Raw genomic sequence first — 71,412 nt, 5'->3', positions numbered from 1 at the left:
TCATTCATATTAAAGTTATGAACTACAATAATAATAAAAAAAAAAAATCCAAGCATCCACTTTCCTACACAATATAACAAACAACCAACAAAAAAAATTCAATATTCAAAAACCATTACAGACCAGAACATCCTACTGATGTTGTAGCAAACTCACATATAGTCAACCTGCACTTCTCCTATTTTAATGACAAAAATTGAGATCTGATAAAAGAAATCATCAATAATTCAAAAGATTGCTGATTCCTCTTTGTTTCTTTATAATTTTCTACAACATTGCAAATCTCAGCAAACCCTTTCAATCTCAGACAATTCAGTCTCTTACACAAATTACATAACCCCATCACAGAATCAATCAAAACGACACCGAGAGCCAAAATAGTGACCAAGATCCCATTTTCTCGACTAATAAAAAAACACTAGGAACCGAAACCCCAAGAAGCAAAAACATCAAAAGTACAAGTAAAATCAAGATACCTGCAGGGACATGATTGAGAGCAATCCCAGTACTAGAAAGAGCCTGTTGAACAGCGGAATCGATTCGATGGGTGTCACCATAAGCAGAAATAGAGACTGGACCACAATAATTCATCTTGACAAGGGCTGAACTTATGTTTTGCGCTATGGCGTGGGGGTCACAGCCCATTGGAACATGACAATTCTCAATGTCCCACCAAACTGAAATCTTGGCACTCGTGTACTGTGCCTCTGCTCCTCCTCCTCCTCCACCTCTGCCTCCGGCCATTGCAGACAAAGATCCCCGATAATCACGGTGGCTTTGGTGGTGGAGATTTAGAGGGTTGTGATGTTGTTTTGGTATCTACTAAAGTGGTGCATTGCTTTAGTGTTCTGTGGTGCGGGTGGTGACTTTAAGCTAGGTAGTGGACTGGAGGAGGAAAAGTTAAATTACGCTTGTATCCTTTCACCGGTAGCTGACAATTAGGAAATTACAGGGGTAGCTGCTGAGTTAGGAAATAAAGAATTATTTACCTTTAAAATTCCACAGTTTTTTAAAAAAGTTTACTCCTCCTTCTATATCTTAGAAAAAAAGTCAGAATTTAAAAAGAATTATTTCATTAAATACATTAGACTAATATGAATGCATGCCTTCATATCCCGTCAAAAGAATGTAGTCTTGATTGAAGCATAAATTAATCCAAAAAACATATTTATTAACAAATAAAAGAAAAAAGAAAAAAGGTGGACTTCTATTGTTAATATGAGAGGTTGGAGAAATAAGGAGGATTTTTATCAATTTCTCGAAATTAAATATGGGCATGCCTCTCTTAAAAAGATTTTATCTTTATGAACGCGTAATCTAGCTAGGGGGGGATAATTAAGGAAGAGTTTTTTCGAGTTTTTTATTTTTATTTTTATTTTTATTTTTATTTTTATTTCTAAACCTTATGATAATTTTTAAATCAAATAAGTACCTTTTAAAATGGAAAAAACCGTCTCCATATACTTTTCAACCAAAAACACTTGAGATTATGTTGGCTTGAAAAAAATACTAAAATTAATGTCTTAAAAAACGATATTATCTCATAAATAAACAGACGGGCACTAAGAGTTAAATGGTAGATAAGAAATCTTGAATTTTTAAAGAGAGAATGAGAGTTTATCTTGGTTAAAGGTTTTAAGTCTATTTAAGACTGTGACGTGGAGTCTTTTTTTTATTTAAAAATATATTAAAATAATTTTTTTAATTTTTTTATATTAGAACATCGAAAATATTAATTTAATATTTTAAAAAATAAATAAAAATAAAAACAACTCAGCTCCCACAGGAACAGTCACGATTGCTGTGCTCGTGGTATTTGTTAGCCTATCATGCATTGCACTGATGGATGACCCTTGATGACTTTCTGTCTAAGAAACCGACGAACCATGTTTTGACATGCATGGATAACCAATCATCACATGCCATGTCGACACAAGACAAGAAGTCTTGCGCAATGTTAGGCGTTGACGAGGAATAAGAAGGGTAGAACTAGAAAGTTCTTACTTGTTCCATTTTGATTGGCTAATATCCTACACTGCAATTGACTTAATTGTCCCTGTAGTTTATCAACTAATAAGGGGAAAGAATCCGAACGTTGGCAAATGGAGGAGTAAGGTTTGGGAAAGAAATTGTTAGTCTTAACGGCGAAGCAAAACTTGAGAAAGAGAGTAAGGAAAAGGAAAATAAATAAACAAAAAAGGGAGTTTTTTTTATGATATTTATGATCTTTTATTAAATTAAAAATAAAGTAAAAGAGCCTAGCTCTTTTACTATGCAGTGCAGTGTTTATTAAAATTCAGAGTTTTTTTATGATATTTATGATCCTTTATTTAAAAAATTAGGTATTTAGATCTTGATTCTTTTTGCTTTACTTTTTTATTACATTCTTTTATTTTTTTTATATTTTAAAATAAAGTTTTTAAAATAAATAACTATGAAAATACTTTAAGAAATCAAGTAATTATATCATGCTGTGTAAATAAAATTATAACTTCTTATAATAATATTAGCAATTATTTAAAAATATTTATATATGAATCTAATATTATAAAAAATCTGTATATAAATATTCAATAAGAATAAAATATGTATTTTTTATTCTGGTATTATAAATTTTCTATATATTTTTTCAATTAACTATTTTTTATTTCTTCATACAAAATTAGACCAAAATACCCTTGCCATCTGTATATATAAACCCTTCGACTCCACGAAACGAAGCAAAGATGATAGAAAAGGTGACGTTGCACTATACTAGTGTCCCGGTCACCGACCACCCTTTGTTCGTGACAAATGACACCTAAAAAAAAAAAAAACTACTTGCGAAACGTTGTGATATGTTAACTCTTGTGTGTTAAAAATATTTTTAAAAAAATTAAAATATTTTTTATTTTATTTTAAATTAATATTTTTATATAATTTTGATGGGTTAATATTAAAAATATTTTTAAAAAAATAAAAAATATTATTTTAATGCGTTTTTGAATGAAAAATATTTTAAAAAATAATTAAATTATATTTTTAAACACATATAAAATAATAAAATAATATTTTTGTTTTCTAAAAAAAGATTAATTCATGAATATTCACCAGCAGTGATCATACTGCCTTGTTCTCAGGGACTGCGAATGCATGATGCAACGAACACTTAATCTGCTACATAAAGATCAGATATATATATATATATATAGAGAGAGAGAGAGAGAGAGAGAGCTCTTCGTTTGGCACTAATAATTGTGTGCAGCGGCTGTAGAGACATGCCATGAGGTATAGTGCAAAGACCATATAGAGACTTCAAATTATCTCAAAAACCAGGCCAGGAATCTGAAGCCAGTTTTCATTAGCTACTGCCTTGTTCTCAGGGAAGCAAATGCATGATGCAGCGAACACTTAATCTGCTACATAAATATCAGATATATATATATATATATATATATATATATATAGAGAGAGAGAGAGAGAGAGCTCTTCGTTTGGCACTAATAATTGTGTGCAGCTGCTGTAGAGACATGCCATGAGGTATATACATATACGAGGTAGAATTAATGTGATAAGATCTGATTATAATTAGATACTTGTAATTATTAATTAATGGGTTATTTTCTAAGTCCTGTTTTTGTTTTTGTTTGATCCTCTGTGGGCTTTGATGAGTGCTTGGAAAGATGCACTGCAACCCATGCACTCTGAGGATGTTAATTGACGTGCAAAATGCTGACAATCTTATTATCATAGAATATCAAGTGTTGTAAATAGACAAGCAAGCAGTCCATGATAAATAAAAAAGGATTTATGGATCTCGGAGGCCTCTATCCCTATCAGCTCTCCGACGATAGAAAGAATAAAGGGCCACCTGAGTTCTAATTTGTTCGTTGATCAGGGCGGCCGCTCTTTGGTTTTTGGGATCGTGAAGTTCTTCTCTCTATGTGATGTTGTATGGCACGGTAACATAATTTTCACGACTGTCATAGCATCAGCCGTCGTTGTTGATGATTATTGACTGAATGGAGGGCATGGCAAAGATGCTGCGTGTGTGTGTATTGAGCTGCATCGATCAAAGCATATTGGTGCTGATTAAGATCAAATAGAAAGATGGGAAATCCATTGCTGAAAAACAATAAATTAATTAATTTTATTAAAAATAAAAAAATCTTTTGCTTCATGATTTCATTAAGGTGCTCTTTTCAAATTTACTTAACATATTTTATTTGATAAATACAGTATACTTTTCCCGATAAAGATGGGAAAGATGAATCAATTTCTAGTAATATTTGAAAAGGTAAAGCTAGAATTGCTTTAAACTAGCTATCCGACATGAGAATGCGAGAAAACAATGTCAAATAAAAACATTATGAAAATCAATGTTAAATGTCTAATAAAAACAATATAAATATTGTAAATTATCTTGATAAAAATCCTGCTTAGATAAATGACGATAATTGGAATCAAATAATTAAAAATATCTAATCCACTTCTAGATTTCAAAAGAGATTGTAATCTACAAGGAAGAATTGATTAACTAAAATAGATGTAAGATAAGATTCATTCTGGAGAAATAGTATTATTTGCATTGTATCAAGTTAGCGAAGGATTTTTACTTTTTTGGATGGGGATAATGAATTAAGAAGTTTTATATTTATTATTTATAATATTTTTTAATATTGAAAGCAAGAACAAGGGGGTTGAAAAAAACCTATATGGTATGACACCTCTTTAGCTTTGTATTAAAGTGTTAAGTAGTATGGTAATAATAAGTCTAAAATAATGGTTATATGTATTTTTATTTATTTATTTAAATTAAATATTATTTAACATCCAAATGAATTTATTATTGCATGTAATTGTTTTATATAAAAAAAATAATTTCAAAGTATGTGACTTATTGGGAATATTATTCTTTATTAGGTAAAGAAGCTTGGTATGTAGTCTTGTAAAGAGCTATAAATAATAAGGTACATGGTGTATCTTGAATGTTAAAGATTCATACTCAGTAGAGTTATCATCTCATAGTTTATTTTAGCAAGTATTGTACGAGTAGGTAAATAAAAAAAATCATTTTATTTTTGAAATAAAACAAAAAATAAATTTTATAGAAAAATATTTTATGAATAATCTTAAATATTATGATGGGACATGAAAATGAGACAAACGTGCAGGTAACTATGGTCCCATCAATACTACCCCATATGGCTGTACATATAATAATATTTATGGGTCTCACATTTTTACTAGTATAAAACATAACATCCCAATCCATCCTACACCAATTCACGGTATCATTGTTCATATCTACAACAAAAATCGTGATTGTATCCTTTTATTTTTATTAATGTAAGTTGAACTAAATTTTAAATTGTATTACGAATTTTATCTCAAATCCATTTATTATCATTGTTAATAAGGTAAATTTAAATTTTAGTGCATGTTGTTTATATATATTCTACGACTTCCAAATATCCATAAATAATTAATTAAAAAGTCATTTGGGTAAAAAAAAAAAGAAGGAAGATATAGATTAATTAAGAAAAATCATATAATCATGATATTTTGAGTTCATAGGCTGACTGGCTCATCATGCATCTCATGACTGAAGGAGGCAGGAACAGTGAATATCTCACGGAGGTGGAAAGGGGCTTGTGGGTCATCTCATCGGTAGCCCGATGTGTAGTGTTGATTCAAAACAGTGTTTTCTGTGGTTAGGGCCACCTCATCGGGAGGAGGGTCACTCAACTGAGGTGGTGCCCTTATCTAGCTTTTCTTAATACGTGTATATATATAATTGGATTAAAAAGTCCCCTAAATAAAACTATACAAGAATATATAAAATTGATCTGAAAAATTGAGGAGAGGAGCATGCTACAAAACACATGCCTGTCTAAGAAATGCATGCATGGACACAGCAATAATTCCACGCGTTTTACCCCCAAAGCAAATCCTCGTACCTCTCAAAATTTTTTTTTTTAAATAAAGGTAATAGAATAATAAAAGTACTAAATAATAAAAACCATGAAGTGCTGACGGAGAGCACGTGAGCATCCACAAGTGTCCCCCGAAGCGACAAAATAACAACAGTCAGCTCACTCCTCCGAAGGTATCTCTAAAGAATCTCGATGTTTCGCAGGTATAAAAATTAAATTTTAAAAACTAAAACAAATATTATTTTAATATATTTTAAATAAAACAAATACTCTGACTAATAAATCTCCATTGCACTCCAAATCCAAGTTTAAAAAAATAGATTTCATAAGAATATCTTTAATTATGTTTTTTATTTTAACAAAAATCAAGCTTTAAGATGTAATTATTCATAAAAAAAAACCCACAAACTATTTGAGGATAAAATGCAAGAAATTATGTTTTTTATTTTAACAAAAATCAAGCTTTAAGATGTAATTATATATAAAAAAAAACCCAAAAACTATTTGAGGATAAAATGCCAGAAACAATGGAATGAAAACGACATGATAGATACAGAAATTTGCATTTTTCCCACGCCAAACATGTAAAGATTACATAACAGCAAGCACAAAGAAGATTCTGCACCTTCTTCACGCTAATAACATAAAACCGTAAATACCCCCAACATATCCTCTCCTTCATCCCCAGGACAAAAGAAACAAGGGAGCCATTGCACACTAATAGCCTTGTGGCAGGCGTGTATAGTGCTGCCATACGATGTAGGTCATGTAGCAACGCATCAAAACATTTTCCATGTCATTTCCCTTTTACTTTCGCACTTTAGCTTTAGCAGCAGGTGATTTTTTCTTACCTTTGCCCTGTTTTGTTACGCCAACATGTCTTTTTGATCTTGGAACAACTGCTTTTTTCATTGAAACACCTTTTCTTGCACTGGCCACTTTCTTGTCTTCACCCGCTGGTTCCTTCTTGTTTTCACTGCCTGGTTTCTTACTAGGGTCACCTCTTAGCTCTGGTCCTTTTCCTCCAAGAGACCCTTTTGAGTTTCCACCCTCTGGTTTCTTCTTGTTCTCATTGCGTGGTTTCTTCTGGGGATCATGTTTTACCTCTGCTCCTCTTCTTGCACAAGACCCTTTTGAGTTTTCACCCTCTGGTTTCTTCTTGTTTTTACTCAGATCTGGTCTTTTTCCTGCACAAAACCCTTTTGATATCTTCTTGGGATCACGCTCTAGCCCTGCATTTCGTCGTTGAGGGCAAGAGCTGACAAGGTGTCTAAAATTGTTCAAACTACCAAAAGAAGGCACTCTTGTAAATGGTGCAGAGGTAGAGCTAGTTCCGTTGAGTCTGGCAGGCATTGGAGGAGGAACACTGGGGTAAAAAGGCGTGTTTGTTGTTTTTGATGCATTTGTTTGACTAGGGTTTCTTTGAATTGTATTCGCTCTCCCTCTAGCACGCCTTGATGTGGAAGGAGACTTCTGATTTGCCACATACGGTTTCTCGGAATAGGAATCTGCTGGTTCCTTCATTTGAGCGGCGCCAGACACTGGAATCCGTGTCGTGCCTGGACTGGACGCGTAGTTTTTGCCACCGAGTTTATGTAATTCACCTTCAGGGAGTGGCCCTCCTCCAGCCAAGAGTCTCGTCCAAAGCCATACGCTCTTCGCAGCCGCGACAAGGGCTGCGGATGCTGTCGGGGGCTGTGCTAGGAGAATATTGTATCTCCTCATTCTCAACTGGTGAAGAGCGTTAGAGAAGTCTCGATCACCAGAAATCAACAAGTAATTTGCTGGCGCAGGATTGTCCACCGCCCAGAACAACATATCAACAAGAATCTTCTTGTCACTTGCATCTTTAACACCTGTTCATCATGAACATATAAAATCATGAAAATCAACTCACAAACAGCACAAAAAGACTTAAATATTAAAAAACCATTACAGACCAGAACATATCCTGCTGATGTTGCAACACCTGCACTTCTCCTCTTTCAATAACAAAACTTGAGATCTAATAAAGGAAATCATCAATGATTCAAAAGATTGCTAACTCCTCTTTGTTTCTTTATAATTCTCTACAACACTGCAAATCTTAACAAACCCTTTTCTATTTCAGTCAATGCAGTCTCTTACACCAGTTACATAACCCCATCACAAGATCAATCAAAACAACACCAAGAAAAGCCAAATTAAATAGCGACCACGATCCAATCTTTCTTGACTAATCCACCAAAAACCAAGCACCCCATGAAGCAAAGACATCAAAAGGTACAAGTAAGACCAACATACCTGCAGGGACATGATTGAGAGCAATCCCAGTATTAGAAAGAGCCTGTTGAGCAGTTGAGTTGATACCATGAGTGTCACCATAAGCGGAAATAGAGACGGGACCACAATAGTTCATCTCGACAAGAGCTGAGCTTATGTTTTGTGCTATGGCATGAGGGTCACAGCCTCTCGGTACAGCGCAGTTCTCTATGTCCCACCAGACTGATGTCTTCGCATTCACATACTGTGCCTCTGCTCCTCCTCCGTCCTCGCCCATTTCTGACAAAGATCTCCGATAATCACGGTGGTTTGTGTGGCGGAGATTTAGAGGGTGATGATGTGGTTTTGATATCTATATATGCTCTGCTTTGCTTTGTTAGAGAGGGAGGGGGCAAAGACGACGTCTTTATGCATTCCTCTGTGTATGTGTGTGGGGTTTGGTGACTTTAAGTCAAGGTTGTGTTTGGTACGTTTGAAGTCATAACGCAAATTAAATATTCGCGATTGTATTTTTTAATATTTGTATTGTATTTATTATATGGGTAAAACTTTTAAACATTTATAAACTATTTTAGATATTTATCTTAGTATATGTTATTTATTATTATTATTTACTAACGGAATTAAACTATATATAGCATGTAAGTTGAAATTAATTGTATAAGTAACAAGATGTAAAGTATGACAAATAATTAAAAATCTTAGTAGACGAGCTGTTTCTGTGCTAAAACTAAGGTATGTTTTTAATAAATTGTCTTTATATTATTCCTATTAACGGAGGAGACAATCTAAATTCTGGCAAATGCAAACATAAGATTAAAGAAAGAATTTATTTCCGTAGACAGCATAAATAAATAGAAAACAAGTATTTAAATAAGATTTAATTGTATTTATTTTTAAGATATTAAATAAATGTTTGAAGTACCTGCACCCCTTTTTTTTTATTCTTTTTATCCGAGTACTTGCACTGATTTTTTTTTCGATCTGAATAGTGAATACTTATTCTCGCAAAAATATATTATAATTAATTAGAAGTGTTAGATGATTCTTTTCTCAACTAGTGACACAATTAAAGGCTTGATAGTTCATATATATATATATATATATATATATATATGATAAAAGAACATCAAGCGTGTAAAATAATTAATCTAATATGGGCCTCTTTAATTTAATTTTCTATCTCCCAGAGAAAAGAATCTGAATTGTTGTTGGCAAATGAGAGGGTCAAGAAATCGGCTGCCTAAAGTAAACAGCACAAGACCATGAAGTCTTAGTGGAGAAGGAAGAGGCCACGATGGAGTCTTGGACTTTGTGCTCTCTGACAAAACCATAAGACTGCTATCTTGCATCTTCCTGTCGGTCAAAGACATGTCTCGTCCAGCAACTAACCCTGTCATGCATGCATGCATATTATTTCCTAAATCGCTGATTGATTTTCCTGGTATTATTTTCCTAAATCGCTGATTGATTTTCCTGGCAGCGACAAGTTCACTTCTGTTGTCAAAGAGGTGGAGAATGACCTGTATAAATTCCTTGATGATTATTACAAGTTTGCAACTGCATTGAATCTCTCTTTTTTTTTTTTTTAAAAAAAAAAAAAACCCCACCACCATGTTTGACCCAAACTCAGATCTCCAAACCCCAAAAAAAAATAAAAAAAAAATAGCCATCTCCATTCCAAATATCAACCGTACATGATACAAATTTTTCTAGTTTTTTTTTTAATTTATATTTTTGAATAATTTTAAAATATTAATATTAAAAATAATTTTTTAAAAAAATAATCACAGCTATATCCGTGCAGTTAAAATCCCCCTCCTAGGACCTATTTCTTAACAATTAAGAATTTGCTACAGGAAAGGTGAAGAGCTTTGTGGCTGAGAAGGGGGGCGGTCGAGTGTTCAGTTCAGCCAATACTACATCTAATTAAAGGAAGCAACAAGCACGAATGAGAGCTTGGAATCCCCAATCGACCCTTCAGGCTAAGGATAGGAAGCAGAAAGAGAGAGTAATTATGTAACGAGGATACAAAAATCACTAGAAATATTTTGGGATAAATTATTTTTATAGATTATTATATATTATTCATAGTGTTTAGTGACCTATAATCTTCACTTCAACACTGCGCTGATTTTTTCTTTAATAAATTTTTTTCATGGGCGTTAATCTCTTCCTAAATAAATATCTATATTATTAGAAGTATTAATAAAAATATTAATGAGTTTTGATAAAAATAGAGAAGAGAAGAGAGAGAAATTGTAGAATTAAGAAAGAAGAACTAAAGAATATATTTTTATCTCAAGGTTTTGAATTCCTTTCCTAAATTTTACTCATCTTTTTTATATTACTTTACTTGATTTGCTTTATATATTTGCTTTATATAATATATAAGAGATAAAGATATAATTTTATAATAATAAAATAATATTATTACACTTCTTGTACTATCAATTCTAATTAATATAAGCATGAATTAGTTGTTTATATTTAATAAAATATAATAAAATATTATAATTATTAACTCTAACTCAGAGCATAAAAGACTCGATGTGAAGCTACCTTTCAGCTGTGTACTCCATCAAAGGTTATTGAATTCAACTCACACACTTTCGCAATAGAAATTGAGTTCAACCTGTAATTGTATTCAAGAACCATCAGGGATAAACATGCTATAACTCAACGTGAAGGTGGATCTTGTTGTATCCCTAACCCAACAAGAGGCTGAGTGCGGATGTATCCTTGGCTTATTGTAACTAGCTTGAAGTTAAGCACAGGCACGTCATGATTTAATGTGGAGTTGGGTGGGATGTGTCCTGGCTTGATATAGGGCCGGGCATGGGTGTGTTACTGGTCTATTATTAAACCGGACGTGGGTGTGCTTTTATTCAATCTAAAATTGGGTGCGGATATATCATCATCTAATATAAGGTTAGGCCATATAAAAAACATGGCACTATTTTGAGTTGTGAATTTGTGTGTGGATTGAAAATGACTCTCCGCTTGTTCTTAATATAAAAAAAAAAAGTACCTTTTCAATTGAGTGCGAACTGATAGCTTTGATTTGTCCGGTGGTGGAACTCTTGATGGCGAAGGCAAACTTGCTTGGAGCTGAAGAACCTGCGGCAAGCACAAAAGCTGCTCGTCGACCTCAAGTCTCTGGGATTTAAATGAATAAAAAACAGGAGTTTCGCCTCAAGAACTACTCTCTCTCCTGGATTTAATTCATCAGATATTCGTTTTAATAATTTATGATTTTCACAAATATTTATTTTAATCATCTTGCATTCTTTTGTCAATAAAAAACCACACTCTTGATTTTTTTTTTTTATAAAAAAAACAGAATTCTGTTCTAAAAACACACTTTCTTCTCCAAAATTCAAACCCTTCAAACTCTTATTAATATTTAATTTAATTATGGAATAAAAATTCAGAATGAACTGGCAGCAGCGGCCGCCACAATAACCAGGTGGAATAAAAATTCAGAATGAACTGGCAGCAGCGGCCGCCACAATAGCCAGGAACTGCTCGAAAATAAAAATGATAGATACCGAAACTTGTATTTTTTATACATGCCACACATAAAATAAAATAAAAAAGAAAATTCGGCACCTTCTTTTTGGCTCTTAAAACACGAGTATAAAACCGTAAATACCCCTACCTTCTTCTGTCTCCCCAAACCCCTAGACAAAAGAAACTGGTACCAAACTCGCGCACGGGTATCCAGTGCACACAAATAGCCCTGTGGCATGGATGGTGCTACTGCCATCCTATATATATAGCTAGCATCAAGAGCTTCCGTTTGCTGTCATTCCCCTTCTACCTCCGCAGCAGGTGGGTTTTCCTTTCCCTTGTCCAGTTTTGCTAGGCTAACACGTCTTTTTGATCTTGGAACTACTGATTTTTTCAATGAAACTCCTTTTCTTGCTCTAGCCACCTTCTTGTTTTCACCCTCTGGTTTCTTATCGGGATCATGTTTTAGCTCTGGTCCTTCTCCTTCACAGGACCCTCGTGAGTTTTCACCCTCTTGTTTCTTCTTGTTTTCACCCCCTGGTTTCTTATCGGGGTCATGTTTTAGCTCTGGTCCTTCTCCTTCACACGAACCTTTTGAGTTTTCACCCTCTTGTTTCTTCTTGTTTTCACCCCCTGGTTTCTTCTTGTTTGAACTGCCTGGTTCCTTCTGGAGATCATGTTTTAGCTCTGGTCCTTTTCCTTCACCAGACCCTTTTGAGTCTTCACCCTCTGGTTTCTTCCTGTTTCGACTGCGTGGTTTCTTCCTGTTTCGACTGCGTGGTTTCTTCTGGGGATCATGTTTTAGCTCTGGTCCTTTTCCTTCACCAGACCCTTTTGAGTTTTCACACTCTGGATTCTTCTTGTTTAGACTTAGCTCTGGTTCTTTTCCTGCACAAAATCCTTTTGAGTTTTTGCCGTCTAGTTTCTTCTTGTTTTCACCCTCTGGTTTCTTCTGGGGATCATGTTTTAGCTTTGGTCCTTTTCCTTCACCAGACCCTTTTGAGTTTTCACCCTCTGGATTCTTCTTGTTTAGACTTAGCTCTGGTTCTTTTCCTGCACAAAACCCTTTTGAGTTTTTGCAGTCTTGTTTCTTCTTGTTTTCACCCTCTGGTTTCTTCTTGTTTTCACCCTCTGGTTTCTTCTGGGGATCATGTTTTAGCTCTGGTACTTTCCCTTCACAAGACCCTTTTGAGTTTTCACCCCCTGGTTTCTTCTTGTTTGAACTGCCTGGTTCCTTCTGGAGATCATGTTTTAGCTCTGGTCCTTTTCCTTCACCAGACCCTTTTGAGTCTTCACCCTCTGGATTCTTCTTGTTTTGACTTAGCTCTTGTCCTTTTCCTTCACCAGACCCTTTTGAGTTTTCACCTTTTGATTTCTTATTTTTTTTACTGTCTGGTTTATTCTTGGGATCATGCTTTAGCTCTGGATTTTGTGGTTGTGGGCTAGAGCTGGCAGGGTGTCCAAAATTGTTCAAAATATCAAAGGCAGGCACTCTTGTAGATGGTGCAGAGGTGGAGCTAGTTCCGTTGGGTCTGCCAGGCATTGGAGGAGTCGCACTGGGTTCAAGAGGCGTGCCTGTTGTTTTTGACTCATTTGTTTGGCTCGGGTTTCTCAGGATTGCGTTCGCTCTCCCTTTAGCACGCCTTGATGTGGAAGGAGACTTCTGATTAGCCACATACGGTTTCTCAGAATAGGTATCTGCTGGTTCCTTTATTTGAGCGGTATCGGACGCTGGAATCTGTGTCGTGTTTGAAGTGGACGTGTAGTTTTTGCTACGGAGTTGTTGTAATTCAAATTCAGGGAGTGGCCGTCCTCCAGCCAAGAGACTCGTCCAAAGCCATACGCTCTTTGCAGCAGCGACCAGGGCTGCGGATGCTGTCGGGGGCTGTGCTAGGAGAATATTGTATCTCCTCATTCTCAACTGGTGAAGGGCGTTAGAGAAGTCTCGATCACCAGAAATCAACAAGTAATTTGCTGGCGCAGGATTGTCCACCGCCCAGAACAACATATCAACAAGAATCTTCTTGTCACTTGCATCTTTAACACCTGTTCATCATGAACATATAAAATCATGAACATCAACTCACAAACAGCACAAAAAGACTTAAATATTAAAAAACCATTACAGACCAGAACATATCCTGCTGATGTTGCAACACCTGCACTTCTCCTCTTTCAATAACAAAACTTGAGATCTAATAAAGGAAATCATCAATGATTCAAAAGATTGCTAACTCCTCATTGTTTCTTTATAATTCTCTACAACACTGCAAATCTTAACAAACCCTTTTCTATTTCAGTCAATGCAGTCTCTTACACCAGTTACATAACCCCATCACAAGATCAATCAAAACAACACCAAGAAAAGCCAAATTAAATTGTGAACAGGATCCGATCTTTCTTGGCTAATAAAAAAAACACCAAAAACCATACACCCTTCGAAGCAAAAACTTCAAAAGGACAAGTAAAATCATCATACCTGCAGGGACATGATTGAGAGCAATACCAGTACTAGAAAGAGCCATTTGAGCATCAGGATTGATACCATGAGTGTCACCATAAGCGGAAATAGAGACGGGACCACAATAGTTCATCTCGACAAGAGCTGAGCTTATGTTTTGTGCTATGGCATGAGGGTCACAGCCTCTCGGTACAGCGCAGTTCTCTATGTCCCACCAGACTGATGTCTTGGCACGCGCATACTGTGCGTCTGCTCCTCCTCCTCCTCCTCCTCCGTCCATTTCTGGTATATATCTCCGATAATCACGGGTAGGTTTGGTAGCAGAGATTTAGAGGGTGATGATGATAATGATGTGGTTTTGGCATCTATGTTGTGCTTCTTCTTCTTCTTTTTGTTTTATCAGATCTATGTTGTGCTTTGCTCTTGCTTTGTTACAGAGAGAAGGGGGAAAGACGACCTCTTTATGCATTCCGCTGTGTGTGTTTGTGGTTTGGTGACTTTACAAGGTCGTGATTGGTACGTTTAAAGGAGGAGTAGATGGAAAATTCAAGGGGGCCGAGTGTTTATTTTCAAAAGGTAAAGGTTTTCCTTCTTTTTTTCTGGTTGAGAGAGGAAACTAAAGAGCACGAGGCAAAGGTTTTTGTCTACTCGCAGAGAGTCATGAAGCTCAAATTGAATTGCTTACATCACATGCTACTGAGTTTGATGTGGAGAAGTTGGGGAGTTTCATTAGCGAAGTTAATTTTGGGACTGCAAGTGAAGACCCTGTTTTCGTATATTGTGCATTCTCCGAACTCTGGTACAGCCCATCGAATGGCTAGTCTAATTCATCTCCTCAGGATCAAACAAAACCTATTAACAGTACTTAAACAGTATTTATTGATATTAAATTCAATACTTTTTTTATAATTGGAATCGCATCAGTTATAATTTTCTGTTTTTTCAACTGGAATCCGGTAAATTCTTCTCTCCTCTTTCAAACACATAGATCGAAAAATAAGAGAATAAAATCTCGCATCAAAAATAAATTTAACAAATCTTTAGGGACCAAGAATGCATAATTGAGAAAGTAGGAGGACCAAAGTTTATTTTCTTCTTCTTTTTTTTTTTTGCAGAAACCACCGCTAATTTTCTCTATTTTTTTTTTTTTTTTATCTTGGTTCCAGTCTTTTGATTTTAATCTCCCTTGACAGTCTTACTTAAATTTGCCCTTAATTTAGATCATAAATGGTGAATTTATACAAGACAAAAAAAGCATGCTGGGATGAAGAACACAAAAAACTAAGTCAACAGGGAGTCCAATCCACGGCCGGTTCAATTCTCCAGAGCCTTCAAGAGTATATGGTGAACGATCTAAGTTCTGGCAAGAGCAAACATAAGATTTAAGAAATAATTTATTTGCAGAGGCAACAACATGAGAGTGGAAAAGTAAAAGCCAGCCGGAAGTTTGAAGTTTTGTCATCATTCTCGATGGAAGAAAAAGAATAAAAAAAGACGAAGAGTATATTTGGAGGCATGGTGGCTTTTGCTGTGATTGATTGTGGTGGGTAAAAAATATTTTTTTTTATGTTTGTTTTAGTAAATATATGTTTAATATTTTCTTGTGATTTTTTTTAGTATAGTTATAATAGTGTTATTAATATCATTACAATATATATTTATAATCTGTATGGATATACTGATATATTCTATAAAAAATTTTATTATTGTTTTCACATCTTAAATACATGTTTAATGATACTGTGAAGTAATGAATATACATGATTGAATTGCTCTTCCCAGCTTATTAGTTGCTATTGACATTAAAATGCTCTCGATATTAAAATTTTTAATACCTCTCATTTTTATATGGACTAAAATATTTATATTTATTTAAATATTTAATATGAATAAAAAATTATTTAAAAATTTAATTCCTGACAGGAAAAAATGAATAAAAAAAGAAAAGCTAAAGCCATGAGTAAAAGGAAAAGCTAGAGCTAAAGAAGAATAATTAAATTTGGTTAGAGATATGAGAATCGTCTTTTAAAGTTGTTTTTTCTTTTTAAGACAGAGAATAGTTTTAAGATATTTCTCAAGCATTTTCTTAGTATATTTTTTAAAATTTGAGTTATTATTGATTTTTATTAATAAATAAACAATAACAAAATATTTTAATAAAAATTATTTATAAGTGCTTAAGATATTAAATAAATGTTTGAAGCACTTGTACTCTTTTATCGAGTACTTTTATTAATTTTTTTATTTAAATATTTATACTTATGAAATTTGATCAATCAAGTTTTTTAGTTTTATTTTAATTCTTCAAATTCTTACTTTTAAGGGATTCGGTACCCTATGCCTGATGTGGACCCCACTTCAACTAGGCGTGCAGCTTTATTATTACTGGCTTTATCAAGAACAATTTCGATTTTATTAAAAGAAATTTGAAGATATATATATATTAGAATATTTTTAATGACGTAATCCCTTTATAATTTGAAAAATAAAATCTAATTTTCACTAACAACAAATTAAACGAAGATCACTTGTACTGAAATTTTAATTAAGAGAGTAATTTATCAATAATTTAGGGGTTTAGGTATAATTTTAGCAACAAAAAATAATTTAACCACACCCCCCACTTACTCTTTTTTTACAAAGCTGGCCCCAATATCCTAAAAACAGATATTGCTATTAATTAATGTTTGTCAACATGTGAAGTAAATATTCGGCTATTATATTATATATTTGTTATTTTATATGACTAATTAGGAAATTATTGAAGGGATTATAAATTCCATAAAAAAAGCTTATTGAAATTTATATTGACTATTTATTAGTCATTGCATTAAAAAAAATTATGAATTTCATAATAAAAATAAGTATATTAACATAAATTTTTAGTGCCTATAAGATTGCATTATGAATAAAAAGTTGAAGGTAAGAAAGTGAAGACACAAAATCAAGCTGCTAATATATTTATAAATACATTAAAATATAATGTTTTTTTAATTAAAACGAGAGGTGTATTAAGAATTATAAAGAAATCAAGTTTAGAAAGATATTAAAAATAAACTAGATTTTAATTTAAAAAAAAAAAATTGATCGACAAATTAGAAGAAATTGAATTGATCTTCTGGTTTAGTCAACAAAATATTTTTCATGTTCAAATTAGAATCTCTTTTTATTTTATTGTTTAAGATTTTATGGTTATAAAAAGGCTTGTAATTCAACATTAACATTATACATATGTGAGAAAGAATAGCTAAAAGAACTTTAAGAAAAACACTTAATAAAAATATACATTACTTTAGATGTTATTATTATTATTTTAAATTTTTTGATTTTATATTATTATTTTTATTCTTCTACCACACTCATCTTCTAACCGATGCATTGCAACGCTTCATCGTCAATGATAAAATGCGGCAAAATACATGGTTTCTCTCTGTAGTTTCTTCATGGATATCATCTAACAATTTATAATATAAAGCATGGAACGTCTCTTTCTTCCTACCCCATCTCTTTTTTTTTGGTACAAATGAAAAGAAACTAATGAACAAGATTCTCAAAGAAAATGCTGGGAGAGCAAATGGCCCGGTGGTCCTGGAGCTGGATGATTCCAAATCTGAAACCTTTCCACCCCTCTCCCAGCATTCTTGGCTAGAATTCTGCACAAGAGTTAGCCTCCCTTCAGGTGTGATCATGCACCTGTACCTCCCAAGGTTTCAACAGTATCCTCTCGATGTCAAGGGCTCTTAACATGTGGAACACTTGAATTTTATGAATGACCCCGCTGGGTCCAATATTATAAAGCATTGTTATAGATGTATAATTAAAGTGTGTTCTGTTAACAATATATGTAGTGTCCTTGTTTATACGACTGCTTTTGATCCATCCTGTTAATTTCACTGTGTGCAAAGCTCGGTTCTATATATACGACTACTGCTCCATGTACAGAAACTACTACTAAAGCATGCATAAATGACGTGAGAATAATATTATCGCATCTCAAATTCCTTTGATATATATATGTCTACAGCTCTTAAGCTAAGCTTGGACTGTGATTCTTGGGTTTCTTTTCTGAGAAAATAAACAATATATATATATGCCTTGTAGTTTAGATACGAACTTGCCATGTATCTTCTTAATTACACATTGAAAAGGAAGCTGGACAACAAGACTTTGATGGTTTATCGATCTTGGCTCCACATGGGATTTGGTAGGAATGCCATTTTATTTTATTTTTTTTAATTAAAAGCTGCTGTAATTAGCACTGGAATAAGTGTATTATGATAAGTTTCTTGATTCCAAATAAACAAGAATTTCTTGATTCGATAAAGACTATGAATCTCCATGTCCATGATTTTTCTCTATAGACGTGGAGAACTTATCGATTCCAGGGAGGCAATAAATTTCAAGGATTTTTCTTGCAATATTCCCGATTAACTGATGCTCTCCACAAGTGTATATAATCTGGCTCCAGAATGTTTTCGGCAAGTGATGTATATATTTGCACTCGGAATCTTTCGAGCTATCATTTATAGATCATATATGGGTGATTGATTATGTTTAATGCCATGTTGAGTTCTTTCACCTATGATTTTTTATTAAACTAAATTATCATAAGATTGAAAAAAATACAGGAAGGTGCCTGGTAGAAGCACGAATGGCGGGCAGGAACAGTCCAGTAATTTGGCAATGATGGCGGGTCAAGGCATGGAAACTATATTTTATATTATTTTAAGATTGGCAGCACCAGGGTGGGGCCATGGGAGGAAAAACCTTCCTTCTTCTTAATAAAGTTGAGTGAGTCTGTCCTTCGAGAAAAAAACAGTAATTTCTTTCACCTCACGAGTTCACATTGAAACGTGAGACACTCCATGACATATAATATAACACGCTAAACTCTATTTGTTTTTTTAATGCTATCTCATACACACATTTAGTAAAGTGAAAATTAAAAAGTGAGTGTTGGGATTCTCGTAATTTAAAACATCAAATTTAAAATCCAACAAATGAAATTGAAAAACATGAATAGAATAGATATAAATAATAAAGATATAAACATGCTTGATTGAATAAATAAATAATAAGATATAAAATAAAACGGATATAATTTCATAGTAAATTTATGTATTGTTAAAATAAAAGATATGAAAAATATGCATTTTATGTTTTTATTATCATTGTAATTGGCTATAGCAAGATATTGGTAGTTAAATTCTTCATTTTGAGTGTGAACTCAACTGGGTAGGAACATCAAATTAAATGATTATTTCACATTGTAACAGCATTCATTTTGAAGGGCATGAGAATCTGCGACATGGTTCGCTGCCTCACCTTATTATTATTAATTAATTTCAATGATTGGGTTACTTATTTGGATTTTAACGGTTTCTACTTATCTTAGAATTAATAACTATGTAAATCCTAAACGATTCTAAAATAACTTAAATTCATAATAATTAAAAAATAAATTCAAAATTTAACTAATTGAGCTATCTTTTAAGATTATTCCCTCACCTTATTGCCAATATGGTAAGAAACATTAATTTAGGGTTCTTCCAATCTAATTCATGTAAAATGCAAGTAAATGGTGAAATATAAATAAAAGTAAAAGTTCCAGTGAAATAACATATATGTGGATGTCGTGATTATGAACTATAATAAAAATTTAATTGATTTTATAATCAACGATCAACTTATTCATAAAAAAAATTATATAATTGTCAAAACTAGAACCCCATAACAAGATTTTTTAAATATAATAATACGACAATTGGAGTAACGATTCCTTAGCTATTTCAATAAAAATAGCCTTCAAAAACTCCTGTAAGAGCACGATCCAATAGTTATATAAAAAATTACAATCCTTTTGAATTATTATTCTAATTTAATGCGACCAAACCTTCTCCACGATCCAATAGTTATATAAAAAATTACAATCCTTTTGAATTATTATTCTAATTTAATGCGACCAAACCTTCTTCTGGATCTAAACCTTTATCATTGGTTTATAAATACATACATTAGGTCATTTACATGATATGTTAGCGATGTATCTTCGTCTAGTTATGATAGACTTATATCTGACTACTCAAAATCGCTCATGAGAATTACTATATAGATAATAATTTTTAAAAATTTTAATTAAAATTTATTTTTTTATCTGCAAATTAGATAAATATACGTATTTTTATCCACAAAATATATTTGAATGATTTTTTTAAATTATAATTTTTGCGTGAAACAGTCCACTGATTCCATAATATATTTCAACCAGCCAATTAATTAATAATTATTGTATTTTAAAAATGTAATATATTTAAATATTACTGCTACAAAGAGTAACAACTATTTTCTTATGCTTGTAAATATTGATAGTGAGTAAATATATCGTTTTAGAAACAAGACAAGGTAAAATTGTAGTATTTCACTGATTTTTATTTAAAAAATGTTACTTTGCATGAACTTTTAATTTACGGTTATAATTTTCAAAACATAATAGAGGAACAAGGCCGATCCATAAAAATCCTACGGTCAAAACACACCCACGTGTCACAACACAACAGTTTAGCTAAAACATTTGGATTTGCCGCGCTCAAAGTCAAACGAGGGAATCAAAAGTAAAAATGGAAAATGCTTTGTTACAGAGAGAAGGGGGAAAGACGACCTCTTTATGCATTCCGCTGTGTGTGTTTGTGGTTTGGTGACTTTACAAGGTCGTGATTGGTACGTTTAAAGGAGGAGTAGATGGAAAACTCAAGGGGGCCGAGTGTTTATTTTCAAAAGGTAAAGGTTTTCCTTCTCTTTTTCTGGTTGAGAGAGGAAACTAAAGAGCACGAGGCAAAGGTATTTGTCTACTCGCAGAGAGTCATGAAGCTCAAATTGAATTGCTTACATCACATGCTACTGAGTTTGATGTGGAGAAGTTGGCGAGTTTCATTAGCGAAGTTAAATTTGGGACTGCAAGTGAAGACCCTGTTTTCGTATATTGTGCTTTCTCCGAACTCTGGTACAGCCCATCGAATGGCTAGTCTAACTCATCTCCTCATACAGAACCTATTAACAGTGCTTAAACAGTATTTATTGATATTAAATTCAATATTTTTCTATAATTGGAATCGCATCAATTATAATTTTCTGTTTTTTCAACTGGAATCCGGTAAATTCTTCTCTCCTCTTTCAAACACATAGATCGAAAAATAAGAGAATAAAATCTCGCATCAAAAATAAATTTAACAAATCTTTAGGGACCAAGAATGCATAATTGAGAAAGTAGGAGGACCAAAGTTTATTTTCTTATTATTATTTTTTTGGCAGAAACCACCGCTAATTTTCTCTATTTTTGTTTGTTTATCTTGGTTCTAGTCTTTTGATTCTAATCTTACTTAAATTTGCCCTTAATTTAGATCATAAATAGTGAAATTATAAAAAACAAAAAAAGCATGTTGGGATGAAAAAAACCAGAAACTAAGTCAGCAGGGAGTCCAATCCACGCCCGGTGCAATTCTCCAGAGCCTTCAAGAGTATATGGTGAACGATCTAAGTTCTGGCAAGAGCAAACATAAGATTTAAGAAATAATTTATTTGCAGAGGCAACAACATGAGAGTGGAAAAGTAAAAGCCAATAGGAAGTTTGAAGTTTTGTCCTCTTTTTTGTGTGATTTTTTTAAGTGAATATATGTTTAGGGTTATCATTGCGATTGAAATTAAAGTTGTCCAGAAAACAAAGAACATTTGTGAACTCTGTGGAGTCGTTTGTAGAATTTGTGAGGAAATTTGTTTAATACATCAAAAAATATAAATATTATATTATTATTGTATTCCATCCATCCTATTAAACTACCTGATATTACATCTAGAACATAATTCATTTGTAAAGAGCTCCTGGTTTCTTTAACTTTAAGAGAATATGATATAATATCAACTAAACTAAAAAATTATTGTCAATAAAATTATGATTGCTGTTATATTTTGTAAATGTAATATTTTTTTGTGATTTTTTTTTAATATAGTTATGCAATGCTATTGATACCATTATAACTTATATTTGTGATTTATATAAATATGTTGACACATTCTGTAAAAATTTTCATTGTTGTTTCTACATCCTAAATACAGGTTCAATGACATTGTAGAATGATTAATATAGACAATTGAATCGCTATTTTGGCTTGTTGATTGCTCTTTATGTTGAAAATCTCGAAAGTAATATCTTTTATGTTTTATAAGAATTAAGATATTTATATTCATTTGGGTATCTAGTATCAATTAGATAATATTTATTTAAAATAATAATAGAGAAAATTATATCAAATATAATAAAATAAATAAAATAAATATATTTAAAATTTAAATAAATAATTATTTGAAAATTTAATTCCCGACAGAAGGAAAAAGAATAAAAAAGACAAAGCTGGAGCCACGAGTAAAAGGAAAAGCTAGAGCAAAAGAAGAATAATTAAATTTGGCTAGAGATATGAGAATCGTCTTTTAAAGTTGTGTTTTTATTTTTAAGAGAGAGAATAGTTTTAAGATATTTCTCAAGCATTTTCTTAGTATATTTTTTAAATTTGAGTTATTATTGATTTTTATTGATAAATAAACAATAACAAAATTTTTAATAAAAATTATTTATACGTGCTTATGATATTAAATAAATGTTTGAAGCACTTGTACTCTTTTATCGAGTACTTTTATTAATTCTTTTATTTAAATATTCATACTTATGAAATTTGATCAATCAAGTTTTTTAGTTTTATTTTAATTCTTCAAATTCTTACTTTTAAGGGGTTCAGCACCCTAAGCCTAATGTGGACACCATTTTAACATGGCGTGCAACTTTATTATTACTGGCTTTATCAAAAACAATTTCGATTTTATTAAAAGAAATTTGAAGATATATCTATTAGAATATTTTTAATGACGTAATTCCTTTATAATTTGAAAAATAAAATCTAATTTTCACTAACAACAAATTAAACAAAGATCAACTGCACTGAAATTTTAATTAAGAGAGTAATTTATCAATAATTTAGGGTTTCCATATAATTCTAGCAACAAAAAATAATTTAACCACATTCCCACTTACTCTTTTTTAACAAAGCTGACCACAATATCCTAAAAATAAGAATGTTGAAAATAAATTAGATCTTGATTTTAAAAAATAGAAAAATTAATCGATCCATTAGAATAAGTTGAATCATCTTCTGGTTTAGTTAACAAAATATTTTTCATGTTTAAATTGGAATCTTTTTGTATTAGTTTAATTTATTTATTGTCTAAGACTTTATGAGACTTTATAGTTATAAAAAGATTTGTAATTCAATATTAGCAATATACATGTTTGAGAAAGAATAGCTAAAAGAACTTTAAGAAAAACACTTAATAAAAATATACATTACTCTTGATGTTTTTATTATTATTTTTAATTTTTCGATTTTATATTATTGTTTTTATCTTCCACCACACTCATCCTCCATCTAACTGATGCATTGCTACGCTTCATCTGCACTTCGTCATCAATGGTAACATGCGGCAAAAAACATGGTTTCTCTCTGTAGTTTCTTCATGTATATCATCTAACAATTTATAATATAAAGCATAGAATGTCTCTTTCTTCCTACCCCTTCTCTTTTTTTTGGTACAAATGAAAAGAAACTAATGAACAAGATTCTCAAAGAATCTGCTGGGAGAGCAAATGGCTCGGCGGTCCTGGAGTTGGATGATTCCAAATCTGAAACCTTTCCATCCCTCTGCCAGCATTCTTGGCTAGAATTCTGCACAAGAGTTAGCCTCCCTTCAGGTGTGATCATGCACCTGTACCTCCCAAGGTTTCAACAGTATCCTCTCGATGTCAAGGGCTCTTAACATGTGGAACACTTGAATTTTATGAATGACCCCGCTGGGTCCAATATTATAAAGCATTGTTATAGATGTATAATTAAAGTGTGTTCTGTTAACAATATATGTAGTGTCCTTGTTTATACGACTGCTTTTGATCCATCCTGTTAATTTCACTGTGTGCAAAGCTCGGTTCTATATATACGACTACTGCTCCATGTACAGAAACTACTACTAAAGCATGCATAAATGACGTGAGAATAATATTATCGCATCTCAAATTCCTTTGATATATATATGTCTACAGCTCTTAAGCTAAGCTTGGACTGTGATTCTTGGGTTTCTTTTCTGAGAAAATAAACAATATATATATATGCCTTGTAGTTTAGATACGAACTTGCCATGTATCTTCTTAATTACACATTGAAAAGGAAGCTGGACAACAAGACTTTGATGGTTTATCGATCTTGGCTCCACATGGGATTTGGTAGGAATGCCATTTTATTTTATTTTTTTTAATTAAAAGCTGCTGTAATTAGCACTGGAATAAGTGTATTTATGATAAGTTTCTTGATTCCAAATAAACAAGAATTTCTTGATTCGATAAAGACTATGAATCTCCATGTCCATGATTTTTCTCTATAGACGTGGAGAACTTATCGATTCCAGGGAGGCAATAAATTTCAAGGATTTTTCTTGCAATATTCCCGATTAACTGATGCTCTCCACAAGTGTATATAATCTGGCTCCAGAATGTTTTCGGCAAGTGATGTATATATTTGCACTCGGAATCTTTCGAGCTATCATTTATAGATCATATATGGGTGATTGATTATGTTCAATGCCATGTTGAGTTCTTTCACCTGTGATTTTTTATTAAACTAAATTATCATAAGATTGAAAAAAATATAGGAAGGTGCCTGGTAGAAGCATGAATGGCGGGCAGGAACAGTCCAGTAATTTGGCAATGATGGCGGGTCAAGGCATGGAAACTATATTTTATATTATTTTAAGATTGGCAGCACCAGGGTGGGGCCATGGGAGGAAAAACCTTCCTTCTTCTTAATAAAGTTAATTCAGTCTGTCCTTCGAGAAAAAAACAGCAGTTTCTTTCACCTCACGAGCTCGCATTGAAACATGAGACGCTCCATGACATATAATATAACACACTAAACTCTATTTGTTTTTTAATGCTTTCTCACATACACATTTAGTAGAGTGAAAATTAAAAAGTGGGTGTTGGGATTCTCGTAATTTAAAACATCAAGTTTAAAATCCAGCTAATGAAATTGAAAAACATGAATAGAAAAGATATAAATAATCAAGATATAAACATGTTTGATTGAATGAATAAATAATAATATATACAGTAAAACTGATATAATTTCATAATGAATTTATGTACTGTTAAAGTAAAAGATATAAAAAATATGTATTTTATGTTTTTATTGTCATTGTAATTGGCTTTATTTGAAGATAATAGCAAGATCTTGGTAATTAAATTCTTCATTTTGAGTGTGAACTCAACTAGGTGGGAACATCAAATTAAATAATTATTTTGCATTGTAACAGCATTTATTTTGAAGGGCATGAGAATCTGCGACATGGTTAGCTGCCTCACCTTATTATTATTAATTAATTTTAATGATTGGGTCATTTATTTAAATTTTAATTGTTTTTCTATATTTTAAAATTAATAACCATGTAGATTTTAAATAATTCTAAAAATACTTGATCTCTTGACAATTAAAAAAACAAATTTAAAATTTAACCAATTAAACTACCTTTCAAAATTATTCCCTCACCTCATAGTCAATATGAAAAAAAGCATTAATTTAGGATTCTTCCAATCTATTTCATGTAAAATGCAAATAAATAGTGAAATATAAATAAAATTAAAAGTTTTAGTGAAATAATATAGTTGTGGATGTCATGATCATGAACTACAATAAAAAATTAATTGATTTTATAATCAACAACCATAATATTTATTTTGATTCAAATATCAATTTAAAATTGTCAAAACTAGAATTCCAGAATAAGATTTTTTAAATCTAAAGATAGAATAGTTGGAGCAACAATCCCTTAACTATCTCAATAAAAATAGCATTTAGAAACTTTTGTAAGAGCACGATTCAATAGTCATATAAAAAATTACAATATTTTTGAATTATCATTTTGATCTAACATGACCAAACCTTTTCCTAGATCTAAACCTATATCATTGGTTTGTAAATACACATGTTAGGTCATTCACATGACATGTCAGTGATATATTTTCATTTAGTTATAATAGATTCATACCTGATAATTTAAAATTGATCGTAAGAATTAATATACAGATAATAATTTTTTAAAATATTATTATCAAAAATTATTTTTTAATCTACAAATTAGATAAGCATGTTTATTTTTACCCACAAAATATATTTAAATATTTTTTTTTAATTATAATTTTTGTGTAAAAGGGCTAATTGATTCCACAATATTATTCATCCGGCCAATCATATGAAAAATACAATACAAGAGCAATGACTATTTTCTTTGTGCTTGTAAATATCGATAGTGAGTAAATATATCGTTTTAGAAACAAGACAAGGTAAAATTGTAGTATTTCACTGATTTTTATTTAAAAACTGTTACCTTTGCATGAACTTTTAATTTACGGTTATAATTGTCAAAACATAATAGAGGAATAAGGCCGATCCATAAAAATCGTACGGTCAAAACACACCCACGTGTCACAACACAACAGTTTACCTAAAACATTTGGATTTGCCGCGCTCAAAGTCAAACGAGGGAATCAAAAGTAAAAATGGAAAACACCTGTTTTTAGCTTCGGCTTTTGTCATTTCACCAAACCCAAGGTTCGGTTTCACTCCGAACTTAAACTCTATGTCAGTATCTCTCTCTAGGTTGTCCCTGATTCAGACTTGTCTTTTTATAAAACAACACTAATAAAAAAACACCTTTGATTTGATTGGATTTGTTTTCTCACTTGCACTAATTGACAATTAAATTAAAACCCTAAATTCATGCTCTCCGTCAGATTTTACCTAACTCTCAATCACCATCGTTGGATCATCCATACATGGCAATTACAAAACCTTCAGCTTGCCGAAAAAAACATTCCATGTCGTTTCTCTCCTATCCTCTCTCTCTCCTTTTCTGCTGGTGGGTTTTCTTTCTTTCTTCTTGTTTTGTTAAGCAGACATGTTTTCTGTGATCTCTATCTTGTGTCCTGTGGATAAAGATACGTTTTTTTTTTAAGGAAAGTTCATTTCTTTGCAGAGACCCTTTCGAGTCTTGACTTGGTTGTGTGTTGCGTTCTAGGTTACTTGAATCCAGCTTAAAGTATGGATTTTTTTGTGTTTTAAGCAGTCCGACCTTAGATGATTCCTTATTTCTCTCTCTCTACGTTTATTTATTAGTTGAAAGCGACACACCCTTTACGTGCCCCTCTCTCTCTCCATTATAAATTTGGTCGAGATATTATGCATTATTTTGTGCCATAAAAAATAAAATAATAAATTTCAATTTTTATTTATTTTTCTTGGACTAGATTAAGGCAAAGTATTTGAAATTGAATACGGTGTTTATTTATGAATTTGAACTCATGGGGTACCCTTCAAATTAAATGTTTTCACATGCAGACACCGAAGGCCATATCTTTCGCTGCAAGCACTGCATAGACCAAATCATAAATCTTTGATTTTGTTTTCCTCTTTAGAAAGCAAGTTTTGAGTCGGTGTATGCATGTGTTATCTGTATCAGATCTTTGAGCAAAGATTCAGTGTAGTTGCTGGTTGATCAAAATCTCCATTAAGTACTGATGTCAGTTTTGGAGAAACCATCATCAATATCTTCTTCTGGAAGAGAGACTGATCCTTTATTGAAGGATTTAAATGAGAAGAAGCAAGGTTTTAGGAAAAATGTTGTTTCTTTAGCTGCCGAGTTAAAGGAAGCACGTAAACGCCTTGCATCTCAAGAGCAATCATTCGCTAAAGAAACAGTAACTAGACAGGTAAATGATTTCTGGTTGTGGTTTCTTTTTGTATGTTTTTTTGAGTTCTTCAGATTTAATCATTGCTTTCTTTCTTTTTGTGGTCCTTTTGATTGTGGGGTCATTAGGGGTTATGTTTATTTTTTGGAGTCAAGTAATCAGTGGTGTGTTTTTAACAGGAAGCAGTGCTTTTGTGTGTGTTTTGATTTTTAACAGGAAGCAGAAAATAAGGCTAAAACCATGGAAGTGGAGATTAGCAGGTTGCAGGAGCGATTGGAGGAGAAAAATGGCCAGCTTCAGGTGACAGCTTCTACCGCTGAGAAGGTTCCACTCAATATCCCAGCTTTGACTTTAACTTTTAGTTTCCTTTGATCTGATATTCAAACATGAGTACTTATCATATTGGAGTTATTTGCATCACGAAGTAAGTTGAGCTGGGCTGTGAGGGTGTTTTTTTCTGTGCATCTTAGCATACAATCCACATATCTGATCCTCATCCTTTTGGATGGCTATTGACCTTTTGGCCCTTTCTATTTGTTTTCCTGGGTGGAGCCTTAATGGGGAAAGGTCACCGTAATGTTTCAATTTTTTTTTGTTATCGTTGTCCCCCATTGTAATCTATTAGCTTGAATGCTTTAAGATAAGTTTTTGTTATGCTGTTGCCGGCGACCCAACTTCTTAGGTTTTTATTTTGCAAAATTATGGATTGTATTAGAAAGTTGGTCAAAACAGATTCCAGCAATTTCTTTAGGATATTCTTAAGACAAAATGCTTTGTTTAGATGGTGTTCAATTTTTTTTTTAGTTTAGCTACCACTTTCATTAGGCTGTGTATTGATTGCTGTGATTCTTGATGGGGCTGCATTAATTGAAACTTTAATTGACTATGTAGTTTAAGGAAATCATGTAGATTTCCTATTTGATTCTTGAAGATTAGTTGAACAACAAACGAAATATCTCATTTGCAAATTTGAAAGTGATGGTCACTCTTGGAATCATTTAATTATCACAAGATCCATGCTATGTCGCACTTATCTCTGCCCCAATTATTTTGGTGATCTATTCCAAATAAATCCCAATTGAATGACTTTGTAAAATGTTGATGACTTCATACGAAATAATATTGGGAATTGGGATCCTCTGCGCATCAGCACCATTGCAGTAAAACTTGGTGAGATGAGTGATGAGATGTCAGTACAAACCAATTAAGCCTGGGCTAGTTTATCTCTCTTTATGTCATGCCCCTTCCCAACACAGCAAAAGGAAAAGGTAGGAGGAGATCACCTTTTGTGTGTATGTAGGTCGCCTGTTTATTTGTGTTTGTCTATATGTCTTTGATACATGTCTATTCCAATCATGGATAGAAAGCAATTGAGGCATTTAAGGCTACCATATATGTCTAGTAAGCTTGTCACATAAAAAGAAAGCCATATAGGTTGCACTTGTTGCCATCACCATCATGTTGGAAGATAGCATCAAATTTAACTACCAAACCATTGTATACGTCCCTTTATGTAGCCAAGGATACTGTAATTGCCTCTTTACTTTTGACATATCATAAGAGCACGCGAGACACTTTGTAATAGGAGTTTCATTGAGTTTTGTGTTAGTAACTTCTCCAGAGTGTAGCATGCTACTAAAGGAAAAGATGGAGGTCGAGGATAGAGGACTGACATTAGTAAATCTAGGGTAACACGATGATGTGAGATGCTATCTGTGGGGAATTGTACAAAAGTAAACCTCTTTAGATTTTGTGCATAGATTTATGCAATTAGATAAGAGTACAGCAGCTTATTATTGTTTCATTTAGAGCATATCATTCTTTAGAACCTTCAGCTTTAATTGAAGACTTGTTGTAGACAGTAGGAGTTTCTGGATCTGATATAATCTTTAAGCACCCATCATTTTGTAACAAGTCAATCTTTAAGCAACCATTATTACTCTCTTTGAAGGGATTACCTTGCAGGCATTTATGTACTGGTGGTCACCTCCTTGCACATCACATTATGTCATCGCTTTTCAGAAAACATATACGCACGAAACAGTTTATATTGACTGAATGATCATTGAGGAATTGGAATAATTAAAGAGAAAAAATCTGTGCTTCTAGCTCAAGACAACCTTTTGAATATTCCAACATGGTGTTGCATTATAGTTTTCATGTATCGAAGAATTAACATACCTGTCACCTCTTGATATTGGGATGAGTTTTAAAAGACATTTAGGGGGTGTTTGAGAGTGGTAGTGGTTGTTTTTTTAATTTTTTTTTTGTTCGGAAATACATCAAAATGATGTTTTTTTATTTTTGAAAAATTATTTTTGATATCAGCGTATCAAAACAATCTTAAAACATAGAAAAAATATTAATTTTAAGCAAAAAAAAACCTGAATTTTCAAGAAATACTGTTTGGAATGCAGTTCTAAATGGCACCTTAATGGAGATTGCTCATTGGTAGTTGTGTTACTGTATGATTTGCAATAAAAGCATCTCTGGATTATGAACCCTTTCCATTTGTATAGTTCATCATCTGCAAGCTTCTTGCTTATTAAAACTTCAGTAATTCTGATCTTATTCTTTTAATTGGCCACAGTACCTCACAGAGTTGGATGGTCTCAGACCACAACTTGCAGCCACTCAAGCTACGGCAGATGCGAGTGCTGCCTTAGCTCAGTCAGTGCAGCTTCAATGTTTAGCACTGATAAAAGAATTAGATGCAAAGAACAGCTCGTTAAAAGAGCATGAAGAGCGTGTAAGCAGGCTAGGAGAGCAATTAGATAATTTGCAGAAGGATCTTCAAGCAAGGGAATCTTCCCAAAGGCAACTGAAAGATGAAGTTATGAGAATTGAGCATGATATCATGCGAGCTGTTTCCCAGGCAGGAGACAATAAAGATTGTGAACTCAGGAAATTATTAGATGAAGTTTCTCCTAAAAACTGTGACAAGATGAACAAATTTTTAGTTGTTAAGGATGAAGAAATAGCCAAACTGAAAGATGAAATAAGAGTCATGTCTGCTCACTGGAAGCTTAAAACCAAGGAATTAGAATCACAGGTGCATCCATCTTTAGCTGTATCTATAATCTCTCTAATTCTATTGTCATTTAAGGTCCACGGACCTGGTGATTTATGAGATTCAACCTGCTTGTTGGCAGTTAGAGAAACATCGACGAGCTGATCAGGAATTGAAGAAGAGGGTGTTGAAGTTGGAATTCTGTCTTCAGGAAGCTCGCGCTCAGACTCGAAGGCTTCAGAGGGTAATTTTTGTCTTACCTCTTTTGCCTGGAACTGGATGGTTGCATCGACTGCTGTGAATAAGACTTCCTCATGTGTTGTTGGCTTTATCTTATCATTTTGCATATCAGAAGAGCACCATACTTGAAAATGTCCAGATGCTGTGCAGTATTTAGCTTTCTCATCAACTAAGTGAACCACATCAATGCATACTTGCTGTGTGCAAGTAGCTGCATTTTGACACGGGCTCATTTAGGTTCAAATTAATTGAACGTTCCACAGCATCAAAGTCTTTTGAGTGGTTATTGTTGTGCTCTTCTGTTGATTTTAGAAGAGTCCTTTTTTCTCTGTAGTTTTTGGTGGTCATGTTCTTTCAATATGCTCAAGTTATTTCCACTGCTAGATTGCACTTTCATGTACTATTATTTAATTGTGTTTATATTCATCTTAACAGATGGGAGAGCGAAGGGACAAAGCTCTGAAAGAACTCCGAGATCAGATAGCAGCCAAACAGCAGGCTGTATCTGAGGGAAACAATGAAAAGCAAAATTTCTGGGAGACATCTAACTTCAAGATTGTAGTTTCTTTGTCTATGTTGATCTTGGTTGTGTTCTCAAAGCGATGAAATAGTAGGTTAGATTGTTGTAAATGTCTTGTTATCATAGGTTTTGGGGAGCTTCAGAAGCCATTTTAGCTTGTAGAGATAGCCTAGGGTGGAGTACCTTTACCTTGTGCAGTGTAGTCAGAGGTGCGTTTTTTTTGTTCCCGTTAGAACTAGAGTCCTCTAGTTATGCTGTACGTTTTAAATCTATGTACAGCCGTTTGGCTTCCTTATTTGAACCCATGACTTAAAGATTAGCTCTTTTGTGCTGTTGATTTTGCCAGCTGGATGGCATGATAATGAGCCTTGTGCAAGCTATGCTATCATTTTTTCTTGCATTAAAATTTAGGTATATATGGTTGCAGTCAAACATGGACATTATTAATATTGTGGGGACAGGAGAGATCATGCTACCAACAGAATATGTCATCTGATTTTCAACTATAAGCTAGGCTAGCTAGATGATGCTGTGTCCTGATTTAAGTCAAGCGTTTGGTGCATATTTTAAACAAAATGATTTGAGAATATAAATTGGCATCTGATGCATTAGAACATCAAGTCCTCGTTAATCCTATTAGCCGTTAGGAGATGCTTTTCATCACCTAGCATGATTCAGGCTCTGGCGGGGTGGGCCTTCGTTGTTTTTCCCAGGAAATATGGGATGCACTTTTTGAATAATTTGTGTGCTGAATTAGCATTTTTCCTATCTGGAATGGAAATTGAACGATTAGAGCATCTTGACAAATATGTTTTAACTGGTGTAAATTTGGTTTTTGCCAAAGAAGTCACAGGGCGATTTTGACAGTCGGGAAAATCTTGTATCCATCATATGCGAAAATAATTCACCTTGAACAAATCATTTTGCATGCAAAGACCATGTCTCTAGCTTGCTAGTTTGGTTTTAAACAGGTTGATCATATGGATTTGAAGCTTGGACGCTAACACGGGAAGCAGATCCACTTACCATCTGAACTGAGCTCCATAGGTTCTTACCCTTCAAATGTAAGAGCTAAACTTTAGGTTTATCCTCATAAATCATCCACCTAAGAAACATCTTGTATCCCTGCTCTTACCTAATAATTTAACTAGATTAATCAGAAACTCTATACTACAAATTCTGCAACTTTGTGAAAATGCACAGGAACAAAATTGCCATCGTACATCTAGTACTACCCAGCCTCATTAAATTTCACTACTTTCAGCCTAATACTAAACATGTAAACATAGAAGTTGATTTGTACCTTCGGCAGTAAAGTCTTTACATTCTGCGCAACTTCCGGCCAGCCAGAAAATGTTATCAGGATGTTGGTGTTGTAAACCATTCTTTTGGAACTTCCCTCTAGTTTCCTTTTCTATTAAAGATGGTTCTGTACAGAACTTGGAAACTGCTGCAGTTCTGATCTTCTGCTGAAAGCATGAGCTTCCAATCCATTTGGTGTACATAAAGAAATTCTTTGTTCTACATGTCTAGAATGATTGTTCTGGCAACAAATGATGTTACGAAAATGGAACAACCAATAAATGGCTGCAAATTAGCTGACATTGATGCTGGAGGGTTAAGAACGGGAGGAGTATCGAACCCAAAACTTGAGGCAGGGTTGGTTGATGAGTTCAAAACTGATGGAGTGCTGCGGAAATCAGAGTGTTAGTTTTTGAGTTATTGAATTTGTACTCAAGAGTTCCTAACTCACGGATGATAAAGAAATTACCCTGACACGCCGACAACCGGTGATGTTGTTGCTGGATTTGCAGATGAAGTTGTTGGCGCTGGCAATGATGGAGTGCCTGATGAAGATGATGATGTTGGATAAATGCAGGAACCAGTGCCTGTTTCAATGTTATGCGAGTCTGTGAATATTCGAAACATTAATTTTTAAGAACAATCCCAAATCTGAGTCAATCAGATTTCTTACTTGGATTCACATTAACTATAGTGGCTGTTCCTCCAAAATCACAGCTGGTTGCCGCAGGATTTTTCTGATAATAGCTGTTGAATGCAAATGAAGCGTGGTTTTGAAGAGAGTTTGGATTGTAACAATTCCCTCCTTGCTGGATCTGTGAACAATCTGCACTTCCCATTCCACACGCATAATCCAATGCTGATTGAAGTGCTGTCTCCGTCACTCCAGACCTGGCCACACACCAGCTCTGTCCTGGTATTGCTGGAGCATTTGTCGTTGCAGGAGGCGCCACAGGATTTGTGACTGGTGCTGTGACCGGAACATTGCCTGTTGGGGTTGGATAGGTTGTCACAGGATTAGTCACTGGTTGTGCACCTGGAACTGTAATAGGTGCTGGTGTTGTGACTGGATTGCTAATTGGTACTGGTGGATTGACAGAAGGATTTGCAGGGGGGGAATCGACAGGTGTGGTGTAGGGGAAAGGTAATGGAGTGGATACAGGATTGGTCGGTGTTACAGTTACTGGATTGGCAGGATTGGTAGCAGGGACAGTGACTATTGTTGGTGCTGGAGTATCTGGCGGGAGAGTCCCTGGTGGTGTTGATCCGGGATTTGTCGGAAAAACTGTAGGTGTATTGATTATATCATCATGTAAAGTAGTTCTGAAGTTTGTCAAGAGCTCTCTCCGAGATGAGGGAAAGATTTGTTCATGTTCCCTCGTCAGCTCCTTTTCCATGAAATCTTCTACCGAAGATACTTCTGCATACAATTCAGCTACCTGACCTGTGATCTTACTGTTCTCTAAAGATTTTGAAACCTTCTCAGCAAACTCAGCTACTTCTTTTGCACCAGGAACAACAAGGCTCCTGATTGTCATAGCTATCGGAACATCATAGGGAGAAAGCAGAGAAGTGGCAGCTGTGACTTTTTGGATCATTGATTGAATAAAAAGATCTTTCATCCCCAGTTCTACATCCACATCAAGACTGGTCTCCACAGTGACAAAAGACTTGGTCCTCTTGATAGATCCCAAAATCCCATGGAGGTCATTTTCTTGTGATCTATCCAAATTTTCTAAGAATGACAACGAAAATGCTACCGAGACCTTAACCTCACTGTCAACATGAAACCTATTCAGGACTGAATGGATTGATTTCAAAGAGTATAAAAGCTTTGGCAAGTCATTGTTGACGCTTACAATGATGCTTTTGATGTTCACATGGGGTAGAAAGGTCACTAATAGGGTCTTAAACCAGGAGATAGCAGATGGTTTAGAATTTATCAAATTCTCAACCAAGCTATCATCTAAATAAAGATCAACAGACACATTAAAGTTGGAAAGTGCACTCAAAACCCTGTTATCTGAAGCAAAAACTCTTAAATGACTTGCAAAGACCTTGTTTAGCTCAAGAAATGATACTGTTCTGCTAAGTGAAGAAGCTGCGGTGATTCCTCTGGCATTGTAGTAGAAACCCACTAGAGTTCCTGTAACAAAATACAAGAAATGATCTAGTTCAACAAAGATTCAAACTTCAAAAAGTTTGAGCTCATCCATGAATTCAAGCAGCCAGTACTTCTTAATAACATTGAACATGTGAGAAAAAAAAATAGAATAGAAAAGAAAAACTATACAGCTTTACACAAGTGGGGTAGGGGTAGGCTAAACTCTAACTCTTCTTTGCACTGAATTTTAAGTAGAAAAAAAGTGTGAACAAGAAATAAAAGATACTTACCAGAAGAGCTAATAGTGAGAAGAGACAAGAAGAATAAGAAGAGGCACTTTGATGCTGCTCCGGCCATTATAATGAGAGGTGTTTTCTGGGTTGCTGGAGGAGAACCCTATGGATTTTTAAAGAGATTCATACAATGGAAGTGCTGTTTAAAAGAGAATGCTCATAGAATATTGAGAGAGATATAGAAGGGGAAAAGGCGTTGCAGATAAAAGGTTAGGAGAGAAAAGGAGAAAGTTATAAAGGAAGGAAGGTGTTACTTTGGCATGAAGGATGGGGCTGGAAAATGTGCTGTTTCCCAACAGTAGAGAGAATCAAGTGATCAACGACTGCTTTTATAGCTTCTTTTTTTTATCTTTCCCAAAAACACAATTGGGCTCAAAACAGAAAGCATCTTCCTCCACACACCAAGACAAATTCCATGAGATATGCCCGCCCACATGCATGTTACACAGTACAAATATAATAAGCAAAGATGGCATGCCTTTGTCTGCTTGTCCCAAAAGGGTTTCACAATACAAGGATGGCAAGACATGCCCTGTTATGTTTCCCCTCATAAATGCTCCGCTACTGTTTTCAGTTACCACAGTAAAATGTTTTTCATTTTTCTTGAATCCATCGTTATGGCACTGTCCGACAAGAACTCATGCCATTGTTTTCTTCTGACAGTTCTTAACTAGCTTAAATTTTCTTTACTATATGTGCGAAGATTCTTCTGCAGAACCTGGGCAGACAGCTAAAATATTTAAATATTAACACCTTATGAGAAAATGGATTTTTTTAAATTAACACAATAAATTAAAAATTTAGATAGAATAACGAAAAGATTCGATGAAATAATATATTTTTATCTTGTTGCGTGTTTCTGAAATGTGCCTAGATATCGCTATTTCTAAGCAAGCGTGAAGAAATAGTTGTTGTGCTTCATAATATCAGTATTTAAACATATTGTGTTTTTGAAGCACAATAAGTGCTAATTGCTTGGATATAAATGTATAATTGATGGACCGTTCAACACAAAACTATAATTATATGATTCTTTTAAAAATGTTTTATGAGTAAAAATATAAATCTTTGTTTAACTTGTAAATTAAAAATTAAAATTTAATTAAAATTTAAGTTTTTATAAGTAAATCTAAGTAATTAAGTTTTAGTTTGCCATAACTAAATAAAGATATATTCTAGATAGATGTAAATGACATAATAAATATATTTATAAACTAATATAATAAGTTTAGACCTAGAAAAAAATTTAATCGAACCAGATAAGAATAATGGTTCATAACTTTTGATTCAATTGTTAAATTATATTTATATTTTTATATGAATTTTTAAGATAATTTATTTTATAGTAGTTATGAAATCACTACTTTGACCATAATATTTTTAGATTTTAAAAATTTCAATACTAGTTTTAGCAATTTTATAATTTTTATTTGATCAACTAATTATTCTTAAATTTAAATAAATATTACAGTTATAAATAGTGATATCAATTAATTTTTTTTATAATTTCTGACTGTAATATATAATAGATATATAAGCATGACATCACAAAAAAAAAAAATTGCTATTTCACCATGATTTTTTGCCAATCATTTGCATTTTGCATGCTAATTGATAAATTTATCCAGCAAAAATGCGTGTAGTTTTTCGAAACATAATAAAAGAATCAAGAATCACGAAGGGGGCTAAAAAAATGCCTGAAAGTTTAGTGGAGGCTATAATAAAAAAGGAGAATGTACTGCAGCCCTAGGCATCCATCACCCTACCTTAGCAAAACCTTGAGGACTTGAGATTGATTGGACTGTGTAAAAGGAGGATATCTAAGTCAGATCTGCTGAGCTCAACAAATCCCACTAATTGTTTTTATTTATTGAAGGCCAAAAGAGGCTTTGGATTAGGCCTCAAACCTCAACCATGTTTTTTCGGCAGTTTCTTCCAGGACAAGATTTCAGTTTTTATTTTTCCAAGCCCACCATATTCTGAGCAGACAAAACATCCTGTAAAGGAACAAATTAGCATTCATTCACATAAGCTGCCTTCACTTATGATTCATCTATGTAATAAAACGCCAAGTAGAAGCATTGTCGGGTCAATTGCATCCATCGTCCCTCTACTATGGGAGTTCAAGTAATCACCCCCTACTGCATTCTTTTCACAATCAAGGCACTCGATTTACAATACTTATGATTTTTCTATGATGAAATAACACGTGTCCTCTTAAAATAAGAAAAATAAAATAAAATTCTTCAAGTTTTCTCATTTTTGTACCCATTTATCATTAAAGCCATCATAGGATGAGGGTCCTGATTGTAAAGAGAACATTCTATAGAATGATCTTATTAATCAAATTAGTAGTAAAGGGATCCAGTTGATCAAAGACATAAGTAGAGGGACTACATGGTGTAATTAGCCTGATGATTGTCAGTAGAAAGTAGAAAACTAATGGCTTTACACAGTGACATAGATACGTTAGCGGTGCCTTAACCTTTGTAACAACATTATTAGTGCCACTTTCTATGGGATATGTAAGATATTCCATTGGGTAGGGACACCCCATGTGGAATAACGCAATGTGCTTCTCTCCTTCCTAGTTTTGATGATTTCAAAAGCACCTTGGCTGACTAGGCAACACCTCATGGCCGAAAGCAAGCACAGTAGAGAGAGCGAGAAAGAGGGTAGCCATAGCTATTGGTGGTGATAAGGTTGACAGAAAACAGGAATCCATGCATGAACCCTGATAAAAAGAAAAGGAAGAAAGAAGAAAAGGAGAAGATAAACTAAGCCCGAACAGAGATATTGGTACTTTAATATCTGATATATTGCCCTTTTCTAATTTAGCTTTGCCCTTTACTTTCTGAATGAAGGATAAAATCAGTGTCATATCAAATTCCTTCATCAAAGCATTAGAGACCTGGGATGTGCTAAGCATAATCTGCCTATAACTGATACTCACATTTCGAGTCATTAGCTACTATAGAATCAGAGATTTGAAGAAAAAAGACGCTAATTAATGGCGTTCATCAAATTGTGTGTGTCCACACCTTTTGGAACATACCATGCTGGTTTCTGGTTAAGAGGATAGAAAGTGGTGTATCTCATCTTTGAATTCTTTCCATACTCTTCCAAGTGTTGTTTTTGGGCAGCCAGTGGGCATAGTTTTGCTTGATAAAGGAAAGGGAAAGGGAAAGAAAGATTAAAAAGTTAATGGAAGCTAAAGTAACTTTTGTTAGAGCGACAATCTTGAGTGACATCATTTGCTGCATTGTGCTTTTGGGTGTGCACTGTAAAATGATTCAAAAACAGCAAGTTGCAGGTAGTTCATGAAAATATAACGCACGAGAGAGACCACCGCCCTTTAGTTTATTGTTGGAGTTACCTACAAATCCAGAGAGTGTCCCTTGCTATTTTCTGCATTATTGGTTATAGATTTTGCTCAAAAGATGTCAAGTATTACTTGCACTTGGCTATCAGCGAGGACATTTGTAATTCCCATCATCAAGGATTTCCATTTCATAACATGTGGTAGCCAATTCTGAAGGATTAAGAATGAAAAAGAACAAGCCAAAACTAGTAGGATGATTAACCATCTATTCTGTAACACTAATCTATGTTTTGTCAGCTAGAATGTAACATTTGCATTCACTGAAAGCAAAAGAAGTAGAAACGCTCCACTAAAATATACCTACAGAGGTGCACAGATGAATCCCATCAATTCTTTGAGGAAGAACAGAGTCAAGTGATTCAGCATTCAAACTATATTGCAAAGTGACCAAAAAGACAGTATAAAACATTGGGCAGCCTTACATGCCATCCACAGCCAGATAAAGATCAGATCAACTTCGTGAACTTCAAATCAATGACATAAACTCTCTTTTACTAAAGATTATCACAAACTTTTGTCAGTCATATCCTCCAACCATCACAAGATGCTAGTTGAGTCATAACTAGCATCTATGTTATAATTTACAAAATTTTTTGATTGCATATGCCTTCTCACGGCTCATTTTATTTACAAAACAAGCAAGTTGCTGAAGAAGGGATCCAAAGTAATAGCTTCCTTAGCTGAATTATACTTGCTGAGACGCTTTTTCAATGAGTGCAAATCTCCCTCATTTTTTGAAGAGCGATCCTGGTATCACATTAACACTAAGTTAAGCACATAAAAATCTAACAATTACAGTTAAAATGGTTGTACAAGATTAGGATGCAGCAAAAACCTCCGTTTCTTTTTCATGGAACATCTTAGCTTTCAATACATGAAAAGTTTTTAGGAGCTATGACTATGCTACACACTGCTAGGAGGTGCTTTTATGTAAAGCAACAAAACGTGGAAAATTTGATAAATAAAAAAGATTACCTCATTTCATAGTCTGTAGAAAAGAGAGACTTACAAAAGATTTCTTCAGGAGCAATATGTCCACCAAGTATATCAACCACAATACATTTGTCCTGGGAAAGCTGTAGAAAATGAGACAAAACAGTCATACCATCTTTCCAATAACCAAACACGAAGTTTTGATAAGCTAGAAGAAAAGCCCCTGAGCAAGTAAGAGAGAAAAAAGTAAGAACAACATTTTTTGTCTTCCCTAGTGCTTGAAACCAAGACACCCTGATACAACAGGATAAACTGCTGTGAAAATGACTCGAATGCATTTCTCCAAAATGTGACTTAGGGTTCTAGAAGAACATATGATTGCTTGTGATACAGCACAGGCAACCACATATGCAACATATCAGGAAAATATTTGTGCTGCACTGGAGTACATTTTGCAAAAACAGGCTGTGCATATGTTCAGCTGAATTGGCATAGATTTTAACTGTTTCATATCTAATGCCTCATGAGCAAATGAAGTAGAGTAAAAACACCAGCATGCTCCTCTTATGCATTCAAGAAAGATGAAAAGCTATCAACAATATCACCTTCCTTCCCAGAAGTCTCCAGCTACTTCCTTCATCTTCCTGTAAGTTTCTGCTTGCACATGATGTTAGGAACCACTTAGCCAATATTCTGAAATAAACAGGACCTACAGCTTGTATTGTGGCTCTTGCCTGTCTATCTCCTTTCGGGCCCTTAAAGAGATGAGGCTCCGAGGTTAAGTCCTGGAAGAGTATATCTTGATCTGTGTAAACAAGTGTCTGTTAGCTTATCATGAATCAAGTATAATTCTAAACATTTATGTGAATAATATTAAGAAAAACTAAAGAAGTCACCTGTATTAATTCTGGACAGAGTAAAATCAATTACTGAGATCAATAATCCTGAAGTTCTGAAAATCGTTTTTCTTCCCCTCCAGGATAAACTGCACTGTAGTAGAGTCATTTCGACGCAAAAGAATGTTTCCCCTGCATCAAAAAAGTCCTAAATCAGCACTCATGCAAGAAAAACAATATTATTTATTTCCAGAACAACAAACCAGTGCAGGTCACGATGCTCAAATTCATATGCAGCTTCTGCGATAGCTAAGCCAGCTGTAACCTGCAGAGCACGATAGACACATTAAATCTTGAAGGTGGCAGCTCAGTGAAGAATTGACAAAAAATGCTTGAATAAAATGTGCATCATTACCTGTACCAATAAACTATGCACTTCATCAAAGTTTAAGAGCACAAAGCTTTCAAGGTCTTTCCCACCATGTTGTAGTACAAACACAACATAGCACTGCATAAATTAATTGAACATGGTAAAAAAACGTATAAACCTTATTCTGGAAACTTGCAGCATTGATGTCATACGGGGATTTTGCAACTTCAGCCAATTCAATGTAAATGTCTACATATAAAACATGCATGTACATCGTGCGTGCAGGAAGCGGATGTATTTTTGAAAGCAGTCAGTTATGTCTATAAAAGCTCAACTTTAAACCTGTTTCTCTGGAAACTCCTTAGGATGATCATTTTCAGAACCATGCCTTTCATCCCAGTATTCCCATGCTCTGACCAAGGCAGGGTCATAAGGACCTTCGCACACTCATAGACTAAGGATAAAAAAGAGATCATTAGATATCACGTACTGCAGAAAATCTAGGAAGTAAAGTATTAGGCTGCAACAGATATGTAAACTGACTTAAAGATGAGTTTTCATATTATTCATAAGTTAAGTCTACCCTCAGCAAATCCAAGTCTATCTAGCTTATAGCCATATGCTATTGCTCAGCTCAATTTGCAAAGCAAAGCCATTGAACAAACATAACACATTATGGTTTTCTTCAATTCCAGAATGTAAGCCTACTGACCACACTAAAAAGAAAGCAACCTATTGCAGGTTATTGTTTTGAAAAGATACTAAGCAGTTGCAGAAAAAATATAGCAGTACTTGGATCACATACTCTAGAATTTCGATGAATGTTGTGCAAGCGTGGTCCACGTCAGAATCATGTGATCTGATATTGTTGAGAGTTCGAGAAAGGATAACCTCCTCGAGCAATTCTTCTGATCTCTAGAACATGGAAAATCAAATGTTTCAGCAATATTAATCCACGAAGAAAGTGTCAATATGATAATCATGAGAACATTTCTGCCTATCATATGTTGACCATGAGTGACTTCACAGAAAAGTTATAAATGGAAATGTTGTTATTGTTTAATACCTTCTGTACTTCTCCATTTACCGGTAAATCCCCATCAATGGGTACTATTTTGCAGACAATATTACCAGCTTCAAATGCTTCTCCATAAGTGCCTTCACCCACCTTGACAATATTATCTGGTTCACTGCAAAAACAAGGTTTTTTTTGTTACCAGTTTCAAGGATGAAGGAGCTCAATTTAAATGACTCGGTGCTGCGTTGAGAAGAAAATAAGAATAAAAAATCCAAGAACAAAAACAACAGGTGTAACAACTGCAAAGATAAGGTATATGACTGAAGTCTGGCAGGTAAATTTGTGTGAATTACTGACTTCGATAATGCAGTTATTACACATCGATCAATCACTTAAATGATACGGACCACCTCCAATCAATGAGTATGCCATGATCAAGATAATTCCCTGACCCTAAAGCACAACGAGGCAACTCTAACACAATATGTGCTTTTCTCCTCTCAAAAGTCTTACTTTCATCTTTCAAAAGACACAGCCAACAATTTTTTATAAGTTTTTAAAGGGAAGATGTCTGAATACAATATTGTTGGTTCAGGGAACGCAAAATAGCTACAACACAAATTTCTACAGACCATACTGGAAGTTATTGATTCCAAGGTAGGCTTCTGTTTCATTTTTCAACAAATGAAACTAATGATGGAAGGAACTAAACACAGTTCAAATAAAATATGAACTGATCCATCATGATTTTTTATATGAACGGTTCATCTCAAAGTAAGAAAAATTGTTGTAAAAGTCAACCCCCGACCAAACAGCTGCAGACACCATCCAGATAAAATAATTGCTTCTTTGAAAAGAAATATTGTTCGGAAATGGGTTCAAATATAGAAAACTGAAAAGGTTTGCACGCATGCATTGTTCAATGACCTCTTGTGAGTAAAAACAATATGAATATATGTAAGAGCATCTTGTAGGGGAAAAGAGCAGCTGCTTGATGGGAAAAAGAACAACAATATTTAGAGAATACTTCCAGCAATGTCAATGGAACTGACTGTCCAGAGACTGCGAATAGCGCAGAAAATGGATCCCCGCAATCATGATCTGATAAAGTAGACGTTGAAGCTAAAGACAGTTTCTTAATTGCACCTTCAATGCCTTCACAACCCTCATCACACACCAACATAGAACTGCTCTTTTGTGAAAGAGAATTCCTTTCAAGTACATGTATACTTTGTAAATATGATTTAATTCTACTCTGGACAGAATGCATTTTCGAATTACTCTTCAAATCAGGATTTTCTGGAGTTATCAAATCCGCAATGTTCAATTCATGATCTGATAAAGTAGACGTTGAAGCTAAAGACAGTTTCTTAACTGCACCTTCAATGTCTTCACAACCCTCATCACACACCAAAATAGAACTTCTCTTTTGTGAAGGTGAATTCATTTTTAGTACATCTTTACTTGGTAAATACGATTTAATTCTACTCTGGACAGAATGCGGTTTCGAATTAGTCTTCAAAACAGGTTTTTCTGGAGTTATCAAATCCACAATGTTCATGTCATGATCTGATAAAGTAGACGTTGAAACTGAAGACAGTTTCTTAGCTGCTCCATCAATTTCTTCACAACCCTCATCAAGTGAATTCCTTTCAAATACATCTTTACCTGGTAAATACGATTTAATTCTACTCTGGACAGAATGCAGTTTCGAATTAGTCTTCAAAACATGTTTTTCTGGAGTTATCAAATCTACAATGTTCAAATCATCGCCACACATAGGTTCCAAGGGAGGCATGGTTGGAGTTCCTAATAACTTTGAAAGTGTACTAGAAGGCCCTTCTTCGCAAGAAAGCCAATTCTCTTATCTTGATGACAAATGTGGTATAGCAACCGCATCAGTTTCATTGTCTGTGGCCCATGTACTAGAGCTTTTCGGAGATGGGCTTTCTTCCAGCAACTCAAAAGCATCAACCTCTTCAAAGTATTGCTTTTCTTTCTAAAATTAGGGATGTTGTGCTGCTTTTCCCTTCAAACACCAGAAATCAAAGCACAAACTTTACAAGGAACCAGAACGGGAAGAAAAAAAAATTAGTGCTAGAAACTTGAAAGAGCAAATGCAGTCTAGAAGAAACCACAATGGTAATAACAAAACATAAGAGAACACGCAGGAAATAACAATGGAGATAACTTTTGGAACGGGAGGTTTTCCTTTTTTTTTCTAGCCTGTTTTTTGTTGAGGCTGATTGTCCACACAAGCAACAACAGCTATACCTATCCTCCCTGTAAGTGCAGCTGAAGTACGACATAAAATTATTAAAAAATAATATAAATTATATTTTAAAATTTTATTTAAAAATTTAAATTTTTAAGTTGAGATAATTTTTTTTAGTATAATATCAGAATTTTATAACCAAGTGATCACGAATTTGAATTTTACCATTTCTATTTATTTGATAAAAAATAAAACACAAGATAATATCGATTTGTGCAAGTTTCAAACTTTAAAAATTTTTATTTAAAAAAATGTATTAGAAAATAATATAAACCATATTTTAAATTTTATCTAAAAATTTAAATTTTTAAATTAAAATAGTTAATCAAATTTAAATTGAGATAGTTACTGAAAAAAACATGCTAATTAAGTTTGAGAAAAAAAGATTATAGCTTACATGACAGCATCTCGATTCTCAAACTCTGAAAATGTACTAGCAATGAATTTCCCTAGCATTACGTGAGTAACACACAGCACACAAGAAAGTGAAAAGGAAAGAGCATGTAGAACGAGGATACTTGCAAATAATAGAACAAATCAAAGCCTAATAATCCTACAGTTCTTAACTAGAATAGCACAAGTGATATCCTATGTGAGTGATGATAAATATCAAGAAACAACAACAACAAGAAAAAACTTCAACAACCCACCGATGCAAGACCAAAAAGAACCACAATCAACAAGAAAAAGCCATCATTTAGAGTTCACTGAAAAGAGGGAATTGAGTTGAATTAACATGGTAGAAAGTGAACGATTCCAACTGACACGTTTAGTGGCACGACCACCACCACCAAAACTCACTCTATTCTCCTCATTATCCTTCAACTCCAACTGTCTCCTGCAAAACCCAAAAACAAAAACACAAAAAGTTGCTTTGAGCCAGTGGCTGATCTCTTATTGGAATCTTTCCCTTACCGATGGTCCCTCCGTCTTGATTGACAGCTCACCTCCTTTTGTTTCCTGCACTGATCACTAGATAATGCCAGGGAGGTTTCAAAAAGGACACTAATCGCGTGCCCGGTTGACCGAGGCAGGGGTTGAACTCTTAATATCCATACTCATATCCGGTGCCCGTGGAATGCCCAACCTTCCGGGAATAACCAAAGAGGGGAGGGAAGGCTTTCGCTTTCAATGGATCTTCCCTGCCCCGCACCAGACATCTAAGAGTTTCAAGCAAGCCCGAGCCTCCGATCGAGAAACCCGTTTTGTGCTGTTTTGAATAAATAAGTAGGAAAATATAATAAAGTTTTTGGTGGTTTAAAGTGTGAATATAAATAAATGAGGGATAATATAGTAATTTAATAAAATTTGATAAATATAAATAAAAAGTAAAAAAAACAAAAAAATAATCTGAAATTTAAGAGAGAATCAGCAAGAGAGAAAAAAAAAAAAGAAGAATAAAAAATAAAAAAATTAGAAGCAAAATAAAAAGAAGTTGAAAGAAATAAGTTTAAAGGTAAGATTTTGTATAAATATATGTTAATTAAGCTTTAATTTTGATTTTGATAAATGTTAGGGTTTTGAAAATTTCTGTTTTGGGTTAATTTATGAATTAAGTTGAATGTTATGGGTTGATTGTTGTGAGTAATGAATTATTAAGTTGAATTTGAGAGATTGTAGATAAAAATGATGATTTTGAGTTATGTTTTTATTTGAATGGTGAATTTGTGTTAGAAATTAGGGGATAACAGTAGATAATCTGTGAAAATTCTAGGTTTGATGATGAAGATGATGAAAATTCAATTTGGTCCCTCAATTTTGGAAAATTACAGTTTAGTCCCCAAACTTTGGAAAATTTGCAGATTGGTCCCTGGAGCCTATTCCGAGATTCTGAACAGAATAAAAGATAAATTATGGGCATAATTCCTGTATAGTTATAAAATTTTAACACTTTCAATTTAGTCCTTCAATTTGACAAAAAATACCATTTTACCCTAAAAAATTTGATAAAATTCCAGAATGATCCATGGAGTATAATGAGATGATCTGGACAGAAATGAGGATTGATTATGGTCATAATTTCAGTATAGTCATGGATTTATGATAATTTTAGTTTGGTCCTCCAAATAGATAAAGTTACAATTTGACCCTTAAAAATATGATAAATTACAGATTAGTCTCTAGCTGTAATATTAGCTTTTGTAGATGGGTTTGATGAATAATTGAGGGTTAGTTAGTGAAGTATTATCAATTTTATTATTTGTTTTATTATGGATTAGATTTTGAGAAAATCGTTAATTTTTGGGTTTTTGAAATATAACTAGTTAGTTAAAAAATATATAGGGTTATGGAATACATCTTTAAATAATTATATTAAATAGGTTATATATTCTTTTGAGTCATTCTTGAATATGTCTCTTTTGTATTTAGATAATCTTGATATTCTACCAGCAAGACGTCAGTAGAATTTTCTTCGGTATCTGCTTTTGATTTTTGTTTGCTTTCGAGTCAGGTGAGTGGATAATTTTCCATATGCATGAGAAATATTATAAATATTTGATTTGTTAATATAAATTGGATCATGCTTCTTGATAATATATATGTTGATTATTATTCTTGTTATGATAAGCATGATTATTTGTTAAATTTGAATTCTTGATATGAACCAATATGCATTTTGAATTGACTTCTAAATTGATAGCTTCTCATTTGATTGATGCCATGAGTTGAGCCTTGAGATATTAATATGTCTGTTTGATTATGATTATAACCCTATGATATGTCAGTCAGAATACCGCTACTAACAGGGTAGTGTTAGTTTTTGTGCACATCGTATTTGAACCCTAATTGGTCGGGGGAGTCACCAACCTGTGTGGACTGATCATCCCACAGTACGAAGCCTCATGCTCATTGCATTTTGATTTTCTGATGATATTACCATATGATATTCTTGTTATGGCCTATTTGAGAAACCTTTTTATAAGAACCTAAATCTATACTTGTATATATATTTATCATTGTTGTATTATCTCGTGTGTGTATATTGAACGTTATCTACTCACTAAATTGTTGAACTCACACTCTTATTATTTATCATTTTCAGGCTTATAACTTGATAGCAGGTCACTTTTGTTGGACCTTTAAAACCTGCTCTTTTGATTGTAATTTGTACCTTTTTTTATGTCTAGTCAGTGCTCTAAAACTCTTGTATTAAGACAATTCAATTATATTATGAAGTTGATTTTGTTATTAATGTTGCGTTGAACTTTGATTGATTTAGAATAAATTTGTGTGTAAATTTGAATTTATATAGGTATGGAATTTTGAAAAGAAACTTTATCTATGTGAACAATGGATCCAAGATTTGAATTGTGACACGTTTTCAGCTAGTCTCTGCGCTTTTTTTTGGACTTGTGAAGCATAGCTTGAAAAGAAAAAAAGAAAAAAGAAAGGAGGGGCAGGGTGCTGTACATAGAGCTGTTCAATCCCGAAATGATAACGCTGGAGTCTTTATCATTTAACATTACAAGTTGGCATCTCGTGGAAGTTATTTGAATTTGGTTTGTCTTCTCCTACTTTGGTAAATGGGTTGTTTTTGTATTTTTTTGAAGTGATTGCCTTCCTCCTCCTCCTTGTTCAGCAATGATTTCTGACCAAAAATCAACTCTGCTTTCTCCATCTAAAACAACAACAAAGGTGTTCCTAGCTCTACTACATTATATTGATAGTTTATGGTAAAAAATTGAAGATTTTAAAGTTCCTGCTTTGGAACCCATCATTGGTACTATGCCTCAAAAGGCTCGGACACACCGTGCCAGAGAATCTACTGATCTCATCTTGTCAATACCCTCAGCTTGAGATTACAGGGAGGGAGTTTTGAAATGTTGGAGTTGATGCCTGGGCGGGAGTGGTCTCCGATAACGTGTAGTTTTTAAATAGAGAAGGTGAAAAACCACAAACGCCGTCGTTTACTTTTTGTCCTCAAATAACTACAGTACCAGAACAATTCAATTCATTTCGGTACTAAATTGTTTTTGTGGTTATATCATTTTTTTTTTATAAAAAATATTTTTTTTGTTTTAAATAATATTTTAGATATTTTTAAATTATTTTGATATGTTAATGTCACAAATAAATTTTAAAAAATAAAAAAAATATTATTCCAATATATTTTTATGTGAAAAATAATTATTTCTACAATACCAAATAAATTTTTAATAATTTTTTTAATTTAATTTTAAGGTAAATTTTATACAAATTACGAGGTTGAATAATTTTTTTAATGTAATAAAAAATATTAAAGTTATAAAAAATTATTTAATATTGTTATTTTTGGTTCAGCAATTTTAAAAATTTTTAATTTGATTTTTTTTTAACTTGAATTTAAAATTAAAGGATGAAATTATGTCTTTCTTTACCTGCTGTCTTCTTGTTTCAGTCTGTCACAAATTCAACAAATCTCTAACAATATCAAGAAAAGCAACAGTTTGAATGATTTAAATTGAATGTAAAAAGGCAACACGCGTCTTTATGCTTTCCATACTGAGGGTCATCACATCCCAAGACATTTCTAATGTTTTTTTCTATTCCCTGAGTGTAAGATCATTAATTACCTGCCACTTTTCAATGCCAACGTATAATAAATATATCTCAAGCCGGTTGAACATGAAGTTCTGGTTTGTCCTTGAAATCTGCGAAACATAGACATCTGCAACACAAGTGCAAGAGCTTAGGGAGATCATATGATAATATGCTACCTGATCTGGCTTCTTGTCTTGAGGATCGAGAGTGTACTGCTTGTCATCCCAATTTTCAGACTGCCAATGAAGATGTCATACTGCTATCAAAACCAAAAAGCCAACACAACAATGAAGTGACAGTTAAGATGCTAGGTGCTTAATCTCTTGCCCTCGGGTTCATTGATTTTCATTGGCGGGAGACGATCCCAGTCGGAGTAAGAACTGACAGTTCGCTTCTCCATGCTAGTTGTCAATAAAGTTGCTGTATGTGGCATCAGAGTGGACGCTCAATATGCAGACATAAGTGAGCTGGTCAGTCTCACAAGAAACCTTCAATTGAACCAGTAAACAAATTCTCCCGCACACCCTCGCCATAGCTTCCCTTCTCTGGTTATGATGATAAATCAATAAGCCTCACTCGGCCCTTTACATTCTCAGATTGGGTTGGGCCATTTGGGTAACCACATCCCTAACCTATGAATCATACCACTAGATATTATTACAAGTTTAGGGCGCCTGGAGACGTATGATTTTTTGTTAAAAAAGAGATTTTTTCTTTGATTTTGACTATACAATAGTAATTAATACTCTAGCTATATAATATAAATATCGGGTCGCTTGAGCCTTGTCAATCTTATCAAAGTCACAATCCATTTTTTTCTATATTAAAAAAAGGGGGTCACAGTCGGACCGATTTGCTGTCCTGATGATATTAAAATCATGGAAAATCAGTGATTAGCAAAACATGATCAATCGCTTCGATGTTTCATTTCATTTCAAGGTGACACTTTGTAGCAGCCACCTACCCTCTAAATTGCATGGATTTTGGATGATGCTTTTGGTTAGGGGCACACAAGCATCCACACCGATATTTATTTTGCATGCCCTCGATCCTGCTCTGCTTACTCTCCCAATAATGGTGTTTCCATGCAGCTGTGCATTGTTGTTCCCTTGCACCTAGAGACAGTGCAATTGTTTCTGGCACGTGAAAAGGAACATTTTTGTCTCTGGATTTTTCGACTTTATTTAATACTTGTAGTTTTATGCAATTATATTTTCATGGTATTTGAGTCCTTAAAAATTAAAAAAAAAAAGAATTCGACCAACCACAACCACATTGCAACCCTAAAGAAAAGCAATGTTAATTTTAATAAATTTGTTCTGAAATAAAAAATTGTGACGATTGTGGTTTTTCATTGAGAAAAATGCATTATAACCTAAAATTTGTGTCAAAGAAATTAATTAAATGATATACAAAACAAGTGTTATGATTTCCTAATCCTAGGGGTGAATATGTTCTTTCAAATCACATTAATTTGTTATGATTTCTTTTTCGAATTTTCACTTCAAATTAAAGTCGACCAGCCAACCTCCCTTCACCTTAACTTGATGGAAAGAAGAGTGAAACATCATTATCGTAAGTTTTTTTTTTCTTACACGACAAACAAGAGCCCATTTCGTTGAATGTCTTAATCAGGGTTACAGAGTTTACAGCTCATTTGACAAATTAGAGAATATCACCTTAGCAAAGAAGACAAGAAAGGAAAGTGCAGGGAACGCATGAAAGAGCCATTTATCGACACATGTATAGAATTTGCAAGGAAGACTTCTTCACACGCACACAATTGAACCATATATATGTATGCATGCGTATTGTGTATGGCATTTTCATGACTTAATTCATGCAATTAATTAACTCTCTAAGTGACCATTAATATTGTTACGTATGAACTAATTAGGCTTGAAAAGGATTTATGATGCTGATAAGTACGAGTCTCCTCGACGAAAAAAACAAAAAAACAAAAAATCTTTAGAACTTGGCTTGCTTAATTAACTGCTAAGAAATATGAGGCATTATTCACAAGCAAGAGTTTCCCCGTGTCAATATTATTAAACCTAATTTAACTTAATATACTAACTTGATGACATGTAATTAGCTTAATCTCTAATTTATGTTAAATAATAATATAAATTATTTTTTTGAATTGATTATTTGATATGATACTAAAGTTTTGATGATAAAATGATTAGGAGTTTGAATTTTATTATTTTTATTTATTTGATAAAAAAAATTAAATATAAAATAACATAAGTTTTTTTGAAGTTTTAAACCTAATTAAAGAATATTTACATGAGGAGGTATTTTTTTAAAAAATATAAATTATATTTTTAAATTTTACCTAATAATTTAAGATATTTAGCTAAATTAATTCTTTAACCTATATACTAAGTTAAAAATCAAAGTTAAAATAAATAAAATTATTTAATTTAATAACCTAACTCATAAGTCGATTTGATTTTTCTTAAAACTCTGGCCTAAACCATGAATAAGGTTATGTACTAGTCTAATAATTTTTTTTATATAACCTATAAGCTGGTTGCACATAGAGAAGTGGGAAAAAGATTCGAGAAATTAATATTATCATACTCTTCAAATAGGTTTGCTCGAGGGCACACAATTCTAAGCAATTGATGCTTAACAGCTCTTCACGACAATCATGGGTCCATGTATATATATCCTGATTTGCCTACAAGATATTGACACATGATGTCTAGATTAATAAAAAAATGCCAAACTTAAAGCTTTAATTAAGCACATAATTATTATGATTAGAGTGCGATCAATCAAGTCCCATAGTCACCGGGATCATAGAAATCAAATCCAATCTCATTCTTTTTTTTTTTTTTTATTCCTGTCAGGTGTCTGGGCCACCTTACACGCACCACGATTAATATCCACTGTCCACTGAACATTCTACAAGCCCAGTAAACAAATAAAACACCACGGGAATGACAGGCATACATGGTAAGGTTCGAACCCAAATACAAAGAAAGGAGACAAGCCCCTCCCACCACTAGATCAAAACCTCACTTCCAAATCCAATCTCATTCTTAAACAAATGGGTCACGGGCTGCTTAAATTAAGTTTAGTAACATCAGAGATTGCAGCTACATCAACTCTACAGCGCTTGCTTTATAATTCACAGTCGGTAGATGCCTCATCAGCAGAGAACTTTTTCTCTAATTTAGTACTTGTATGGTTTTCACGAGATCACAATTACGTTAATCAAATCCAAAATGGACCCGTTTCTGAGTTGAAGATTTGTGTTTGTGTGTGTGTGTATAAAAGTTCCCAGCTTTGATTTTTTTCCCTCCGGATCCCTCAAAGCAACCGAAGGCAGTGTCAAACTTTCTGTCTTATCCAATCTTAAAGTTTCTTTAAAGAAAACCCTTTGCGTGCATGAGATTTAACAATACATGATTCAAGTTTTTCGATGCTGGGTATGGATCGATGTTCTATAAGCTGGAATCCACGTTTGAGGCTGCAAAAAAGAAATTTCCGGTCCTGAGGTTAATAGGTGAAATTGAGATGCTGGCAAAAAGAGATTAAGATAATCAATTGTTGTTTTGGGTATGTCCCACCACAATTTTTTATTTTTATTTTTTTGATAACCTAAGCTATTTAAATTATTTAAATAACTTACACGTATCATAATTAATTTATAAATCCACTAAACACCTTACAAATTTTATAACAAAATAAAACAGCATAAAAAACATCGAATCCTAGTGCAAAGATAAGGTATAAATCTCTTTCTTTGCAAGGTCACAACCTTAAATGTCACAATTTAAAAAAAAAAAATTTCACAATTTTAAAAATATTGGTTAATTAGCATGCATGATTTTATTTAAATTACAACTATAAAAGGCATATTAATTTTAACATCCAATTAATGGACCGGTGGCTTGGCTGATCTCGCAAATCTGGTAGCTCAAAGTGGATGTATAAAGCAAGAAGGATAGTATTAATTTATATCATCAAATCATAATTTTGTTATTAAGCTATTAAATCAAGTTTGCTCTTCCAATTCAGTACTCCAGTGCTGTGCTGCATTTAGTTTTGTGATTTTCCTCGCACAAGTAGCGCAAATTAAATGAGAAGACTTGAATATTAAAAGAAAAGGTGAGGAAAGTACAGCAATATATAGACCATGGAGTGGGCATTATACAGGTAAAGTGTGCATGCATGGAAGAATTACCACCACACTGAGAAAAGAGGCTGGGGCTGGTAAATAATTGCTGTCACATCATAGAGGAGTTAAATAGAGGCAGTACATTTCAACCCACCATTCATGAAATCACAACTAAATCTTCATTTCAGTAGGGCACACTGATGAACCCACACGGCTGGCCTCTGCATAACTTCTTTACATAAGAAAAGTAGTCATGTCTTGGGTTAAAGACAGGCACTTTTTGTACGTTATGAAGCCCACTATTTCTGGTTGCCACTCCTAGCGAACTTGATTTCGATCTTATCTGCTTTTCATAGCTCTCTTTATCGTCTAGTCTAGTACATCATGCATGCGCGCGTTTTTTCATTTTTCTCTCCGGGTGGTTTTCAACCTGAGGCCGGCCGCCTGTTTTTCAAGGGTTCTTTTTTAAGAGAGGTAGGTAGGTATACTGCCACAAATCCTCATAGAACACATTCGGCTCACCTTGAAAACAAGGCTTAAAATACCTTAACTAATAGGATTATAAAATGTTGAATTGCAGTCAACAAATTAAGGATTAAAGTAGCACAACTCGATCGAACTAATCGAGCTTCTTATATATAATGAGATGGATATTGTGGTGGTTTATCGATTAATTAATTAACCAATCTTTAATTTCTTGTTGTATCTTTCGAGCTAACGAGTCTCCTCAGCCATTAAACAAGTTTTTTCTCGTCTTATTGATGCTGGATATAATTAATTTCTTCTTTCAATCTGATCTCGTTAGATTGTGATAATTAAAATAAAGTGCATATCCAGTTTTCATCACAGCTAACAGCTAATAAATACCAGCAACTGTACGAGCTGACAAGATAAATTTGATGAAATGTAGTTGATACATGCATACATTCATAAATTAAGAATCCAATATAATTAGCCGCTAGCCAGCTTGAAGGTCGCAGACAATTAACAGACGTCGTGCCAACTTGCCAAGCAAAAAAAGGCAAGAGCAGTACATACATAATTTTTATAATAGTGATATTCTAGGCTAGGTTTTCGCATATGCATGTCCCTTGAACATGGTGTCCCCTGCAATTGAAGGAAACACAAGAGGAATCCAACTATATATTACACACACACACACACTCCAGTGCTGGGTTTGTTAGGGTTTCTTTGTCTTATAGCTAGCACAAAACAAAATACACATATGGGGTATATGGACTCGCAATTAGCAACAGGTAGAAGGGGGGGGGGATTTCTTTCAATAATTAAATGTTAATACATTAAAGTAGTATCAGAAAGCCTTAATCAATGGTCTGAGAGGATTATTATAATGAAACTGAGATGGAGGGGAAATATACACCAAGACCGATATGGACAGCTTATAACAGGTATCATACTGGCTTCAATTAAATAAATTGGCATAAACAAGTATATAATTTAGTAAATCAATGATTGTAATTCTTTTTCAACAATTGCATGCACAATGCCTGGCCTTTTGGTTACGATGCCAGATGAATCTGCAGGTAAGAGTGTGTCATTGATCTAGTTTGCTATCGGTTTATGTGGCTACTGAATTGAATCAAATTTTAAAAATTATGATATATTTTTTTTCTCTAATATTTTAATGCTAGCTAAATAAAAATACATGAACAATCTCAGAGGTTTTTCCTCTTCTTCTATGAAACACATTTCTAATTAAATTATATCAGGATTTTTTTTTTAATAATCCACGTACACAAGGACGTGATTCTTTAACAATTTCCATTAATAAGGATAAGGAATTGCCTCAAATTAATGAATCCAAGATAGGGTTCAATTCAAATGATATTAAATAATTAAGTCCCAGATGAATTAGCATGAATGCTCGTGATCACCTGCCCGGTCTACCATTTCAATAATTTAGGTAACCAAACGTAACAATTTGCTGAAATCCTTTCCCTATGACTGTGATTTTTATAAATAATTTTTATATTAAGTGAAAGTTTAATATTGTATTGCTAGATATATTTTAAGAGTATATTTACTTTTTAAAAAAATATCAAATTAATATTTTTTAATAATTTCTGATAATTTTGATTTGTTGTGTTAAAAATAAAATAAATTTATTTAAATATATTTTTAAATAAAATAAATTTTTAAAAATATTCACATTATAATATTAAACACAAAACACGTTCTAATTTTTTTTATAAAATAAATTATAAGGTACTTAAGTTTTGAGCAAGTGGTATCAGTTTACTGTAGTGGTCATGTTAGATGCAGCTAAGTCTATATGAACCTAGCTGGCTAGTTCACCATGGCTAATTAACCTGCTATTATCTCAAGCAACAAACACCTCGGTCTATATACATAAAATTTAACTAGAAATGAAGGGTATTTCAGAAAAAAAAAACAATTAAATTATCATTGAAAGCTAATGAGGTAGGCAGAATTACAAAGAAATATAAAATAAAAATAATTCAGTGTTAATTTTTTTAAAAAAATTAAAGGGATTGCCTAATTATTCTACTAAAAATATAGAGATTAAATAACATTTCACATATAACTTATTTTCCACCTTTCTATATATGTATCAGCCGGGGAAGATTAATTATATTATATACTAGCATTATAAATCCAATCAAATGGATAAAATTAACACAATGGTTACTTAAATCTCAACGATTTAGAATTGATAAATACAAAATTTATATATATTCTCAAGAATGAATTGAGATAAAAATATAAAAGATATTGGCCTTGTGATTAGAAACTCGGTCATGATATTAACGGCGTATATTCTTTATGCATGTGTACATTCTAAGAGTTCATGCAGCCAACACAAGCAAACTCACATTAAGCACGACCTTACAAGGTTTTGAAGTAATCCTTAAACTGCAAGCAAGTAACTATGAAGCTGCGTTAAATCCATGTCTTCTTGTCGGATATTATGACATCTTGCTTGACATCAGAGAGAAGTGAATCCACAAGGGCAATAATTTTTCTGCATCAAATAGTCAGTCAGTTGATTGGGTTTAACACATCAAATCAAGCTTTTAAATGGATAGATTTTAACGGCTCACATGCAGAGTTGTGAGAGAAGATGAGATCATAGGTTTCTCTTCATGGCTACAGGCTGATGATATGTGAGCTAATTAAAAAGGCAAATTTACACCAGCCAAACGGGATCAAGCTGGATGGAGCAAGCTAGCTTGCAAGATTTTCTTTCTGCTGGTGATCTAGAATGGAGCCTTAATTTCTACTTGAAGCTGCATCAACTATTTACAGCTCATCGATGAACTACTTTCTTGTCAGCAATAATAAATTAATGAACTACTGTTTACCCCTTTGAAGAGGTTGATCGTCGTTAATGCTGCAGCTAGCCAACCTGGCTAGTTTGTCTTGGTTAATGTTTTGATTCAGGAGGGATAAAGATAGATGAAACATGTAAGATATTTCCAATTTTTTTTTAAATGTTTTTGCCATCTTCCTAGTAGACTAATAAAACACAATAAATGATAATGTTCTTTAATTGTTTCAACCATAAAAATATATTTAATAATACAACTCTCACATTGACTTTATATATTTAAGGAAAATAATTATTATGGACATTAATCTTAAATTTCAAATATCAAAAGCTGAAAAATAGCGTTTCCTTTCTCTTCAGACTGAAGAAGGGCAATTCTTGAGGTTTTTTTTTAATTATTTAATTAAGAAGGGCAGGCCAAGCAAAGCATGGCAAGGCAGCTAGTGACAGATAGTGCTGTTCCAAAACATTATAAAATCACATTTATGGCCCTTTTCTGCATCTTCACCATCATAATGACAAGTCAGCCACTACTTTTTTTTTTTTTATCTTAATTGAGATGTTTGACCATCTAATTACATTGATTAAATACAGTATCATCAAGTCTTAACATCCAAATAACATCCTCTAAAATTACAACCAAAACCTTTATAGTTGACCACAATAAAATCATCTTTGAGTCATTTTGATTACATTGAAACATCATCATCTATATTTTCGATGTATTCTTAAATCAGTTTATGTATTAATTAAAACTAAGTTTCTTTGGCCAATAATCCTAGAAACATGTTTCTGCATTAATATGATTTATTGAAATTTTTTTAATAATTTTTTAAAATATTAATCTTAAAATTTAAATTAAAAAAAAAACACATCTTACTTACCAAGTCAATCATGCTCTCTGTCCCAGGATTGAGAAATAGCAGGGAGGAAGAAGCTTACAAATTTACATGACTTCTCTTTTACTGTACTGCTTGACAAATTTTTACATGACTTCTCTTTTACTGTACTGCTTGACGGCTGTATTTTGTTTGTGTAAGGTCTCATGTTGTAGTAATGTTAACTCTTCCAAACTAAAACTCATCACCTACCACTGATAACTCCTTCCCTTCTTCCTCTTCTCTTTTCTCTCTCCCCCCTTCTCTTAAAAAGATCTCAAATTTCCATGTCCATCATCCCCTACTCTTTACCACAAGCAACAATAAAGCCCCTTTCTTCTTCTTGTCATTTGTGGCTTTGGGGCACACAGAAAGCTCCACCCCAGCTTAGATTCACGCTCACATTTTCATTTCTTGAAAGGAAATCTACGCTTTTTTGCTATTTAACTTTACCCTTTCACAATTGGATTCATTTGGGTGTCTTCCAAGTGTGTTGCTTTTGACATTGGTTTTTGGGTTTTGTTTAGTCTTTTGAGATCTGGGGTATTGAGGAGTTGGTATGGCGAGGGCGTTTCAAAGATCTATGCTTTAAAGGTTTCTTTTGTGACGTTCATTATAGAGAGGTAGAAAGATTCAAGCCTTTTCTTTGCTTTTCACTTCTTTTCCTTTTCTGCCTCTTAATTCATGCTCGTTTTGTCAGCAAATGAAAATTTTTTTTTGGGAGAGTCCTGTTCTGCTGTGTTATCTAATCTGTTCATTTGCTCATTGAAATGCCTGTTTTAATGTCATTGTTTTATCTGTATGGTTTGTGTAGTTGTAGTCCTGAATTGGTTAGCCTTTTCTTTTATTTTAGGGAAAGGATTTTGTAATGTGTAGAGAAGCAGTTACGCGATTCTTCCTGTGAGATTCTGCATTGATGGGATTGTTTCTAATGTATATATATGTGTTTCATGTTAATTATGCAGGGTTTGGGCATCTGAAAACCAAGATGGCCAATGATCTAAACGCTGAACTATCCAAGAAAACTGCCGTTTTGGGTCTCAAGGTCTGGGAAGTGATTGGAATTTGTGTTGCATTATTTATCATAATCATCCTCTCTGTACTGTCCTTCTGTTTAACTTCACGGAAGAAATCTAAAAGAGATAGAAACCGTCTTCCCCTTAGCCAAATCCCAACTATTTCCAAGGAAATTAAGGAAGTTCGAGTGGAACAGGTATCGACAAATGAATTTGTACCTCGTGATGGGATTCTTCTCACAATTCATGACAAGTCCAGGGACAAAGAATCGGATAAGGTCTTGGTTCATCTAGGCATGGGGAAAGGGAAGAATGAAGGCAATATGAGTCAGTCAGATTCTTTTGATCATTTAGAGAAAGATTGTGGATCACAGTCAGGTGAAGAAGGGAGTTCCGGAACAGTAACTGTATATAAACCTTCTTCTTCATACCCTATTACCGCTCCTTCTCCGTTGATTGGCCTGCCTGAGTTCTCTCACTTGGGTTGGGGTCACTGGTTCACCTTGAGGGATCTTGAGCTTGCAACAAATCGGTTTTCTAAGGAGAATGTCCTTGGTGAGGGTGGATATGGAGTGGTTTATCAGGGACATTTGATCAATGGCACTCCAGTGGCAGTAAAAAAGATCTTGAACAACTTGTGAGTTTGAAATTAGCTTTTTGAGTCTTGTAAAATTTCTTACAATTGATCTTTTCGTATCACTTTAAGTTTTCTTCACTCACAACCTCTTAACTCTTCTTTAGGGGCCAAGCGGAAAAGGAGTTTAGGGTGGAAGTTGAAGCCATTGGTCATGTTCGACACAAGAATTTGGTTCGTCTTCTGGGATATTGCATAGAAGGGACACACAGGTACACACTTTTTTACCACATATGATGCTATATAGTTTAGAGTTGAGTTCATTTGCTCACACGATTCACTTTGGGCTTTATGCCTTAGGCATCAACTCATTATCAGTATAAAGGTTCTGTTTTGTGGCTTAAGAATCTGATTGCTAGCTTACCTGCCTGTTATGCAGAACTGCTTAAGTTCTTATCATTATGAGCTGATACATCAAAACATTGCAGGATGTTGGTCTATGAGTATGTCAACAACGGGAACTTGGAACAGTGGCTTCATGGAGCTATGCGTCAGCATGGATATCTTACTTGGGAGGCGCGCATGAAGGTTCTACTTGGCACGGCTAAGGCGTAAGTCAATTCTGTTTAGTCCTTCGTTGGCCTTCAGGTTCCCAAATGACTTGGTATGTTTCTTGCAGTCTTGCCTATTTGCATGAGGCCATTGAGCCAAAAGTGGTGCATCGAGACATCAAGTCGAGTAATATATTAATTGATGATGACTTCAACGCCAAGGTTTCTGATTTTGGCTTGGCCAAGTTGCTTGGTGCTGGCAAAAGCCATGTAACGACTCGAGTTATGGGAACCTTCGGGCAAGTACTTTCTGCAAGTGTATTCTTACTGGTTCTGTCATTGTTACTCTTGTTCTTTGATGGAAGAGGATCATCACTTTTAAAATCAACCCCATTCTTCTTGCCTTGACAAAATAAAATCTTACAGATATGTGGCTCCTGAATATGCAAATAGTGGACTCTTGAATGAAAAGAGTGATGTTTATAGCTTTGGGGTTGTGCTGTTAGAATCGATCACCGGAAGAGATCCTGTAGACTATGGCCGCCCTACTCATGAGGTATGGCTATTTTACTTTTGCATTCTCTACCAATTTTTTTATCTGTCTTGAATCCCTGGCTATATCATCAATAAACCAATGCAGTTCAAATTTACTATAATGGTTACTAAATGCCATTCAATTTTAGGGCTCTAGTCTAGCCTAAATTAACTTCACATTTATCAATTGCTTTTGTATTTTCATGAGTTATGGTTGGTGAGTTAAGTGACAGAGAATTGACTGTTTAGATAAATGGTCTAATAACTGGTTCTGTGTTCAATAGCTAGGCTAAGTGACAGAGACTGAGGCCTAGGAATAAGTGCTTCCACTCCTGTCTTCTACACTGCTATTTTACTCCAAAGAGTGTTTAGCCTAACACAACCAAGCCAAACTCACATTGCTGATTACCCTGTGAATTAACCAAAATCGTTTGACATGCATTATAAGGGCTAACCGTGTGGTTCTTGAATTACTGCATTCTCTACAATACAATCATTCGACAAACTTGACATCCCATCTAGAGAATTGGATGAATTGAAATGAAGCTCATTTGTTTATTTATGTGTTGTAGTAAAACATTATAAGAAATGAGTTAAACTATAAGCCAGTGAACATTGAGTACTAGTTATCTATTTCTGTTGCTTTTGTATCAACTATACTTTAACCCTAAAGAAAAGTTAAAGAGAAAACATGATAAGATTTTTTAACCAGATCTTTACTCATGCTAGTCAGGATGATTAGATGCCATTTTTATTTCCATATAGGTTAGCGAAGACCAGTGGGAGAGATAGGGAATCATTGGTTTTTGTTATTATTATATTATTGATCAGGGGTAACAATATAATAAATAATAAATAATAAATGAACGTGTCTAGTATCCTATGAATGAAAAACGTGAACTATTTAAATTTTCTAGATACTGACAGCCTAGTACATCATCTGGTTTCCAAATTAGCTTTCTAGGCTTATTCAGTTTCAAGCCTGATCATGCCTAGTTGAGTTTATTATAGACTCTCTTAGAATTGTTGTCATGCATTGATTCCTCCCTTGTAATTATATTGAGGTCATATGTTCAGTTGCTGGAAGTTTATACTCGTTTAACAGCTTGTAAAGCTGTGTTGATCATTAAATCATCTTACTGGCAGGTAAATCTTGTGGATTGGTTGAAAATGATGGTCGGAAACAGACGGTCTGAAGAAGTAGTAGACCCAAATATTGAAGCGAGGCCATCAACAAGAGCTCTAAAACGTGCCCTGTTGACCGCTTTGAGGTGTGTTGATCCAGATTCTGAAAAAAGACCTAAGATGGGTCAAGTAGTTCGTATGCTCGAGTCTGAGGAATATCCCATTCCAAGAGAGGTTGGTTTCTGACTTAACTTGTACAGTCCAAAATGCATCTGATCACTTGTAACCACAGTCATTTTTGTATGAACATGTGTTATCTCTTGCATCCTTTGTGCACAAAATGGTGCACCATGGCAGCCAAAATATCATGAATGATGGTGCTACCTCCATCCTCACAATCCTTGGCTGTTTTTGTGCTTGAACTTGGATGATTGCTTGATTGCGTTCTTTGATTTTTGCTATATTGCACAAAATGTGGGCCATGGGAGCCAAAATATCAACACCAATCCTCTATATTCTCGAGTTTTGGCTGTTTTTGTGCTTGTTCAGTATTTTACTAGAGAAGGAATTACCAGCAACTCACTTTTAGTTTTAAATTCGATGTTATGAAATTTAACACCGAAGAAACATGGCTTTTGGCTGAATTTGGAGTTCAACTTGTAACTGTTTTCAGGATCGTAGGCATCGAAGAACTCGAGGAGGCAGCATGGAAATTGAATCTCAAAGGGAAAATTCTGACACTGATCGCAGCGACCATCCAGGTTCAAGATCTGAAAGCCGGCGAATTTGACAAAACATGAGACTCATTTAGGGGATACAAGGGACTTATAAATTGAGATGGTTATTCTTACAATTTTTTCGGGGTGCCTCAGACATTAAAATGTTGATATCTAGGACACTGAACAGGGGGGACAAGGGATTTTCTTCTTCTTTTCTCTTTATTTTTTTTTCTCATTTTGTCGTATAGGGAGAGATAATTTGTCTATGTATTGTTATGGACTTGGTATTGTGAAGAACCCATGCGGCCGAGTTTGTGTACAGAATTGGGCTAGCAATTCAAAAACTGTTTGATGAAATCCTCCCTCGTCTACTGCCTCTCTCTATTTCTCCCTTTACTTCCTGATCCATATTCTACACCATGGAACCTGACTATGAACCAAACTACTGTGTTTGATTCATTGACCAAGACAGTAAAAAAAACAAGCACCTCCTGATTTTCGAACTTGTGTTGCTTGCTTTTGCAAATTCTGCTTTTATGCAAAGTAAATAATTCGAGACAAATCAAATACGGAGAGACAGACAGGAAAGGCTTCGTAATCTCAAGACTGGAAACAAAAGAATGCTGGAACTTTATTCTATTGACCCCACATAACAGTCCTTCGGAAGTCGTCATGTATTTTGTTGCCTGAACACCATCAACTATTCCTCTTCCAAGTTCTTACCTCTTAACCAATAATGTGAATGAACTATTCTAGGAGTGCTAGTTCTCCACTGAGCTGAATGTGGCTCTCATTTAGTTAATCAAACCCTAACCTTGAAGGAACTGTCCCAATGAGCTAAAGAGAGAAGCTAGGTTAATTAGTTGGCAAGCCAATACATTAACAAGCCATCCACACAGCATCTCAATACCATCACTTGATTTTGACAAATCTCAAACATCTTCCGATACCTCAAAAATCAGACTGATTGTTTCCAGTTAAACACTTGCACAAGGCCGCTGCTACTATAAAACTAAAGACAAGTCCGGTACTAGTGGAAATAACACCAAAACATATAAAGTAGGAGCAAGCAAACATCATCCATCCCCTAGGAATTCAAGAACGTGCAATCATTCAGAACACGAGCAAAGATTCAGCAGCCTCATGGTATACAGGGCCAAATAGAAATGTAACCACCATATTGCTGCTGTTCAGTAAACCACCTCATTGTGTTCTCAGCTTAAAGCAAGATTCGATTCCTACTACTGCATTTGGGGAAAGAAACAGGAAAAATAAGTAAACATTAATAGGAGTAGCACACAAGCAAAAGATGACTTCAAGATGAAAGGTAAATCAAGGTTACCTGAAAGAACAACGCAACCCCAAGAGAACCCACCAACACGACTCCCCTAGCATCAGAATTCAGACCACTGACATCATACACATACAGTCTTCCAAGCCCTGAAGTCAGGTCAATCGAAGCTGTCAAATCACTGCCAATACCCTCAAGGCGATAGAGCAGGAAGCTGTTTATGCATTCCTTCTTGTACCTGTTGCTTTCCCTCCGTCGTGTTTTGATGTGGTCAAACTGAGGCTTTAGTTCTTGCACCCTCTTCAATGCCGCTGCAAGGGGGACCCAGAGTTCTAGCAATTGAAGAATATTTCGTGCGTTTTTAATTTTTCTAGTAGTGATCGTCATCATCGGGATTAATGAATAAATATCATCATAAACAAAATATACTTGTGATGTGAGCGGGTCAGCTGTATATTTTCCACCACTAGATTATTTTTATTAAGAAAATATTATAATTCAATATTTTATTTGACTTAACTAAAATTAAACTCTGAATTTCTTGAATCAACTCGTCAGGATTAATAACTATATTTTTAATATAATAAAGAGGTGATAGTTTCATTTTTACCAAGAGATTGTGAAGTTGAATTATGAAAAATCCTGCTAGCTTCATTCATAAGACATAAGTAGAATAGAAGTGGACATGTGTTATTTTTTTCAAAAGCAAAGATTGCATTGTCATAATATTGTCTCCTTTTACAATTATTCTGCATACCAGGATTTACGTAAAACCAAGATGATCCACGTTCAGTCCATTATTTATCGGGGTGGAAAGGCTTCAATAATGTTTGCTGAGATCGAAATCCTACCTCTTCTACTGCCATCGACCTGACACAGTTAAAGAAGAATTGCCCCTCCTGATTTTAATTAGAACTTGCGTTGCCTGCGTATGCTTGCGAGTCTTGCTTTCATGCAAAGTAACTGGAGACAAATGAAGTTCAGGAAGACTGCCATGAAAGGCTTTTTTTTTAATTATTGTTATTATTATTATTATGATAATCGATTGTATTATATATTAGCAATAAGCGGCAGCCATTAGTTAGAGAATGGCCAAATCAAAACTTGCTTGACTGATTAATTATATAGCTTGACTGCTGGGGTTTGCTTTTGGCCTAAAAATTTCAACATATATACTCTCGCCTCCTGATAGAAACTCCCAATGGACCACCTTAGTTTGATAAGCTTTCTCCTCGTCATCGTTTTCCTTAATCAGGTCTTTAGCCAGCAAAGTTATGTAGTAAGCATCACGACATGCTCTCGTGATATTTGCATGATGAACTCGAACAAACTCCATCTTTTTTCCCTGCAACAACAAATATCAAGAATCAATACACGGCACAAATCCGACTCTATTGTCGATTACTACTGCCCAAATCGCTGCCCTTGGACCTTTCTCTTGTATTTTTTGTTGTAATATTCGACAGCAAATCTGGCCATTCTGTTGACAACTCCGAGTTGAGAAGGTTCATTAATATCATTGGGGGATGCCCAACAGTAGCCAGGTGGAGGAGGACGAACAAGATCAAAACCCTAAAAAAGAAAAATAAAATCGATCAGTTATGAGAAACTTAATCACAAGAACAAGAACAACAAGAATTTGTTTGTTAAAAAAGTTTCGTTATTACATCGGATGCGCAATATATCTCAGAATAGTGCACCAAAAGATCCCTTTCTTCCTTTTCATGGTATTTCAAACGCCGAGTATATTCATCAGGTTCGCCTCCAACTACATGATAGACGTCCCAGCCATCGTCCAACTCAACCACCCAGTATTTCCCTTCAGTTTTCTCCTCCTCCTCAACATCATCACCATTGTTTTTAATCTTATATTTTCTTTTACTTTGGTTTGTTTTTGGCCTAAAAATTTCCACATCTATATCTCCTGATCCAATATCATCATGGATGACCTTAGCTTGATAAGTTATCTCGTCACCATCATCCATAATAAGGTCTTTAGCCAATAAAGTTATGTAGTACACACCGTGAAGGGATCTGCAGAAATTTGCATGATGAACTAGAACAAACTCGATCATTTTTCCCTGCAACAAGAAAAATTAAGAATCAATAACGCAAAATGCAATTCAATTATCAAGAACTAATAATCCCCTAATTGCTGCCCTTACCTTTTCCTTATATTTTGTGTTGTAATATTCAACAGAAAATTTGGCCATTCTGTTGACTGCTTCAAGTTGAGAAGAGTCATTAAGATCCATGGGGTATGCCCAACAGTAGCCAGGTGGAGGAGGACAATCAATATCAAAACCCTAAAAAAATATATTAAAAATCAGTTATTAGAAACTTCCAGCCACAAGAACAAGATAAGCAAGAAGAAGAACAATTTGTTTGTTAAAAACACTCTCTTAATTACTTTCGATGCAGAAGCAAACTTATTATAGTATAACAAAAGATCCCTTCTACCCTTTTGTTCGTATCGTAAACACCGAGTATATTCTTCAGGGTCCTCTACTACACGGTCAGAGTCCCAGCCATCTTCCAACTCAACCACCCACCCTTTTTTTTTAATCTCCTCCTCCTCCTCCTCATCATCATCATCATTATCCTCCTCCTCCTCAACCTCATCTTCCTCCTCAACCTCGTCTTTCTTCTCTTCTTCCACGTCCATGACTATAGCTGGAGGAGAGACAGATACCTGTATAATTAACTTTTTGATTTTCTCCTTCTTCTCTACCACCATGGCCATGACTTGGTCGGGATCCTTGACAGTGGACACATCAAGTACAGAGTAATACTCTTGTTTTTTAGTTTCGTTCTTCTCTTCGCCATCCAAAGCCACAGCAACGTGTTGATGTAAGTGGTCATGATCACCGAAATAAACCTTCACCTCCAATACAGGAGAGACCCTTTTTTCTTGATCGATTTCCTCCTGAACCCCTTTCCTCTCTTCCTCCATGAGTTGTTGAATGTTTTTTAGATAAAAAAGTATCTTTTTAGCGACTTGTTTGAAATCAGTGATAGCAGGCGACTCAATCACACTATAACCCATCATTTCTTTTCCCTCAACCTTGTGATGCAAGGCAGGATTTTCATTTCCATAATCACTAGAAGCCATGTTAGGGGTTGGTTGGTGCTTGCCTGTTTTGAAAGATACTTGGAGATAGAACAAGGAAGAGGAGCTCAAGATTTGTTCCTAATTGAGGATTTATTAAATACACAGGGGGTGGGAGAGAATCCCACTTGGGCTTAATCCTGCTTTTAATGTTGTTAATGCGGTCATTATTATTGTTATTGTTATTATTATTATCTATAGTAATTACTTTTGATGCATGTCATTTATTAAATCATATTAAAATTCAAATATTTCAAATATTCTAATGATTAATTATAAGGTTTTATTTTCTTTAATTAACTTGTACATATATAAAAGAATAAAACATTTGCTATATCAAAAAGAATCTCTTGGAGATGAAGTGAGAGAAAAGAAATATAAGACAAGCATAGCATAGAAGATTGAAAAGAAGAAAATACGTGCGTGTGTGACAATAATGTAATAAGAAAAAGAAGCCCAAAGTTATTTTTTAAAAATATTTGAAGTCAAGTAAAGAAAGATTAATAAATAAAATAAAATAGTTAAGTGTGATGTGTTAATATTCTCATTAATTCATTAATCAAATGTAAAATAAAATTTTCAAAATCCTAAATCTTCAACAAAACAAAAAATTATAGCTAAATAACAAAATTAGACACATCAAAATATAAATCTTACCTTTTAAATTTATTTTCTCTAATTCTCTATTTTTTGTTTTATTTTTGCCTCTTTCTCTTCTTCTTCTTCTTATGGTTCTTCTCTTCTAGACTAAGTTTTCTTTTATTTTTCTTTATTTTTTAGCTAAATAAAATAATTATATAAATCTTACTTTTTAAACATATTTTAATTTGTAACTCTTTTCTCTTGCTTCGTCACTCCCTCTCTCTCTTCTTCTTTTTATGATTCACTCTCTTTCTTTAAGTGTAATTCTTCTTTTTCTTTCTTTTATATTTACGTACTAATTCTTTGCTTAATTACTAAAATTTCCTTCACCTATATATTACTAAAACTTACTCTTCTAAAGGTATTTTTATCATTTCCTATCTAAATTTTCAAAACATCACAAGACGAGTGCGATATTATATCGATCATCAACACAATTTTTCCAATGCAATTAATCAATTAAGTTATCTTAATATATTCAATTAAGTTATCTTCATATATATATATATATATATATTAGAGATTCTTTAACAGGTCCTTGCACTCTCTAACTTTAAAAATCAAACAATCAAAATTTTATATATTTAAATATTCTTTAACAGGTCCTCTCACTCCTTATGAAAAAATATATTCTTTTAATTTGCAATATTGAAAAAGTTAGTTTTCTTTAAGACGGTGCCTCGAAGAGTTTGTCATGATGATCATGGATGCTAGGAGAATTATTGGGCAAGTTGTGCTGCCTATATATAATTTATTATTAAATAAGATCTCAAAATATAATTTATATTATTTTTTAATAATAACTAACTATGCCCTTCTCCACCATGATGCTTTCAATCTTTTAGTAGTTTCTTACATTAAGGCAAATATGGCGTCAGACAAGCATTTAGATGGATAAAAATAAGACATCCTGAGAACATGACTCCACGAATATAACTTGAACAATTTTCTAGAGAACATAACTCCATGGATTGAATTTGGCAATTTGGTTACACAAAAATAGTTATATATATGAATATGAGATTTGGAAGCTATTCCAAATTTGGAACAACTAATTTTGCCGCCAAACCAACAAGACTGCCATGCAAAGCAGCAATGCATAAAGTAATTAATTGACCTTTAGAAACTCCTTTAGAAAATGATAAAGATGAAAAGTAGATTCTATTACATATTGATTATATATAAATGGGATTACAAGGCTTCAAATGCCTAGTTTCATTGCTTGATTTCCAAGGAAAGGGATGATCAAAAGAATGCACATGTTTGTTCATGCTAGGACGTCTTTCCCTTTCTGATAACTTCTTATATATAAAATGCCAGAAATACTGTGTTTCATGTTCAAAAATTGAAAAAAAAATATCATCCATAATCATATACAACAATCTGCCATTTCCACTCATTTCTGCAACTAAGCAATACTGTTAAGCTTGAAAGGTTCCCAAGCTCTTTTTCTTTTTTTTTTTTTGGTTTATTTTTTTGTTTTCCTGGGGTCTCCAAATTCTGAAAGGTCCCGAGCTCAATTTTTTGTTTTTCTTTCTCTTTCTCTGCGGATGTTGAACCTACGTGGAAGTACACGTCCAATTATATTAAATGATTTTGAGCCTTTTAATGTGGAATATGAATGGGAATGCTATGGTGACATTGTTCGCAAGTGGCGTACTAGACTCACCTTCGATAGTATTCGAGTAAGGGGTTTGAAGAAGCCAGTTCTTCCTCCTAAGGATAAGTCCCTGCTTATTGACATTGTCTTGAGCACAAGCAAATACTCAATTACTCTAAAGATCAGAACGTTTGATCTATACCTTATTGGTTATGAAAATCAACAAGGCCACCGGTTTGAGTTTAAACCAAAGGTGGACAAGCACAGCAAGACAAGCGAGAGGTTGATACCTGGTTCCACTTTTTTGCCGTATGGTTGTTCTTATGGTGATTTGGAGGGCAATGCACGTACCCTCAGGCTTGGTTTTCCACTAGGGAGACAGCAATTAATGGTAGCAATACACAATTTGGCCCAAGAACCGAAGAAAGTCCATTCATCAAAAGAAGGGAAGAAAGTTAAAGTAGACCAGGCATATGAGGAGAAACGAGCACACGGTCTATTAACCATTGTGCTCATGGTTCCAGAGGCAATCAGGTTTGAATCCATGCTAAAATATGCATCATCAAACTTGACATGGAGCATCAATACATCATTGCCTTGTATACCATACCTGACAAATGAGTGGCAAACACTTTGTAAACACATCACCATTGCTTCAAATAGAGACTTTTATGAATTTAAGGAAATCATATTACAAGAAACACCAAAGCGCCGAGTTATTAAGACAATTGAGGATGTATGCGAGGAAATTGCAATAGTAAAGAAATAGGATTGGAAGCAACCAAAGCGACTTTGAATCTCAAGACCGACGAAGGGCTAGAAAGCTTGGAATCTACTTTGCATTCAGGTGTTTTTTCTGCCTTGTTTACTTCTTTTATGCTTTCATTCATATCTTAGCACGCATGAAGGCTAACAATGGACTGTATGTTTGTAAAAGAATTTTCATTTTCTGCATGCAGTTTCGATATCTTTGCATGCATGAAGGCTAATAGTGACCTGTTTTTCGTATTGATACTCCATATCTTAGCCTGAATTAAGGCTACACATTAGGCAGGCCGCCAAGAGCATCATTGCCAGTGGGCTAGCTCCCGGGTGTATCGTTCAGGTCTCTTATGCTATTGGTGTCCTGATCAAACCACTGTCAATTTTTGCATGTAGACGCACATGGTGCTTGAAGGATCCCGGACAAGGAAATTCTCAAGATTGTGAAAGAAAACTTCCACATTTCAGGCCTGGAATGATTGCCATTAACTTTGGATCTTAAGAGAGGTAGAAATGGCATGGTCTTGAAGGGAGCTGCTTAGGGTCACTTCGGAAGGAATTGAGGTATTGAACCCCAAGATTAAAATAATGCCATCTTGGCAAGTGATCAATAATTTGCTTTTCCTTGGCTGCAAAGCCAAGAGTATCTTAATTATGTTCTTAATGTTCTCTCCTTTTTTACACATTTGTAGTCTTGATTATTAGTTAAACAGGATTAGATTTATAATGTAAATAATGTTGTTTTAGGAGAGAATTTTATATTGCTTTATGTAAATAAACCCCAGTCGTCGAGGTATATAATTCTTTGTTTATAGTACGTAGTTCCAAGCAGATAATTATATTCATTTTGTGTTCCCTTGCTGGCTGCTGACCAAGACACTAGGAACTAATCCCCAAATTGCTGCACTTGGACCTTTTCCTTATATTTTGTGTCGTAATATTCTGTTGGGAATTTCCGACCGGTAATGTACTGATATTTGCTCATAGAAGGAGAAGCACACTGAGAAACGGTATTTTACGTTGTTCGGCAAACCGCCTATATCCACGGGAGAAGCCATTGCATTATGTAGGGAGAGTACAAGATTTACAACAGTAGAGGAGGAGGAATCATCCCCTCTTTGGCAACTCTCAACCTCACTCTATTTCTCTCTTTTTAGTGCTGCAATGGCAGCCCACTCTCTCCTACATTTCTCACATCTTTGGCTCTACTTCCTCTCTCATTTTGCTCTCTCACATATGCCTCTATTTATAGGCATTCATGGAGGCTCTTCTTGCTTTGTTGTCAATATTGGTGGCCACCAACTCTAGCTCATTCAACAATGGTGGCTACCAATAGTCAATGGTCAATGGTTGATGCCTTACATGAAATGGAAACCAACCTAACAATCACCCCCTTTGCCATTCATGTGGGGCAACTGTCCTCTTGCTTCTTCAACACAAGCTTGCATCTTGCAGCTCTTCCAAACTTTCCATTCTGAGAGCATCTTTGGCCAAGTTTATAGGTACTCGCCAAACCTTTCAATCATCAGAGTAACCAAAGCACACCTTTTCTCACACAAAAGGATCACTATAACCAGATGGTCTGTCACATCACATCTGAATAGTGTTAACGCTTGTCTCTAGAACAACATTCCCCTTCGAGCGTATCAACCATGCTCGGTCCGGAATGATTCATCAAGCCTCACATTAAGGCTTATAACACCCCCTCAAACGAATATTTCAAGTGCGACAATCATTATCTGAGTATCTTAATATAATCACAAGCTCACCATTCTTCTAAGAGTCTACTCATCCAGGAGTTGCGTCTGCCCTCTGTTCCACCCTAGGAACCACGCCTTACTTCTCCGTGAGTCTCTTGCTCTTAGTCTCAAGAGTCCAGGTAGCTTTCCACCTTTAACCATGAGGGCAGCCCATTAAAGGTTGATCCATATATGTCTTGATACTCTGAGTATTACAATGCCTTCATCGAGCTCACCACCTTGACAAGAGTCAACTTGTTCCCGGAACCTGCGCATGCCCTCTACTCCTTCATAGCAGCCGCGTCTTAATGCTCCACAAGTCATCCACTTATTATCCAAGGTAAATGTCTTCTAGCTCATTGATCTTTAGCATGGGGGCAATATCCATGAAAGTCAATCTTGCATTTGTCTCCATACTCATCATAGTCACTTCATTGGCTATACACTTGTCCACTTATATCCAGCCATCACATTGGCTCTAGGGCGTTCTGAAATTGGGCTCCTATCATGGCCCTCACACCTTCTTTTAAGGTGTCTCCTCCTATCATTATGAGACGATTTGAACTTGGACTCATATCACGGTCCTCACACCTTCTCCTAAGGTGTCTTCGCCTGTCGTCATGAGACGGTCTAAACTTGGA

General features: G+C 34.1%; 6 protein-coding genes and 1 pseudogene across 21 annotated transcripts in view; 2 read left to right on the top strand and 5 right to left on the bottom strand.

The window, feature by feature from the left end:
• Positions 1-859, bottom strand: part of LOC105125218 (uncharacterized) — a 3,648-nt gene extending 2,789 nt beyond the window's left edge. Inside the window, exon 1 of the mRNA XM_011025573.1 lies at positions 477-859. Coding sequence (XP_011023875.1) covers positions 477-744 — 268 coding nt within the window. The 5' untranslated portion in view covers positions 745-859. The remainder of the gene's footprint in view (positions 1-476) is intronic.
• Positions 860-6,404: 5,545 nt separating this feature from the next.
• On the bottom strand, positions 6,405-14,959 carry LOC105125219 (endo-1,4-beta-xylanase B-like). 12 transcript variants are annotated; one of them, XM_011025578.1, is made up of 4 exons: positions 14,170-14,959; positions 12,468-13,739; positions 12,115-12,323; positions 6,405-7,070 (listed from the first exon to the last, which is right to left on the bottom strand). In XM_011025578.1, exons 1-4 carry the CDS (start codon positions 14,429-14,431, stop codon positions 6,723-6,725), a joined length of 2,091 nt encoding a protein of 696 aa, XP_011023880.1. In that variant the 5' UTR covers positions 14,432-14,959; the 3' UTR covers positions 6,405-6,722. The 12 variants fall into 12 exon arrangements, with proteins under 12 accessions (XP_011023880.1, XP_011023887.1, XP_011023882.1 ...); XM_011025585.1 differs by having other exon boundaries at positions 12,115-12,309; positions 12,622-13,739; XM_011025580.1 differs by having other exon boundaries at positions 12,115-12,680; positions 12,870-13,739.
• Positions 14,960-26,949: 11,990 nt separating this feature from the next.
• LOC105125210 (tropomyosin-like) lies at positions 26,950-32,131 on the top strand. Of its 3 annotated transcripts, none has more exons than XM_011025561.1 (6): positions 26,950-27,156; positions 27,757-28,006; positions 28,202-28,309; positions 30,576-31,037; positions 31,138-31,239; positions 31,671-32,131. In XM_011025561.1, exons 2-6 carry the CDS (start codon positions 27,815-27,817, stop codon positions 31,839-31,841), a joined length of 1,035 nt encoding a protein of 344 aa, XP_011023863.1. In that variant the 5' UTR covers positions 26,950-27,156; positions 27,757-27,814; the 3' UTR covers positions 31,842-32,131. The 3 variants fall into 3 exon arrangements, with proteins under 3 accessions (XP_011023863.1, XP_011023862.1, XP_011023861.1); XM_011025560.1 differs by having other exon boundaries at positions 27,636-28,006; XM_011025559.1 differs by lacking the exon at positions 26,950-27,156 and having other exon boundaries at positions 27,163-28,006.
• Positions 32,132-32,557: 426 nt separating this feature from the next.
• Positions 32,558-35,763, bottom strand: LOC105125209 (flocculation protein FLO11-like). 3 transcript variants are annotated; one of them, XR_842196.1, is made up of 5 exons: positions 35,452-35,763; positions 33,731-35,203; positions 33,527-33,644; positions 33,059-33,445; positions 32,558-32,811 (listed from the first exon to the last, which is right to left on the bottom strand). XR_842196.1 is itself a non-coding variant. In XM_011025558.1 (4 exons), the coding sequence occupies exons 1-4, from the start codon at positions 35,516-35,518 to the stop codon at positions 33,277-33,279; spliced, it is 1,827 nt and encodes a 608-aa protein (XP_011023860.1). In that variant the 5' UTR covers positions 35,519-35,763; the 3' UTR covers positions 32,893-33,276. The 3 variants fall into 3 exon arrangements, 1 of the variants encoding a protein (XP_011023860.1); XR_842195.1 differs by having other exon boundaries at positions 32,803-32,890; XM_011025558.1 differs by lacking the exon at positions 32,558-32,811 and having other exon boundaries at positions 32,893-33,445.
• Positions 35,764-39,330: 3,567 nt separating this feature from the next.
• Positions 39,331-45,428, bottom strand: LOC105125257 (serine/threonine-protein kinase haspin-like; annotated as a pseudogene).
• LOC105125208 (uncharacterized) lies at positions 42,661-44,045 on the bottom strand. Its single transcript, XM_011025557.1, has one exon. It carries the CDS (start codon positions 43,789-43,791, stop codon positions 42,913-42,915), a length of 879 nt encoding a protein of 292 aa, XP_011023859.1. The 5' UTR covers positions 43,792-44,045; the 3' UTR covers positions 42,661-42,912.
• Positions 45,429-57,120: 11,692 nt separating the features above from the next.
• On the top strand, positions 57,121-61,964 carry LOC105125207 (probable receptor-like protein kinase At5g18500). Its single transcript, XM_011025556.1, has 9 exons — positions 57,121-57,181; positions 57,221-57,732; positions 58,075-58,762; positions 58,867-58,971; positions 59,188-59,310; positions 59,379-59,549; positions 59,677-59,806; positions 60,931-61,143; positions 61,583-61,964. Exons 3-9 carry the CDS (start codon positions 58,098-58,100, stop codon positions 61,697-61,699), a joined length of 1,524 nt encoding a protein of 507 aa, XP_011023858.1. The 5' UTR covers positions 57,121-57,181; positions 57,221-57,732; positions 58,075-58,097; the 3' UTR covers positions 61,700-61,964.
• The last annotated feature ends 9,448 nt before the right edge of the window (positions 61,965-71,412 follow it).

The sequence above is a fragment of the Populus euphratica genome, unplaced genomic scaffold (assembly GCF_000495115.2).
Source record: "Populus euphratica unplaced genomic scaffold, PopEup_1.0 scaffold28.1, whole genome shotgun sequence".
NCBI classification, from domain to species: Eukaryota; Viridiplantae; Streptophyta; class Magnoliopsida; order Malpighiales; family Salicaceae; genus Populus; species Populus euphratica.
This window is presented reverse-complemented; position numbering and strand designations above follow the sequence as displayed.

Excerpts from the sequence above, each read along its gene's own strand:
- LOC105125219 (XM_011025574.1), bottom strand. The coding sequence starts at position 14,431 with ATGGACGGAGGAGGAGGAGGAGGAGGAGCAGACGCACAGTATGCGCGT. Across the intron at positions 13,740-14,169 it reads TCTCAATCATGTCCCTGCAG|CAGGTGTTAAAGATGCAAGT; the intron begins GTATGATGATTT and ends GTTCATGATGAA. Across the intron at positions 7,071-12,114 it reads CAGAGGGTGAAAACAAGAAG|AAACCAGAGGGTGAAAACTC; the intron begins GTGGCTAGAGCA and ends AAAAACAAGAAG.
- LOC105125210 (XM_011025561.1), top strand. The coding sequence starts at position 27,815 with ATGTCAGTTTTGGAGAAACCATCATCAATATCTTCTTCTGGAAGAGAG. Across the intron at positions 31,038-31,137 it reads CCAAGGAATTAGAATCACAG|TTAGAGAAACATCGACGAGC; the intron begins GTGCATCCATCT and ends GCTTGTTGGCAG. Across the intron at positions 31,240-31,670 it reads AGACTCGAAGGCTTCAGAGG|ATGGGAGAGCGAAGGGACAA; the intron begins GTAATTTTTGTC and ends TCATCTTAACAG.
- LOC105125209 (XM_011025558.1), bottom strand. The coding sequence starts at position 35,518 with ATGGCCGGAGCAGCATCAAAGTGCCTCTTCTTATTCTTCTTGTCTCTT. Across the intron at positions 33,645-33,730 it reads TATAGTTAATGTGAATCCAA|GCACTGGTTCCTGCATTTAT; the intron begins GTAAGAAATCTG and ends ACATTGAAACAG. Across the intron at positions 33,446-33,526 it reads CCGGTTGTCGGCGTGTCAGG|CACTCCATCAGTTTTGAACT; the intron begins GTAATTTCTTTA and ends TGATTTCCGCAG.
- LOC105125208 (XM_011025557.1), bottom strand. The coding sequence starts at position 43,791 with ATGCCTCCCTTGGAACCTATGTGTGGCGATGATTTGAACATTGTAGAT.
- LOC105125207 (XM_011025556.1), top strand. The coding sequence starts at position 58,098 with ATGGCCAATGATCTAAACGCTGAACTATCCAAGAAAACTGCCGTTTTG. Across the intron at positions 58,972-59,187 it reads TGCATAGAAGGGACACACAG|GATGTTGGTCTATGAGTATG; the intron begins GTACACACTTTT and ends AAAACATTGCAG. Across the intron at positions 59,807-60,930 it reads ATGGCCGCCCTACTCATGAG|GTAAATCTTGTGGATTGGTT; the intron begins GTATGGCTATTT and ends TCTTACTGGCAG.